Source organism: Eleginops maclovinus, chromosome 23, assembly GCF_036324505.1.
Source record: "Eleginops maclovinus isolate JMC-PN-2008 ecotype Puerto Natales chromosome 23, JC_Emac_rtc_rv5, whole genome shotgun sequence".
Lineage (NCBI taxonomy): Eukaryota > Metazoa > Chordata > Actinopteri > Perciformes > Eleginopidae > Eleginops > Eleginops maclovinus.
Window position 1 is genome coordinate 23,187,685 of NC_086371.1, and position 72,089 is coordinate 23,259,773.

At 43.1% G+C, this 72,089-nt stretch overlaps 1 protein-coding gene and 1 long non-coding RNA gene across 3 annotated transcripts; both read right to left on the reverse strand.

Moving 5' to 3' along the window:
* Window positions 1–11,699: 11,699 nt before the first annotated feature.
* LOC134859415 (uncharacterized) lies at window positions 11,700–17,547 on the reverse strand. Of its 2 annotated transcripts, XR_010165098.1 has the most exons (3): window positions 17,533–17,547; window positions 12,488–17,462; window positions 11,700–12,132 (listed from the first exon to the last, which is right to left on the reverse strand). It is a non-coding gene; the product is annotated as an uncharacterized LOC134859415 (long non-coding RNA). The 2 variants fall into 2 exon arrangements; XR_010165097.1 differs by lacking the exon at window positions 17,533–17,547 and having other exon boundaries at window positions 12,488–17,520.
* Window positions 17,548–34,747: 17,200 nt separating this feature from the next.
* Window positions 34,748–52,583, reverse strand: LOC134860162 (uncharacterized protein K02A2.6-like). The gene is made up of 4 exons (XM_063877008.1): window positions 50,136–52,583; window positions 36,689–36,875; window positions 36,575–36,642; window positions 34,748–34,822 (listed from the first exon to the last, which is right to left on the reverse strand). Exons 1-4 carry the CDS (start codon window positions 52,581–52,583, stop codon window positions 34,748–34,750), a joined length of 2,778 nt encoding a protein of 925 aa, XP_063733078.1.
* Window positions 52,584–72,089: the final 19,506 nt, after the last annotated feature.

Genomic DNA, 72,089 nt, shown 5'->3' on the forward strand with positions numbered 1-72,089 from the left:
GAGGTGTGAGTTGAAGGCCTTCTGGACTTGGGACACCTCCAGATGTTCCCAGTTCACCCGCACTACATGTTTGGGCTTACCAGGTCTGTCCAGAGGTTACCCCCGCCACCCGACCCAACTCACCACCAGATGGTGATCAGTTGACAACTCCGCCCCTCTCTTCACCCGAGTGTCCAAAACATGCGGCCTCAGGTCCGATGATACGATAACAAAATTGATCATGGACCTTCTGCCTAGGGTGCTCTGGTACCACGTACACTTATGAACATCCTTATGTTCGAACATGGTGTTTGTTATGGCCAATCCATGACTAGCACAGAAGTCCAGTAACAAACCACCACTCCGGTTCAGATCACGGGGGCCATTCCTCCCAATCACGCCCCTCCAAGTGTCTCCATCATTGCCAACATGTGCGTTGAAGTCTCCCAGCAAGACTAAGGAGCCCCCTACAGGACTTCTTTCAGGGTCTCCAAGAAGGCCGAATGCATAAGCACACACAACAGTCAGGATTTTCCCCCCCATGAACCGCAGGCGTAAGGAGGCGACCCTCTCGTCCACTGGGGTAAACTCCAACAAAGCGGCACTCAACCGGGGACTTGTGAGTATCCCCACACCCAATCCAATGCATCCAAAGGTACCTCATTTGAAAATCAGGCGTACGGTTCAAAAGTTAAGTGCTTAAATGCAACTCCAACTTTGCCCCGTTGGTGGCGCTAGACCGTCCGAAGCACTAACATGAAACCTGATGAAAAGCATCATGGGACCGTCCCCAATCAGTGTGCTAAATTTCATAACTTTTTACCATATGGTTCTAGGGGCTGTCATAGACACCCTAGCCAGAAGAGGAAGAAGGGGAATAATAATAACAGAAGGTAGAAACACTCAGGGCTTCGCTGTTTGGCCCCCAAAAACATGCAAACACAAAAAGTGATCCCCTATGTTCCACATATTATTATATGTTGTTTCAATGTATGTTGTGTATACTCAAGATTAACAATTGAAATAAAAGCACACATGAAATGAATTCCATTTTTATCCAAACTAACAGAGACATGCATTCATCACTTGGTAGAGGCAGTGTAAACCAGAAACACTGGTTTGTTTAAAGAGTCAGGCTTATCACACAGACAGGAAGTGAATAATTTAAAACGTGAGACAAAGGTGAGTTAAATAACAAGTGAGAGACTAGAAAACATAGCCAGAATAGAACCTGGATGTAACACTTTGGTTCTTCAGTTAGGATAACAGTGGACTTACCAGAGTAATTAAATAAATCTTTAGACACAATACAGCTTAAAATGGGTCAACAGCTGAATAAACTCATGCGGTTAATCAGGCTGCAGAACATGAACAGAAGATCCATGACAAAAACTGTTGTAAACATCCATCACAGAGACAGACCCCGGTCCTGCACATGTTTCCCTTACTGTACACACTGTCCAATAGGGGATTTACCGGAATCTCCAATTAAAGCGTTTAAGATCATTGTAAAAGAAATTTAATATATCTTAACTATATTTAAAATGTGTTACCTTTTTATAGAAGTGATTATATTTGTATGTCAATATTTACGTTGGTAAAGTTTTCTTTTTGCACTTTTATTTTGAAAGTAATGACATCTCATTTTGAAGGAACTTTTACCGGAAGTCAATGGACAACGGAGCATTGAAAACACTTGACACAAATGACAGATCGATGATGAATAAATTAACATATAATAAATAATCACATTGGGTTTTTAGCACCTGGCTGATAAGGGCACAAGGTTTATTGTAACTTAATTGTATATGTTGATTGATATTGTTGGGAGCTATAATTGTATGGTTTCGTTTTTATTAGAAATGTAATTTTAAATGCAAGGATTGGAAAATGTGTTTTCTGTGAGACAATAACTAATTATTGGATTTCTTTTCATTTTATATCTCTTACGTTGTTAATGATTGTATACAAGCAAGGGTGTACAATAAACAGATACCATCGGGTCGAGAGTTAGACCATCATTTAGCCGGGGACGTTACAATAATAATGTTATAATTAATATAGACTACTGGTTTGTTTCCAGCCTCAAGCCTCCAGGATAGCTTCAGTGCTTCTTGTCATAGAGTCGCCATGTGTGTGGAAATCTTTTACCTTACCTGTTTTTTAGCTTTTATCCGAAGCATCTTACCCACAGGGCTAGGGGGTTAGGGTTAGGGTTAGGGTTAGGGTTGGGGGGGGGGGGTCTGTGTGTCACTGATGTGTGTGCACTCTGCAGTCAGAGTTGGGATATGAACCACAGCACTGTGTGGATCGACAGGCCTCCACACCGTCTGCTTCTACATCGCTTCTTAAAACCCACCTTTTTACCTTATATAACTGCCTGCCGAATATACGGCCTAACGTTTAGCTGTTGTGTCCTTCCACTCAAACTCAAATTATCAAACAGCACAAATGCCTCATATTCAATTTGATAAAAAATGATACAGTTGGCAGTCAACAAAAAGGATAAGGACAAAGATTTACTCCCAAAACTATGATATTTATTTATATAATTAAAACAAGTTAATTCATATGGAATGTACTTTAATTAATAAATAGCAACATTTTATTATAAATAAGACTGGAAGGAACACAGAGTAGAAGTGCCTGATGTAGGAAAAGATTGCTCTCTTTTCCCCGCGATGCTGGGAGACAGCTAACTGCCTAAACGTGGTCTGTGGATCAGTGACGTGGGGGAGGACCGCAGCTGAGTCCCCTTTGCAGACCTACTACAATGTTGCTTTAATAAATTCTCTTATATTTGAACTAGAAGTTTCCGGGTCTACTTTTGACCAGCTCTTGGTCTTCAAACAACAAACATTTTCCTAACAGCTGAAACCGTACCCGAGCAAAAAGACAACGAATGCTTTTCTCCTTGTCCAAAACACTTGGACATAGCAGAGACAGGCAAAGCTTCAAAGGGGAACTTTGTATTTACAACTGAAAAACCAGGTGATAAATGTTAATTTTGAACTGCTAGGTTTAAGTGTGGTCCCACGGGAAGACACACCAAATCTCCCATCAGATAGAGATCAGGAGGGGGGGAAGTGAAAGGAGACGTGTCTTCAAAGTTTAACCTCTTTGTGACTAATCCAGATTGCTGGCTGGGCAGGGTGAAGTTACTCAATACCGAGACTCTCACAGGAGTTTGGCGACATAGAAATAACTTCATTTGTGTGAAATATAATGTCTAAATGTATGCATAAACCCTCGAATACAAATTCATTGACCGTGTTTCTATGCTATATACTATGATTTAACCTGTTGTCCCTTTATAGGACATTGAATGAGGATCATGACAAAGTCCTATAATAACGTATCCTATCATGTTAGGTGTTTTCTTGACAGTTGGAAAATGGATGTCAAAGATGTGGAAAGTAAAATAGTGGGAAATATTGTTATTATGCTTAATACAGCAAGGCAAATAATCTGACCAAATGCAGAGAGCAAGAGGAGTGGCTGAAAGAGGATGGAGTTGAAGACCCCGACAGTGCGAAGATGGCACACGTGACCTGCATCTATAGATGGATAGAGCAAACAATGTTCTGTCTCTTGAGCTTAAGGTTAACTTCCCTGTGAGTTCCCCCCCTTTTTCTTTACATTACCTACATTTTTCTTCCGTCGGAACGGCCCTTTTTACTGAAAGCGGACTTTCCTTCATCCCTTTGAGACCCCCTTTTTGTAAGCAACAAGTTATTTGCCCATCTTTAGTTCTTTTTGATCCACTGAACATTGGTGCTGCAGAACTTGATAAAGACTTTGCCGCTGTAACTGCATGATACGTCCCTGTGTTCACCCCTGTGGTAACTGAAGAACAGCGTGTATGCGATACTCTGAGTTTGCCAGACTAGAGTCAAAGAACATTCCAGGCCCGGCCACTGTGGGCTTTAAGCCTCGATTCTGAGAAAGGATTGGCCATACTGGCCGCTACAAAGAAAGAAGCGATCACCCATACCGGGTAGCAACGTTCATTCCGAACCCACGAGGACCCGACAGCCGACTTCCTAGTCCACGCCTTTCTACTCTCCTTTGCCTCCTCTTTGCCTCTACCACAGACTATCATTCGAGTAGGTCCAAGTTTTCTAGTTTCTGTATCTTGGGTTGGTATATTAGCTTAATTGATTAAGGGGTTATGAAATAGGAATAGGGATTCCCATGAAATAATGCCCTTTTAGTCTTTCTGCTGTCAAGAACCACCCTTCTGGTATTCATGTTGGCGGTGGTGGCGAAGTCCATAGGGGGTTGGCCTGGGGACTGGAAGGTCACCAGTTCAAGTCCCCGAAAGACCTAGTGCCACCGTGGTGTCCCTGAGCAAGACACTGGTTACCTACACTGCTCCCCGGGCGCCGTACATAATGGCAGCCCACTGCTCCTAACACTAGGATGGGTCAAATGCAGAGACCGCATTTCGTTGTCCTAGTACTTGTACTCTGTGCAATGACAATAAAGTTGAATCTTCATCTTCTTCTTCATCTCCATCATATTGCCACATTCCATTTTTGCTGACTTATGCTGTGTTGATTTCCATTCGATGTGCAGTATTATCGTATGTATTCTTGTTAGTATCTCTTTTAGTAGTTAATCAATCCTTCATTTATAAAGAACTAATTCACATACTTCTGTGTGATTTAAAGTGAGCGAAGCCTCTGTTCACCGAGGGAACTCCCTATTCTCAGACGGTGAGATTTCAACGAGTTGAGCTATTGTATTTCTGGCTTGGTTGCCAGTGGTGCCCCGACATTATAGTTATTCTTAAACATAAAGGCAGCACGAAGCTGAAGCCAGCGGCAAGACCTAGGAACATCATTGAAGTGCTGGAGGAAGAAAATTTCAACCATAGTAGATAGATCCTGTATCTATAGGTAGTTAACAGGTACACCTCCTAGACCTACAGTTTTTAGGAAAAGGTGCAACACGATTAGGTGGAATGGTTTGGGCAGCTGCTCTCTGTTCACTTGAGCCTGTGTTACCCCCTCCTGATGTTTGGCTCCTTACATCAGAGGGAAAAAGTTTCCTGCCTCCTGTGCCAGAGGTTGCTGTGATGAGCAATGGGGCCCTTAACTGCCGTCCCTGTGACTCAACATGACCGTTACCACACTCCCTGGCATAATGACCAGGCTTTCGACAACGCCAACATATAACATGGGCTGGGCGTTGCAGATTAGCAGGGGGCCTAGGGGCTGTCGGTAAATTAGCCGACCATTGATTAGCATTTCGTTCCACAGTATTCACACATTTCTTCTAAATAACAATACCATTTGCAATATCAGCAGGTTATGAGTTTATCCCGACTGGTTTTTTTACATCACAAATCCAAAGTCTCAAGTAATAACATGTTTCAAAGTTATCAACAACCACGTGGCTAATTCACTGCGTGTGTTAACAGCTAACTCACCGGGATATTCATTAGCCACATCGTTGAAACGGGTCGGCAACTCCATAATATATTTTAATGGTCAAAACCTTTTTCTAATGTAGCCTTGCTACCTTTCTACTTTATTGAAAAAGTACTGTTGTCTTGTCCTAATCGCTTCCTGCTGACGCTGCTAAGCTAAACTCTCCACGCTCATGTCTATCTTTTTTTCCTCTGACTGGAAAAACTCGTCAGTGCACTACTTCGCCTATCGCTGAGTGATATCACTACGCGGCAGCAGCGGACCACCAGAATAAGAGCATATTAAAAAAAACCTGGGGTTTAACTAACCCGGGTTACACTTGCAACTGTAGACAGATAAGTGCTTCGTGTGGACTGTGGACCAGTGAATTGGATTTAAGGGCCACAGCTGTGTTCCCTTGTAAACCTACTAAACTATTGCATTAATAAATACTCTTTGATTTAAACTAGATGTTTCCTGGTCTACTTTTGACCAACTCTTGGTCTTTAAAGAACGAACATTTTCACAACAATCCAACTAACTTCCCGCTGACAAACTCTACCAATTGAAGAAGAGAAAAATGCTGAAGCCAGCCCTCTCTGACCCTACAGAGCAGATCAGAACCCATCACAGTCTTCCCAAAGAACAGAAAAGTCTTTCTAGCAGCAACCCAGTGTTTGCCCTAGTGTAAAAACAGGGCAAAAACTCAAATGTTTGCTGTCTGTCATTGGTTTGTACTAAAGCAATTTAGCTCAACATAACAGAATGTGAAAGGAAAATCAATCTATATTTTTGACGAAACAGGCCCTTAAAATCAAATAATATTAAAACACCCACCTTTTTAAGGTCTTTTCATTCCAGTTTTCTGAGAACTTTTGATATAAATAAGAGGTTACCTGATAACAAGACCAAACAGGTGGAAAAGGAAAAGCAAACAATGAAAGACAGCATGAACACAACACTTCAAAACTCACCTTTACGCACTCTCACATATGAAAGAAGAACGCCCTTCCCAGCCGTCTGGTTCTGTGTGGCTTCCTCCCTGTGTTTTCTCGCCTGAATATTGTGTGGTCGTGCTCTCTTTTGTACTTGCCGTTTTCCACACAGTAAATATCAGATTGTTTTGGATAGGCTTAGAAAACAACCTGAGATTCGAGGAACATTATCCCTGGTGTCAAAGCTCTCATGAAAGAGTGTATTCATGTTGGTCTGGCACTCATTTATCCAAAAGCTGTCAGAAAGAACAGGACACAAAACAGTCTATGTGTTATCTTATTGGACCTCATGTTATACTCTATTGTAATTTTCTTAGGTGGGTTTGAACACATGAAATGAGATTTATATTCAGTGTTACCGAAGCTTTTCAAACACACTTTAAGGTGGTGAATAGTGTCTTAACAGAACAGATAAGAATAGCGTACTGAAAAGAATACCAGCAACTAAACACATGCAGAACTAATCACAAGACACAGCAGAGGGCAGGCGATCACACGCAGGCCGAGAGAATAAGAGCGGAGCTGATAATCACACAGAAGGGAGGAAAGCAGACCTGACACAGAGAGAAACAACATTATGAAAACATGTTATTTTTTACGTGAAAGATTGAAGACAGAATTGTGCTTTCAGAAGGGACATGAGTTTGAGTTTCATGACTTTTATAAAATGCATTGTTCATTCGAAAAGCTGCTCTGTGTTTATTTTAACTTGAGTACTTTTTAATGAAAATTGTAATAATCAATTTACCAGCATGTTTGTTTTTTCTCCAGTGGCGGTTCGGGTCGGGACTAAAAGGTTGAGCACACTACTGAGCTGCAGTAGCTACACCTACAATTTGAATATGATGCACAAACATGGACACAGATAGTGATGTCTTTGGAGAACAAGGGAAAACCCCCTCTTTTAAATCCTGATGTAAAGATGATGTAAGCTGATATCATACAGTAGCTGGGTATCTAGGTGATGTCACACTGCTTTTATGCACACATACTGTATATATCATGTTAAGGACTTACCCTCTGCACAAAACACATTCTATACATTGTCCTGTTTTTTACCAGTGGAACTGTTCACATTTAACAGCAGCTAAAGATATTTAGATAAGTTCTAACAGTACTAAGTATAATTTAAAAGTGAATGTGATTAATATATTCTGCATGTAATTGTTTGTGTTTGAACAGCATAACAATTATCCTGTAAAAATATATTACACATGGAGATATAGTCATTGAAAGCAGTTTAGGTAGATGTATATGCACAATTGATGTCGGAACGTATGCACTCAACTGCAAATCACGTTCATATAGTTATTTGGAAAATAGGGTTGTATAACTGCTAACTATGAATGCAAGCGGAAAAAACGAACTTTGGCCAGTACATAGAACATATATTGTGTCATGTAAGGTTGTGTAACTGTATATCAATTAAGTATAACTTCATCCTAATTGGTATTTACTCACTGTGCAACTCCTCCATGTTGCAGGGTGTATTAAACATGTCAGCCTGTAAGGGGCACTGTGGAGCTTAACACGTGAAGTTGTGTTTGTACCCCAACATCGGTACATTTAGTCTGTTTGTTTGGGTAGCACTTCACATGCAGAGAGATGCAAATGAAGAGGAGCTTCAGCTAGCCACCTCTGCTCTATCCTTGTTTTACAGATCCATTCCCCACTGTCCACCAAACCATGACACGCTATATTCGTTTACTCAAGACACGCTACATTCATTTACTCAAACAAAGAGGGGCCAATACGGGGACGTAATTCTATACAACTACTGCTCATTTATATTTCCGGTTATCTTTAAAAGGTACTTAACCTAATAACTGTGGAATAGAGACTAGAATTAGTTGAATTAGTGGTTGAAAGTTGTATTATATTATATACACACACACACATTACTAATTTGTGTGTTCAATTCACTGTAATACCTTTGTAATTAGGGTTAAGGACGAGCCAAATTATGTTGATCTCAGAAAAGTGCCCTCAGAATGAAGAAGAGGAATAGCTTCCTTTGTTGCTTCCTGCCTTTAATGAGTGTACAGATTCATTTGTTCATCACTTTACACACCATCTGTGAGCATGGCCTCTTTTTGTGCATCGCACCTTCTCTCTGTCTCCAGTCAATTTGATTCATTACAACTGGCCCACTTCTCTATGTACACATACACTCTCTCTCTCACTCTCACACACACACACACACACACACACACACACACACACACACACACACACACACACACACACACACACACACACACACACACACACACACACACACACACACACACACACACACACACACACACACACACATTTTATGATCTAACCATTTTGTCCCGGAATCCTTGAGATGTGGAGACAATGGATTTGAAACGTTGCGTGTAATAGCCTACAACGTATCAGAGCTGCCACTGTGTTTGAGCATATAAACGTCTCTAATCCTCATATATGTATTTGTGTCTGCGTTGCCTTATATCTTTTATCTGAAAGCAGAAAAAGACGGAAGATAACCCTCCTCACATTGTTTAACATGTAGATGTAATGTAAAATCCTGCTTTCATGCTTAATTTAAGCTAACATTGAGGAATTCTTAAAACGCTTTTTTTTAAAACCACTATCTTGTTGTGTGCGCTGTGCAATTAAACTGAACAGCGTTGTGGATCTGTTGCACCTAAAACCTCCAGGGACCGTCCCATTTTACATCTAAAACATACACTTAAATGAATTAAAGATGTGAATGGCATTGCCTTTTGCTAAGTGTGTGATCTTATTGAAATGCAATGACAGCAGAGGAAAACACAAAGAAACGCAAACATTCACGAGCAGTTAAGCTCATGGAAATGGGATCTGTGAAAGTGAATGAGGTCGGCGGCTAAATGGGATCAAAACAAACCGTACGTTCAAAGACAATTGGCCCTTCTTATTAAAAGTAAGAAATTCATTCCTTTAAACAGAGCCCCATTGGACCTCTCACATTTATGTTTCTAGATCCTGTGTCTACATCTCATGCCTATGCGTGTATAATAAAACCTGTATACATATTTATATATAGGCTACATATCAGTATGTAGTGCCTCTACTTTAAAGAGTCTTCTCCTGCAGTTGTTCGGATGGATATCAGTATGTAGGATCTCTACTTTAAAGAGTCCTTTCCTGCTGATGTGCAGCTGTGTATATCAGTATGTAGTGTCTCTACTTTAAGAGGAAACTCCCTATGGAGGGAACACAGGGACTTTAGCCTTTGCAAACCATTTACATGCATAAAAACCTATAGAACAGACTGCAGGAGAAAGGAAACCCTGAAAAAGCTAAATAGGGGCTCTTGGATGATCTCCATTACCATTATTCTAATATGTTTTCCTCACTTAACAAAATCACTCCTCACTAAACAAAAGAGGGTGTCAGTTTCATCCTAATAAATGCATGTGACACATAATTGTCACATAGGTATTCATAAGAGCTTAATGTTTTAAGGTTATAATTCTGAGAACGAGGCCACTTTCACATTGTTTACTCCATAAACATGCGTTCTAAAGACTAACCACTCCGGGATGCCGCCATATAGCAGCCATATTACCTGGTCAAGTTTTAGACATGCTGTAATTCCAACCTGTGGTGTGGACTGCTGTGCCTGACTATAATTAACCAATAAAACAAAGTGTATTAGCAAAAAAATAGATAATGCTTTCATTCATGAATAAAATAATATTTTCAATGATGATAATAAAATCATTATTATGCGTTTATATTAGCTATAATGATTCTATTTGTTCAGTTTTGCTTGATGTCTTCATATAAGCTTGATATAGGCAGTTTGTGCCGTGTGCAAACACTGTAGCACATGCCTAAGAACTGTGTCTTACAGTGTTTTATTTAATGTATTTTTTTGTCTCTATATTCACTTTTGCTGTAACAATGTAAATGTCCCCTCTCTGGGACCAATTAAGGTATTCTGATTCTGATTCCGATACAGACAGTGTTGGAGTGTTTTTACCTTAGATTAGAGAAACCAGAAAACATTGGTGACCGCAGAAACCCAAGAATAAGATTTACGAAACATGTGCAGGACGACCTGAAATAGTCTTATATTCTTGAAATAGCGAGTATTCTCTTCTGTCAGAATAATGCTCTGAATAAATAAAACGTTCCATACAGTGTTCTGAATTGAGTGTATTCCATACTGCCACTGCACCAGAAAGACTAAAGAATAAAAAATCTGCAGACAGAAACCCCACATTGTCCAGTGTCCACACAACGGTTCTTTGAAGTAAGACATGGGAAATGTAAAATGAAGTGGGAAGCAGCAGTGACATGCTATGAAGTAACAGCCAATCATGTAATCTTGTTATTCACACACACACACACACACACACACACACACACACACACACACACACACACACACACTTATTTGCATCATGAAATTGATTCATTGACTTGTCAAAAGTCTTGTAAAACTGTGTGTGTGTGTGTGTGTGTGTGTGTGTGTGTGTGTGTGTGTGTGTGTGTGTGGCCCACACAGTGCAGAGGAGTGGGCCTCCTGGGGTTCAGTGAGATCTTATTACCGTTCATATGGATTAACCAGCATCAAACACCTATGAGGCTTTATTCAGCATGCATATATATGAGGGGAGGCTTAAGAAACATAGCTGCATCAACATGTTGTAGATGAATGACAAGTGTGTGTGTGTGTGTGTGTGTGTCAAATTGAATATATGGCTTTGCAGAGCTTCTACTACTTTTATTTCCCTCTGTGTAGAGCGGATATGCAGCCAGTGAAGCTTAAGCGTCAGTGAATGGATAACTTTCCCTGAGGGCTCCTATCAGCCTCCCTCAGAAAGCTTCTGACACTCAACCTCCTAACCACATACACACTCACACACATGCCTGTAGCGTTTGCTTAATGCTAATTTGGCCAGTGGCAACCTTGCTGATTGGGTCATTAGTTGCTCCCTAATGTCCTGTCAGAGGTTTCATTTCCTGTGCCCTCTGTGGGTTAATGAGGTGTACGACAGTTTGTAGCTGGGGGTGGGCTGTTAGGACGGTTTATTCTGCCCATGTTTTCTCTTCTGCTCGGCTTCATTTGCATGGAAGAAGGAGGCAAGCTTCTGAACTGTGCATAGTCGCCCAAACAGCGCCTAGAGAATGACAGCCAGCAGAGAATAGTTGATTTGGGCCAATTAGGTCATCCAAACGGCTAGGAGACAGCGATGGATAAGAGGTCATTAAGTGAGAAGAAAGTGTTCCTTTCCAAACAGAGAGGTGTAAAAGAGATAGCCAGCTCACACACAGGAGGAAAAAACATCCATCATTTTTAAGTAATTTTATTTCCTAAATCTAATCACTCATTTGACAAATAGGATTTATTTTTTTTGCAAGTATGATATGAGTCTAACATGAAACGTTTTAAAAACGGAAAAAATCCAAACAATCCCCCGGTTCTCCCCCGGCAGATATGTACAAGTTTGCCATCGGGTTGCTGGTTTGTCTAAAGAAACACAATATACCCACCCCTAAATCTCTGATCAAGACTCAACCATTAACACCTTCATCCACACCTGGAGACTCAATCTACGACATGATGATGACGACGACGACGACGACGACGACGATGGTAATGATGATGATGATGATGATGATAACGACGACGACGACGATGATGGTAATGATGATGATGATGATGATGATGATGATGATAATGATGACGACGACGACGATGAAAGCACCTATTATGAGTTGCTCTGATAAAAACAAAAATGATTTAATGAACTTGTTAATTAGAGAGCTTTACAGGTGCAGGTAGGTGGGTTTTCTTTAATAGTCCACCAGAAAGTGAATATTAACACATTTTCAATAATGTCAAATCTATTTATTTTAAGTCAAGGGGAATCTGTCATCATTAAAATAGTAATTTTTTCCCCTACATCCTTTAATCTTGGCGGAAGAAACAAAAAAACAATGAAATCAAAGTTAATATATAGATAATATTTTATCATGCAAACACCCACAAACGTATATTTTTAAATGTGTGTGTCTGGTATTAATAGAAAACACACAATACACTGACTAGTGATAATTGGTATCTCCATTACTGACCTCGGACAGAGCTGGCGAGCTGCTTGCCTTCACTATCACTGTCCTGACTCCAGCACCATGATATCCATCCCATTGTTCAAGAAACAAAGCAAATAAGCACATTATTACAATTTTGAATTATTCATTTATAATGGTTCACTGGTATAAAGACAAAGATATTCACTTTCTTTTGATAAAAGTTGCTTTGATATTCAATTTTCAGAGAATGGTGAGTTGAAGTTGAAAAGAGGATTCTATCTGCTCATCAGAGGGAAGCAGCATCCACCTTTCCTGAGGATTAGACCTCTTTCATCATCCACTCTGTGCTGCTGACTGTAATGGGCGGTAATTATGTGTGATTAAACCTTCCTGAATGTGCCTACCAAAAGCAAATGCAACATTACACTAAATCCTATCACTTTGACAGTTTGCAGAGCATATTTCAGATTTGGGGGGGCTGCTTAAAATACTATATGTATTGTATATTCAGATAGTCAGATCATCCCGACACAATATGTATAGAATCTCCATTGAGTGAGTTCCATATCTGTGTTAGAATGCAAATATGCATGTTGCAGCCTTCATAATGGGACATGTGACAACATGTATGCATGCGGCCTCTTTGGATAATTGCTATCATTTCAATATTAATGTGGATCCCTTGTCTGCAGTAGAGGGCCATGCTAGAGCCTTTGCATGCAGATGGCATCAGACTGAAAATAAAGATCAAAGACAAGAGAAATCCCATTTGTTCCACTCCCTGTGTAATGCCAAGGCTTTAGGAGAATCTGCCTGCTCGATTTTTGTGCTCAAAAAGAGGAGCTGAATGTAAGATGTGGCTGGCACAGATGGCAGCAGCTGATATACAGCCAGTTAGAATGAGAACACACTCTCTGGCTGCTGCCGGCCAGGCTTCACTCTGCTTCTCTAGGACTGTCAGACGCTACTTTTACTAAAGTAAATGAGTGTCATCATTCAGCTCAACACAACTTTACTCACTTCAGACCGGGCAGGACTTCCAGTCACACGACAGCACATAAACCGCCAGAACCAACAAAATTCAGCATGAGTGTATTTGTAATGTGTAATGGGATATTTTGAAATCATCAGTCTGGAATCACATGGGATCCCGCTTTGGCAGAAAACACCATAAAGTACACTGAGTTGCTCATCCATCCAAACCAGAATGATTTGGTCAGAAACATGGTGTGCTTTATGGGGAATAGTCCATTCAATCAGAACTTCTCATCGGCAGGACATCTGTTTGCTAACTGATCCAAGACACCAGTCAGAGGGAGTGTTTATCTCCACCATTGAAGTTTGTCATCGGACAAAAGATTCATGGAATCGTAATTACCACCAGTTATAATTGCATATTTTCTTCAGGCACTGGGAGTATCCCTGAATGTTTAACATAGAACACACAACGAAGACATGCTCTGCATGCTATGGGAAATGAGGTAAGCAGATAGTATCATTTGGACTGTAGCTGCTTGTGGCTATTAGTCATAATCTTTTTGAATTTGAAGTTATATTACAATGAGGACCATTTGCATAGAAGGGGTCCATTTTGCTCCGTTTAAACATGTGCAAATACCACAGGAGCAGAAAGAGGCTTTTTCCTTGACAGGTTTACTATTTGTGTGTGCTTTGATAATCAAACAGTATCTAGTTTTGTCTTACCCATGCAGGTTAAGAGACTGCAAAAGCCGCAAAATCTTTTTGGGAATTGGTCGTTCTGTACTGTATGCTGCTATAGTTGACATCTGGGCATTAATAAAAGGCTGCGGATATTACTGTCATACATTGATTCCCTTCGCGCTGGCATAACTGAGGAGGAAATTGGAAAAGTAAAGTGTGAAATGAAGCTGTGAAGATGTGCTTTTATGGCTGGATGCAAATGAAATGTCAACACTGCAAACGCATTTAATGAGCTTTGGTCATTTTCACATTGTTGACGAAAAGTGTGAAAACTTCAACATATAATATTCATTAGACACTACTTGTATGTGTGTGTTGCGTTACCTTATGTAGCGTGTCACCAGAGTTTAAGAATAGGTACTAGCATCTGCATCAAACAAAGCATTAAGCCCTGAGCATCAGTGAGTATGAATAGTGAACTAACTAGACACCATCTGTTGGAGGTGTTTAACAAGCTTAACTTATATTCCAAATGTATAAAGTAAATACACACGGTCCAAGGTTCAGCTTTACTCTCATTATACAATACAGGATTGCTCATGGACACAACACATAGACTGATGATATTAGATCGGTACCAGTGATGTTCTGGTTTTGCTCCCTCGCTGCAGAGCCTCCTCTCTTCGGCTGCGCAACAGTTAATAATAATAATAATAATAATAATAATTCATTGGATTTATTTAGCGCCTTTCCAGGTGCTCAAAGCGATTACCATATTACCGTATTAGACACGTAACACATTCATACTGTGGACATACTGTAGGGTTCTAAATTCTATGGTAGGAATAGACTAAAAGAATCCAAGAGACTTCTCATCTAAATTTAACTGGATTTATTAATACAATGATATGATAAGTCTACAATGGACGTTCAGCCGAGGTCTTCTCCTTTAACTGGCCCACAGTCCACTACTGAGTGGTTAGCTGTCCACAGCGTCGTAGTAAGAAGGCTGATCTCAAACTTTTCAAGTTGTTTTCTACTCCAACGTCCAGTCTCGTCTTTTCTTATTGGTTAGCAGCAACTTGGTCATCTTTTTCTGTCTTCTTCTATTGGCTGACGTCGATGGAAGCGGGTCCATGGTATGTTCTGCTTAGCCTTCTCATGACGTCTCTGTTTATCATATCTTATGACACAATTCTTCTGAGGTTTATTGGTTATTAAACACTAATAGTATTATTGCAGCGTCAACGAGTGAGAGTTAGAGGCGGTGTGTTTAGTATGCAACTCCACGCGTCATTCTCCCTCTACTCATATATACGATATATTAGTTACATGCTAACTGAGGACGCTAGCAGCAGGTGCTTTAAGACCTGTAAGTTGCGAGGTGGAGCCTCCAATGATCAGATTTGTTTATCCAGCTCATCCCACAGATGCTCGATGGATTGAGATCTGGGGAATTTGGAGGCCAAGTCAACACCTTGAACTTCTTGTCGTGTTCCTCAAAACATTCATGAACCCTCTCTGCAGTATGGCAGGGAGCATTATTCTGCTGAGAGAGGCCACTGCCATTAGGGAACACCGTCTCCATGAAGAGAGGTACTACCTGTTAGGGAATATTTTGCTTAGGTGTTTAACCTTTGACCTAGTTCATCATTTTCTCCTGTCTCTATCCTCATGGCATAGTTCTTTGGCCTTCGGGTTGATGTAATCTCCCTTATGAACTTTCTCCAATTAAACGAAGACCAAACAGAGGTTATGGTTTTTGGATCAAAGGAGAAAAGAATAAAATTCAGCGCAGAGCTTCAGTCGTAAAAGCTCAATAAAACAAATAAGGCAAAAAATATAGGTGTAGTTATGGACTCAGAACTGAACTTCAACAGTCAAATTACAGCAATTACTAAGTCCGCCTACTATCGCTGAAGAACATATATAGGATTAAAGGACTAATGACACAGCAGGATCTAGAAGAACTAGTCCATGCTTTCATCTTCAGTAGACTGGACTACTGTAATGGTGTCTTTACAGGTCTCACCAAGAAATCTATCAGAACGCTGCTGCTGAGTCCTCACTAACACTAAGAGAGTGGACCACATCAGTCCAGTTCTGAAATCTCTACACTGGTTTCCTGTCGATCAAAGAATTGATTTTAAAATACTGCTGCTGGTTTATAAAGCATCACATGGGTTAGGCCCAAAATACATTAACGATCTCCTGCCAAATTACCGATCATCCAGGAGTCTCAGGTCTTCTGGGATGGGTCCGCTTTCTCTCCCAAGAGTGAAAACTGATATAGGAGAAGCAGCGTTTAGCTTTTATGCACCCACTATCTGGAGTAAACTCCCAGAATCCTACAGGTTGGCTACATCTCTTGCTGTTTTTAAAACCAGACTGAAAACGTATCCGTTTACCGCTGCTTTTAATTGAGCTGTTAAGTGTGGTTTTTATTTATGTGTTTCATACCTGTTGTGTTTACCCCACTGTCTACGTGTAACCGCGGACGTGCACACGGCCTAAAGTTATTCTACTGATCATTTGCCCTTTTTTTCCCCTCAAACAGCCAAACTCCTCAAATTCAATTAGAAACACGATACACTTGGCAATCACAAAGGGATCAAGACAAGGATTTACTCCCAAGAGTATGATATTTCTTTATAAATATCAGACAAATTTAATACATAACAAAACACTATTTCAACCAGTAAAAGCAACAATTTATGAAGAATTCATCCACAACAAGAATATTATTTAAAATGGTATCCAGTCTAGAAAACTGACTAAACGAGCGCAGACAATTACTGTTTAGAGTGGGGAAGCAAGCAGGTGAAATCTAAAGATTTACTCACCGCCACTCACATGTGCCCTGTACAGACACAGCAAATTGAAAAGAAAGGGATAAATTAAGAAAGGTGCAAAAATAACTAAACACACACACACTTAAGGGGCAGTGAAGTGCACGTGAGGGCCTAACACCGCTGAATCCCAACTCCCAAGGCGGCTGCTCACGTCAGGGTCTGGATCCCCCGTAAAAGACACAAAACACAACAGTATCAGCTCATTGGATACAGATTTATACAGATAATAAAAACACTAACTCTTGGGAGATTAGAAATTGGAACAACAATGTAAACAAAGGCATCAAAAACAAACTACTTTAACAAATCAAAACCAGGGAAAAAACAGCAGTGACGGACAATCTAAAAAAGAACAAAGCCCACGTTATAGAAATGCCGCCATAAACCTTAACTTTATAAAATCTATGAGCGCTCCTACCTTATGTATCTCGGACAGCGCAGCCCCTCACTAACCCACACAGTACCGCTGGTCTTGCCACCGTCACGGACAAAGCTACAGTCTGCTAGAGTAAGGTATAAAAGTCAACAACCAGAGCTTAACGTGCCACTACCTCGATGATTTTGGAGACTTACCGGAAACGTCTCGCTCGAACCGGAGAGAACTATCAGGTATCAGCTGTTTAAATATTGTTTAGCAAGTGACTGGAATGCGGAAGTGGGCGGTGCCGCTGTAGTGCAACACTACGGTGGCCAAAAGGTAGTTTATACATACGTTACACGTTACATTTATGGTTGGCTACATTCGCTTCGTGATGCCTGTTTTTAAATGCCATTTTTATAATGTGTTTCTAATACATTTGCTTTTCAATGTTGTCTATTTTGTTTTCTAAAGCACTTTGAATTGCTGTGTGCTGAAAGGTGCTCTATAAATAAACTTGCCTTGCCTTGCGGAGGGGCAGTTTGGGCTCTTTGTTGTTAACCATACTGTAGGCTACCAGCTCATGCTGACCTAAGATAGGTTTTATTGTTTTGGGACAGCTGGGCGCCAGTTTATCTGGCTCCAGCTGCTCTCGTACGTATATTCTATTGACTTAGATACAGTTTTAGTTAGATGTAGTGTCCGCTCTTATTTAGTCTGGCGCTTGAAGAATGTTAATTACCCATTTAGAACTACTTAAAACCTCTTCCTACACCTAGGATTCTTCAGAATTGGTCGGGCAACCACTCTGTCAACTCACAGCTGCAACAAATGTCAATTTTCCGGCCTTTAACTTCAGAATAAACCTTGAGTGTTTGCCATCAAAGTTCCAGCTCTCCCCTTGTCTCTCTGAGTTTCGTCTCCATTGCTTCAGAAGTTATCACACTACCAACAAGTTTAGGTAGGTGGTACGTCTCAAACTAACATCCACATCACTGGCATGACCCAAGGTTTCCCAGCAGAATATTGTCGAGAACATCAAACTGCCTCCGCCAGCTTGCATTCTTCCCATAATGCATCCTGGTGCCATGTTTTTCCCAGGTAAGCAACGCACACACACCCAGCCATTCGCTCCCTATGCGCATCAGTGAGCCTGTTCACCGGGTTTCCTTCCTTGGACCACTTTTGGTAGCTACTGACCATTAAAATAGCAAGTGTTCAGTTTTCATTTGTCTGGATGTAAATCACCTTTGGTGATGTAAACATCATAACACTTTTAACTGGTGTCCGTTGTGTTTATCCTGCCTGCATTCAGTTTCCGTTCACTCTCAACCAGTGGCGGCTGGTGGAGTTTTCTCCAGGGGGGGCTATAACTCCAAAATGTATATAAAAAAAAGCATGCATAAATGTACTAAGGTATCAAACGAGTGTATTTACATAAATGAAAACAACAAAAACAACATTATAGATAGATAGATAGAAGTGCAAAGAGAAACAAGTGCGATATATAGAGTATGTACAGTATATGCAGTTAAGAGTGATTATGTAAAGATAAGGGCAGTAAAAAGAGGTGGGAATAATTGGCATAGTATAAACAGATGTAGTATGAACAAATATACAGATGTGCTATATTACTATACAGAGGGCCAATATACATATATAATAAATATCTATCTATCTATCTCTATATCTATCTCTAGATATATCTCTATATCTGTCAAGTTATCGGGGATTCTTAACTTCTGCCCAAACTTGAAAAAGCCCTTGGCCATCAACAGGGTAAAAATGGACACAACTCAGACGGTTTCTTCGTTCTTCTTTCATTTATTTTACTAAGTCATCAGTTCGAATACGTCTTTTATAGATAGGTTGAAAACCTTTACAAGAAAACAAAACACAAAATACAGCATTTTCATAAAACTGCCTCTCATTACATTCACTGTTTCACCAAACAAACATTTCTCCCATATTTGCACTAGTGTGTCATTACAAGCTAACATTAGCACACCACAGTCAGATATAAATGACACTAACTAAAGCACTTAAACTCGCTTTAACAATCGAAATTAACATTCAAAAGATCTACAGATAAAACATCAAAACATGATCCTACCAGTAGCATCCCTGGAAATGGCCAGTTAGTTAAGCTCCCATCCTTCAGCAGTCAACATGTGCCTTGCAAACACTCACACATCACCTGTGCTACAATGACTCCGCTTTTCCTGGCATGAGAACTACTTCCGGTTTCAAAATAAAAGTTTATTTTCTTTTCAAAACAAAAGTCTCTTTCTAAGTTCGATCTAACAGCACACCTCCCACTTGAGCTCCTGGTACCAGAACCCAAGGAGGTCACGACACTCTTCTCTGGACTGTGCCGATCTTCCCTTCATTGCTCCTCCACTGGAATCAACACAACAAGACGCCTGACGTCTCTGTGTAGGATCGTAGCAGGGATCTTGCTGGAAAGCTTCCTCGCCGCTGAGGTTCTACTACCACGTTCTTCACGGGATGGCTTCTTGATCATGACTGGATAGCTAGGAAACGTCCTGACTTTGACGTCTCTTACGACTCCTTTCTTGTCAGGAAATGCACTGATCACTCTGCCTAGTTTCAACTGACCTCTTAAGGCGTTCTGATCCGCAAGCCAAACAATGTCTCCTTCTGCAACATTCCTCTCCTTCGTGTGCCATTTGCTCCTTACAAAGAGATTCGGGCCTGCCAATTGACACCACTTCTTCCAGAACTTCTTCACCTCTGACTGGATCACTCTCAGCCTTTTGTAGGGGTAACCCTCAAACTGGAAGTCTCCTGGGTCTCCTCTCAAGCTCGCCCGCCCCAGCAGGAGAGAGTTTGGAGTGATATACTCCACGCAATCCTCTTGGCTTTGTGCTCTTGCATCCACAGGCATCTCATTAGACATATTGGCCGCCATATACACAAAGGTCTGGAATTCCCCCCATGTGAAGACTCCATTACCACCTACGTTCTGGAGAGCTCTCTTTACAGTCCGCACCGCTGCTTCAGCTTCTCCATTTCTATGTGGCGAGTCTGCCGGATGGATCTTCCAGGACCACTTTGTGCCGTTCTTTGCCGCCTTTTCTTCCACTCCTGAGCTTTCCAGTTTCCCCAGGAACCGGTAGAGGTCTTCAAGGGCAGGTTTGGCCCCAACAAAGTTTGTGCCTGGGTCAGACCATACCTTGCTGGGGTGTCCCCTCAGTGATGTGAATCGTTGGTAAGTAAGCATAAATCCTTCTGCAGACATGTCACTGACAATGTCAGCGTGAATGGCTCTGGATGCCATGCAACTGAACACAATACCCCACCCCTTCAGCCTCACTCTCTTCTTCACCTCATCTTTCACTTCATATGGCCCGAACAGGTCCACGGCGGTGAACTGAAATGGAGCTGCTGGCGTGGTTCTCTCAGGTGGTAGGTCGCTCATTATTTGTTGACACCGTTTTGCTTTCACTCTCCTGCAGGTTACGCAATTGTCCACTACTTTTTTGACTATCCTTCTTCCCCTAACCACCCAGGCTTTCCTTCTCATCCTCAACAGTGTTCCTGCTATACCCTCATGATTGGCATTGTGGGCTTCTCGTGCAAGCAATGTAGAAATCCACGCATCTTGAGGGAAGATGGGCACTAAAGATTTATCATCTCTGAAGACCTGAATTCTGCCGCCGCAGAGAATGAGTCCATCTTTGTCCTTAATCACCACAAGCCTGTTTAGGGTAGTGTCGGGAAATGTAATGCCTTCTTGAGCTGCCAAGCAGAGAGCTCTGAAGGCATGCTCACAGTCTTCAACATTGAGCACAAGAGCTTTAGATTTTTCTTTTGAGGGTGATGCCTCCCACTTTAATTTCTTTGTGGTTTGGTTTTTGAGGCCCAGCCAGCTGTCAGCAGCCCGTCTCACCCAAGCAACGACATTCACCAGCCTGGACATGCAACTAAACCTCTTCACCTCCAAAAGATTTTTGATGGCTGAGTTGGAAAGTGTTACTCTCAGCGCAACTTCACCCCGTCTCATTTCTGGATCGGTTTCCGATGCATCAGGGCAGACAATCAGGTGGGTTGGGTTAACGTCATTTTCTTCAACCGAATCTTCAGCTTCGGTTTGGTCCTGAGTGGTGACCCCTCGGCATCTCTTCACTTGACCTCTTGTCATCACTGCTGAAAAGGCCTTCCTCTGCAGCTTACTGATGCTGTCCCTAGCGTCAATGACCACTTCCTCAGCTGACTTTATTGGCCATTCTTCTAATGGCCTCCTCAAAAACTCTGGTCCACTTTGCCATGTCTCTTGCAGATCCTTCAGCGCAGCCCCCCCTCGTAATGGTGTCAGCTATATTGAGGGTCCCTGGGATCCACCACCAGTCTTCAACTGATGCAGACTTTTGGATTTCGCCTATCCTGTTAGCAAAGAATGTCTGGCAGCCATAGCTGTCTCGGTGAATGGCTCCCAATACTGTCTGGCTATCAACTAGATGAAACCAGCGCTCTATCTCCATCCGGCCATGCCTTTCCACATACTTTCTCAGCCTAGCTGCAAACACAGCGCCACAGACCTCAGCTTTGACTGCATCTCCTTTTTGGTCCAGTGGCGTCAGCTTGGCTTTGGATTCCAGAATCTGATGTCTATACCTTCGTCCGTTTCCCATCTAAGGTATAGAACAGCTCCGTAGGACTTGTCACTGCCATCTGAGAAAGTGATAGCCCACGGTTTTCCCTTCCAGCCTCGTGGTGTAAGGCTTCTTTGAACTTCACTTGTCCCAGCTGTGCATACTCCTCAAACAGCTTGATGGCCTCGGAGAGTGGCTTGTCCCAGGTGTTTTGGGCCAGATTTCCACTTGCTGTCTCCTGAAAAGCTTTCCTAACGAGTATGGCACCTTTCTGCTTCAGTGGTGTGACGAGTCCTATAGGGTCATAGAGCCCAGCAACCTGACTCAGCAGTAGTCTTCTGGTGAGAGGATCAGGTGTATTTGATCTCACCTCCTCCATCAATAGGTCTTGGCCTGTTCTCATCTTTCCTCTCCTTCTGGAGAAGTTGATCGATGCCATCAGGTAGAGTTTGTCTTCCTCTACTACATATCCAATACCTAACGCCTTATTGTCCTCGTCTCTCAACTGATTTGGCAGGACAAATGTCTTGTGCGTCTCAGGGGGCGTCCTCGTTGTGGGGTCTGCTACTCCCCTTTCTTGCCTCCCACTTTGCATAGACTGGACCCATGGCTTCAAAGAAAATCCACCTGCTTGCAGAATTTCCTCGATCTCCTTGGTCACTTCGCTCAGTCTGTGCGCATCATTGTGAGATGTCAGGACATCATCCATGTAGCTGTCTTCCTCCAGTACCCTTCGCGCCTCCTCCAGGTGAGAAAACCTGGTGAGCCTTGCAGTTTCTCCCATAGCCAGCTGTGCTATGCATCCAGCGGGCCTGTCACCTATATTCACCCTTGTGATGACATACTCCCCCATCTCTTCGTCTTGCTGGTCTCTCCAAAGGAATCTGTGAAGATGCATCTCGCGTTCCTCCAGCCACACAGAGTTATACATCTTCCTGATGTCTCCTAAGGCTGCATGCACTCCTTTCCTAAACCTAAGCAGGACGGCCCTGATGGGGTTCAAGACATCTGGCCCTTTGAGCAGGAGGTCGTTCATGCTCACTCCTCTGAATCTTTGACTGCTGTTCCACACAAGGCGCACTGGAGTAGTGACTGAGTGGGGATTTGGTGCTACCAGATGACTCACATACCAAACTGGTCCCCTCCAGTCTTCAGCCATCTTCTTTGTGAGTCTCTTTGCAGCTCCGCGCCCAACCATCTCATGGACTTGGGCAGTGTAAGCAGCAAACCACTCTGGTTCCTTCCTGAGCCTTTTCTCAGTCCTTAAAAAGGTGGCCTCCACTCCACTTCGGTTATTGGGAAGGCAAGCAGGATCCATTATCCAAGGATACCTTGCATCCCAGTGTGGAGACTTGCTGTGTTCATCCTCCATGACGTAGGTAAGGCCATCTTTTATTACTTCAAACTCTCTTTCCTCTGCTAAGGTCATCTCCTTTCCACCAGGCTGGCAGCTCCCACAACGACATCCACCACACTTCGGCTCGCAGGCTGCACCGATACTATCCCATCTCCACCACTCAAGGAAGTCACGGTGAGTTGCAGCTGTATGCCTAGCTTCAACGATGGTGTCTTGCATGTGAACTGTCTTGGTCATGAAGGGGGCCTCAGCAGGGATCTCCTCATATCTGATAGCAGCTGTCCTCATAGAACGAGCAAAGTGCGTCTTCGACTCATGTGCCGTCATGTTCACCTGCTCAAACAGATCAGGGTGTGCTCCGCCCACCGTCTTTCCGAGAGGGCTCTCCCACAAGACGAGGTCTCCCACAACTTTCACCCTTTGTGGGGCGAGTCTCCCTTCTCTGTGACTAATGAGCAACTCAATCTGCTCAGGTCTCCTCAGCTCCTCAAGTTCAACTTCTGGAAAGAATCTCCTCAGCTCTTCAGCCCTGACAGCTTGGTGAACTTTGGCGATCTCTTTCAGCCCATAACAGACTAGTTCATGGGCCCTCTCAGTTCCCTTGGAGGTCTTGATTTCGAACCCTGAGGAGATATCTTCTTGTGGCTACTTTGGTAGCCATTCCACCCACTCCATGCACAACAAGTGTGATCTTCTCACTCCTAAGATTCAATCTGTTGGCTGCTTTGTGAGTGATGTAATTGGTGTCCGAAGCCAGATCCACAAGGGCTCCGATTTTTTCACCTGCATTAGCGGTCACTTCCATTAACATCATAATGACGGGAAGTTCTCTTAATCCACTTTCTTCGAGGAGGCTCACCTGGTGCTCAGCAGGACTGCTGACCTTCGACGAATTATTGGTGAAGGCCTTCCTGCACTTCTCAGCTAGCTCTGGGGTAAGTTCTCCCAAGAATCTCTTCTGTTCCTCAGTTAAGCTCTTTTTGTCTCTGTCATCTGTCCGAGGTTTCTCAAGTTCACGCCTCTTGGTGTTCCCTCTTGGACAGAGAAAGAAGTGGTGATCTGAGGAGCCTCTCTTTTTGCAGTCTACATTCCTGCACAGGTAAGTGTCTCTGCAGCCGTCATCATACTTATGACACCCTAAGCACTCCCTGCATGCACCAATCCTTTTCACAGCAGCTTCCTTTTCTGACAGCTTCAGACCTCTGAACTTCTTGCAGAAGAAAATCTTGTCCTTATGTTTCTCATCTCCACAGATAATGCATCCCTCTTCAGCATCCTCTTTCTTTGTGGCTTTAGTTGAGGCATATTTCCTGTTAAAGTTCCTTTCTGCCTTGTCTGACCTCTCTGGCTTGTCTGTGATTTGTAGGTGCTCTAGCCTTTCGAAGATCTCCTCTTGCTTCTTCAGAAAAGCTAATAGCGCATCAAAGTGGTTATCTTCAGTTACACCATTGCTAGGGTCCACCATGAGCGTCAGCCAGTCCTTCTTCAAAATCTCAGGAAGCTTGCTCTCTAAAGACTTCACCACCAGTGGGTTTTTGATGGCACCGGTACTTCCTAGATCTGTGAGGTCAGCGAGAGCCTTTTCGATGGTCTGGATAAGGTCTACTACCTTCCTCGGTTGATTCCCTTTAACTGGCTGAATCTTCTCGAGCTCTTCGACAATTTCTAGAGCAATGGCATATGTATTACTGTACCTATTTGCCAGCACTCTGAAAACATCATCAGCTGTGCTGTAGGTAGACAAGCGGAGATCTTTAACAATCTTTTCTTCCACACTATCAAGAAGCTGAATCTTCTTCACCTCTGGTGAACCGGTTGGCTCTCCCTGCTTCTGCAGGCTTTCCCAGTCTGTCCTCCAGCGGTGTAAGTCTCTTTTGCAGCCGCTAAACGTGGGAAGTTTGGTTGGCTTAATTCTCACTACTGGTGTTGTTGGTCCAGTGTGTTGTTGTTTCACAACAGTACCTTGCCTCTCCCCAGCTATTCTCCGCGCTCTGGCAAACTCACCTTTTCTCATGTCTAGCTCATTGTAAGCCACTCTCAGGTCCCTGCTTCGTTTTCGAAAGTCTTTTTCCTCTGCTGCAGGAATCCATGACTCCCAGGCTGCGAATGCATCAGATGTTCCTTTAATCAACTTTTCCAGTATGCCATGTTGTATTTCAAATCCTTCACAGTTGCTGCCTTCCACAGGTAGTGCATATGCCTAGAGGCCTTTTCTGCTTCTTCAAAAGCAGCCACTAGCATCTCCTCTCCATATCTGCTCCAGAGGTTGGCTTGAACAATCTGCTTTACATCATTGAACTTTTGTTCACATTCACTGGAATATTTACTTAGGTCTGCATCTTGCGCCGGACTAAGTACATCATCTTTACCTTCTTCATTGGCTGCTAGCTCTGCTTCTAAACCAGCCCGGTAGTCATCATTGGCTTCGATAACTCTTCTTGAATCGGCAGAGAAATTAGCAAATTCTTGTCTGAGTTCTAACTCAGTTAAATCGCCTGCTTTCCGACTGAGATAGTTAGCTTGCTTGGTGAAGGAGGTCTTTGCAACGGTCCTGTATTTCTTAAGCTGATCCGGAGTTTTGCTGAGAGCTTCTGTTGCCATCTTGAATTTGATGATTTCTTCTCTCTCTCTTAAACTCTCAGCTTATTTATTCAGGTTTACTGATTTTATTTCAAGCACCTTGAATATCCTTGCTGTTTAGTCTGTCCTCTGCATCCACACCACTGAAGCCGTTAATCTTCTAGTCTTGATGCAGCTCTTTAGTTAGCAATCAGCTTGGTTTTGCAAGGCACATGTTGACTGCTGAAGGATGGGAGCTTAACTAACTGGCCATTTCCAGGGATGCTACTGGTTTTCAACTGTCAAGTTATCGGGGATTCTTAACTTCTGCACAAACTTGAAAAAGGCCTTGGCCATCAACAGGGTAAAAATGGACACAACTCAGACGGTTTCTTCGTTCTTCTTTCATTTATTTTACTAAAGTCATCAGTTCGAATACGTCTTTTATAGATAGGTTGAAAACCTTTACAAGAAAACAAAACACAAAATACAGCATTTTCATAAAACTGCCTCTCATTACATTCACTGTTTCACCAAACAAACATTTCTCCCATATTTGCACTAGCGCGTCATTACAAGCTAACATTAGCACACCACAGTCAGATATAAATGACACTAACTAAAGCACTTAAACTCGCTTTAACAATCGAAATTAACATTCAAAAGATCTACAGATAAAACATCAAAACATGATCCTACCAGTAGCATCCCTGGAAATGGCCAGTTAGTTAAGCTCCCATCCTTCAGCAGTCAACATGTGCCTTGCAAACACTCACACACCACCTGTGCTACAATGACTCCGCTTTTCCTGGCATGAGAACTACTTCCGGTTTCAAAATAAAAGTTTATTTTCTTTTCAAAACAAAAGTCTCTTTCTAAGTTCGATCTAACAGCACAGTAGGATTTCTGCGTCTCTACCATTTTAGTTTGACCATCTGTTATTAAGTTATGGAATACTAAATAAATAAGTAATTCGATACCTTACCGTTACTGCGCTCATAAAGAATGATAAGAATAATGCGTATTGAACTGGTGTCATTAATTAGTGAGTTTATTTAAGGTAATTAGTTACAAGCCCCTTTTCCAGTTTAGAGCAATAGCCCCTCCAAATGTCTGTGCACGTCCCTGAACTGCACACAAATCTTCAATTGTTAAAATGAAGAAATAGCTAATCAGTGTAGTTTCAGACTCTGTAACCTCAGAGTGATAGGCATGAGCACCCCATTAAATTTCGAAAACGTACCAATGTTTAATCAAACCTTTTGTCTCTTCCCATTTCTTCGTCAGCTGGTGCTGACCTTTGTTGGTGCTTCTAAAAATGAAAGTTAGTGGCAGCACACAGCTGCGCTTAATGAATGCCAATAATGTAAAAGCTACTATCACCTTTCACATGTAGGAAATCCTCATTTTTGGGGGGATATTAGCTCAGATGAGAGCTAATTGGACCTCATTTCCAATTTACACGGAATGTAACAGACACATGGAAACAGCCTTATATGCTAAAGGTGTGTACTTGTTTTTGTTTTTTGACAAATAGATTCATTTGCTGTTTATTTTGTGGCTTGGGCTTTGACTTCCAGTGATGTCATGCTAGGCTAGCATAAATCATTTTAATCAGTCCTGCCGAACAACAGGCACAATCCTATTTAAAACACATTAGCTGGAGTGGTAGCTGCAGATCATATTGATCAGACACACACACACACACACACACACACACACACACACACACACACACACACACACACACACACACACACACACACACACACACACACACAATCAATGCAACACAAAACTTGCTCTGCCTCAGTTTTTGAAGACAAATAAAATGTTAAGATTCCACTCGTGCTGCATGTCTGAGAGAAGCAGCAGCCCCCAACCTCCCCAGCCCCAGGTCTCTGTGCACTGTTTTTTAACCACTGAACCAGACAACACAACCACACAAGTGCCTCCCTGCGGAATAGAGGGAAAGTCTAAGAATAAGGATGGGAGATGACAGAGAGATGGTGCGCTCTGCCTGCCTGGGGGTGGGGTGTGTGTGTGGGGATGTGTGCATGCTGTTTTGTTCATGGCCTGAGGTTCTGCAATCTGTTTGACGGTTTAATGTATCAATTAAAAATCAGTGCTCTGCCTCCTGCCGTGCCCTTCAGTCTGCCGTGTCCAGCTACAGGCAGAACTCCCATCCCTGGAGAGGGGCGGAGATTCAAACACAACGAGATGCACACACCCTGCCACTGACACTCGGCAGTTAATCCTGCTGGTGAGTGGGCACAGCGAGCGGCGGTTAAATCAGAGCAGGAGTCACTCCAAGTCCTCCTCGATCAATTCAGCTCAGCTAATGACGGTTTGTGATGCTCCAGCACAGACGCTACTTAAAACAGAACAAGGTGGACTCACTTCAGAGGGGTAATAACTTAAATGTGTGTGTCCATAGCACAGAACCACAGTAATTTACAATACAACCACATCTTCTTCTTAAGTGAAAGTAAAACGACGTCTAATATAAAAGCAGTCATTGTGCAGATTCACTGTGGTCCATTTCAGAATAATATCTCTGATATGTTTTATAATTATTGATCAGTAAGTGTTATCAAAGCGATAATGACTTGTTATACTACATAGCTTGTGATTTAATCCAGGTGGAACTAAAGTCTGATTTAAGGGTTGATTATATTTACCATCATTAATCCAAATCTGCCTTGCAACTAAAGGGATTAAATACATGTGTAGCCCAACCACTTCGCTCAGGACAGGTTAAGTAAACCAGGAAAGTACTACCAACATGGGATGAGCTGTGGTGGGATCTACTATAAACTCTCCTATCTAGGGTTCTCACTTTGGTCACTAAAAGCCCTCAGGTAGCACGGCGATAGACCGTAGATACTGCAAAATAATAAATCTCCCATGCAACTCCAAATATCAGCTCTAGAGCCCCCACTCTGATTACCATCAGAGAAATATTCACAAACAAAAATACCCGAACTGTACCTGAAATGATTGTCAATCTGTATACACTTTACTTTAACAACATGTCAACAACAACACATATTCCACAACTCGGTTCAAAACAAAATAATTAAAAGTACCCGGGATTTTAGTCAGTTATGGTCAGGGGTGAAAGTAGTTTTCATTTCTTACAGGTGCTACAATGTCCGGTGTGTCACTCACTGTATTATTTTTTAACTCCGTCTTACCCGGGGGGGGGGGGGGGGGGGGGGGGGGGGGGGGTGTATTCTTAACTACTTCACATTCTTGTGGGCCTACCTAAGTGTTCTATGTGAAAAAATGACATTACAAAATATTTCAGTTTGTAAATATTTTACTGTGAGTACGTTATTTTCAGTACATTTGGAACTGGACTGAAAAATGCAAAATGATGGAAAAAACTAAAAAAAATATTTTAAAAAATCAAAGTAGGCCTAATTGTCTTCTTCAGGGTGCTGGTGAGCCATGCCACATGAACAATTCAAAATGGTGGATTCCCTCCATCCAAACATATTAAAAACACATTCCAGATTAGTAACTTGACTGAAAAATACAAAATGGTAGAAACAAAAAAATATATATAAAAAATCCAAGTAGGCCTAGTTGTCATCTTCAGGTTGCTGGTGAGCCATGCCAGATAACATGCAAAATGGTGGATTCCCTCCATCCAAACAAAATATTTAAAACAAATTCCAAACAGGGCTGAAGTAGTTGTCCTCTTCAGGGTGCTGGCGAGCCATGCCAGATGTGGAATGTGCTGCTCTTCTCCCTTTGGCAAGCCAGGTCTTCACATATGGCAAAGGATTCCACTGGTTGGTTGGGGGGCCAACTGTACTGATGAAGAGAAGGTTTGCAGCATTTTTGGTCGTCAGTTTGCTCCTGTACTCAGTAATGATATTGTTCATCGCGCTGAACCCCCTCTCACAGTCTGCATTACTTGCTGAGAGGGTGTCTACTGCTATGCACAACTTTTTCATGTTGCTTGGAATGCTTCTCCCCCCACTTGCCTTATATTCAACAAATCCAAGGTGTGTTGTTTTCTCATTTACATGTAGAGTATGACACAAAGCCCTCACCTCATCCTCTCCATGTGTGGGATTGGCATGATCCCATTTCTTTGGGTCAAGGGCTGCCATTTGGTTCATCAGTGTGGTGTAACTTTCTTTTCTTTGAGCTGCAACACTGGCCTGTGCTCTGTTGGCTGTGGTTGTGAAGAGCCTCTCATTCAAACTGTCTGCCACTGCTTGGATGAACTTTGATGCATCAATGATGGGGGACCTGCCGACTTTTAAATCTTCTTCCTTGAATTTCATGTCTTTCTCGGCCTGACTTGCCTCAACTGCATGCTGTCCTGGGTATGTGATAAGGCTTCCTATCCTCTTGGTGTATGTTAGCATGATGTCATGAGCTTTTGGCAGAGTGATCCCCCTGTTCTGAAGTATCTCAGAGAGATTCTTCAGTTCCATCAGGACATCAGCCATCAGAGCAAGATTTTTCACAAAGTTGATGGAGCACAACTTAGAGAGCAAGCCTTGAAATTTGGCCCTCTCTCTGCCATCTTTTGTGCGGTCTTCTGATGCTTCACGGAAGTGCTGTGCCAGTGCTCCATAGGAATACCAGACTGCATTAACAGCTCGCCATGAGGAGGCCACCCATCGGACATTGAAGACTCTTCCGATTCTTCTCAATGTGATATGGAGATTGTGGGCGCACTCACTCAGCTCCCGCATGCTTTTTGGGGACTGGCTGTATAATGTGTACAGGGCATCAAGGATCGCCTGGAAGTCCTTTGTCCCTCCAGTGGCTTCCAATGCCTGAGCCACCGCCAGCTCCAGCCTATGATTCAGGCAGTGCCATAGAACTATATTTGGGAAGTCATCTTGGAGCAGCTTCCCAACGCCTGACTTCACTCCCAGCATCACATTGGCCCCATCACTGCAAAATCCAATAAGCATCTCCTGCAGGAGCTCCATTGTGAAGCCATTGTTGAGGAGACAGTGCATTATCTTGCCTTTGATGTGAGCAGCAGACAAATTGTCCAGCTCAATCAAATCTAAGGGAAAAGCAATGGGCTCCATCTCGCCGTCAATGCTGGCCTTTAAAAATACAATCAGTGTCGATTTGTGCCCCACACTGGTTGACGCATCAGCCAACACAGTAATTTTACTTTTATTTTCAATTATCCTCCTCACAATTTGATGTTTCATTTGAGTTGATACATGGTCAATTATGTCAACACAGACTGTCTTGCTGTGCAGAATGCGACCTAAATTGAGTGAATTTGCTTCTTGAAGATCAATTAATTTCTCAAAATCTGTAAAAGGCTTGTCATGTTTGGCAACAAAATAAGCGGTCCTGAACACTTTGGCAGTGGCCTCAAACGCAGACTCCTGGCTGGTGGCATTCATGTTTAAAAGGATCTCTTTCTGTGCAGTTTTAAGAATCTTAACAGCTTCATTGTGGGCTGCAGATTCTCTGTGCTCATGAATTTTTTTGCGGAGATGACAGCTGCACGGTCCTTGAATGGCCACATGGGGCGATATTCCCCTCTGCCCAATTGCTTACGATATTAACACCTCGAGATGCGCTGACACCAAGGCCCTTAACATCACGGCATGAGATGCAGCCAAGCATGCCATTTTGGGCATACAACCATTCGTTTTTTGTTCTGAACTGTTCAAATTGCTCCTTTGACCAAACAGGGGGGTAAGCGGTAGACCTACTTGCAGCAGGCCCAGCATCACTTGTTGACGGTCCTGCACCTGCAACGTTACTCTCATTCACACTTGCGTTCTCATTCACTTCCTTCGCGCAAGGGACTGCATGCACCGAGCCATCTGTTTTTCTGACTTTTTCCTGATTTTTATTTTCAATAACTCGGTCCTTTCTTTTAAATAGCTCGGTTATTCTTTTCTGCATTCTTTTATCTCTCCGTATCACAATGCTTTTCTTCACAGCACGCACTTCCTCAATCAGCTTCTGAAAACATTCCCATATATTGGCTGTCTAGTTGATACACTGTAAATATTTTAACACGTGATAATGTAAATATTACAGGGAGTGAGAGGGCTCATATGAATACTTTTTAGGGTGTCAGGAAAACGCTTGCTTACTTTACAAAGCATGCTCACATTTAAATCACAAGCTTACGGTCCTGTAGCCCACTAAAGCGGACGCTCTGCTCAGCTGTGCCCCCGTTACAAACAGCGTGAACAGCCTATTTGAAGAAGAGTCATTTATTATTTGTCCGAGTAGAAGACATGTCTCAGTATGCCACCCAATCACAAAAACATGAAGTTTTTGAAAAGCCGATATAACATTTCGCTGACACAGTTTTAAAGACGAGAGTCGAGACGACTTCATTCACTAGAACTAACTGCGGAGCAAGCGCGGGCAGGAGATGGAATCAAACGGAACGCAAGCTCCAGAAAGGCACCAACAGAAAGACCAGTGCCGCTGCTAGCCATTTTGGTGCCCTAAGCATAATTCCTTCATGATGCCCCCCCCCCAATAAAAAAACATTCGCGGAAAAGTTTAACTTTTTTATTACCAAACATATAAAACAATAGCAGCAGCAAACACACAGCAAAACAACAAACTTTTGACATTTGAAACCAATGCACCTCTTCTTGGCCTCGTGCTCCCGCTTGAACGTATTTCAGCATTGACCCTGCATTAATTTAGAAATACGAAGAAAAAAGATCAGTATAGAAAGAGACAAAATATTCAAATAAAGAATCTTATACCAAAAAAGAAAATAAAGATTTAAAACTGAAAGCATGCAACCAAGGAGCTCTCCCCCTTTATTACTTATATATCAACTATTTGATCAATCTTATCTAATCTAATATAAAAACATTATAGAATGAGTTGCAATATTGTACACAATTTAATAATAATGTTTGCTTTATATCATTCATAATGGATATTTTATATTTATATCTTAACAACAGGAATAAAAGGAATAAAAGCAAAATGATACACCTTACACAAGACTATTAAACTCTACATTTAATTGAATACAATATGGTTAGGAGGGCATTTTGTTTACTACAAAACGTTTTTCTATTTCACCGACAGATGTCGTCCATGCCTTTGCATGATATAAATGCAATCAAAACGCCAGTTAATTTAGTCATGTATCTTCTGTCACTCTCAGATATAGCTAAGCTAGCTGTAGCAGTAGCTACAGGCTTCACATTATCACGAACCCTTTTCTGTCCCATTGCACATAGAACACCTAACCTTATTTATGTGAGACTGTAGCCTATTTTGCTGAATTCTACCGAATGACAATCCTAAAGATGGCCGTGGGTTTATTATGCATTGGCATTGCAAACTCCAAAATAAAATATACTTTCTCAAATGCTATGTAAACTTTTCTAAATGCCTGGCTAAACACTATTAATTTCACGCCACACAGTGATAAATGGTCTGAAGCCAGAATTGTTAGCCTACCTAGTGCAATGACTGCTAACTGTTACTGAGAAAGTATTGGCCACCGTCACGTCAAAATAAACCATAAACTGTCTACTATTCAATATCTAAAGTAAAGTAACGGCTAACTGGCATCAGTTACTTGCAAAATGCAGTTATAATTTTTAACAGCAAAATCTCAATTTAGCTTGCGCCTAAGTTATAACACATATTTGAGTTTGCTAACATTAGCAATAACGTCAGCTAGTTCAAGGTGTATGCATAGGCTAAGCTTTACACTAGCTGCACATATTTCCCGTATTTAAGAAAGATTAAACGTGGACACTTACCTGCAAGTGATGCACGGGCATCATCTCGCTGTTTCCTCTTTTTTCTTTTTTCTGCTCCTGACTCCTGTTGCCTTTTCATTTCCAAAAATGTCGAGTAATCCAAAAGACCACTGACAGCAAGGGCACCCACAGGGCGCTTGGGACGCAGATTGTGCAGATTGTGTTTTCGTTTGTGTTTGTGTGAGTGGGGAGGGGAGGGGGGGAGGGGAGAGGGGGGCACCATCGGTACCTTTGAGTAGTATGCCTAAAAAGTGCCTCATATTTCTATAGTCTACTGAAATAATTTCGGCCTTATAATTATTATGACGATTTTTCATTAGGCTATTTTTGGTGGTGCCCCCTCGACACTTGGTGCCCTACGCACAGCGCGTAATGCGCGTTATGGGAGCGGCGGCACTGAGAAAGACCAAAATATATGGGATATTTGCAGACGTTTTGAAAACTGATTAGCCTACCATAGGCTACTGGATGGCTTTCCCATTAGTACAATTTAGTACCATTATTTCCAAATATTTTTTGTTGGGGTCTGAATAGGGGTGGATTTGAAAGCGTCAGTCGATGCAATTGGAAGCTGCGCACGCAGGAGATCCTTTGACTAATGACTATTTTAAGCAAGCCAAGCTGTTATCTTCATCGGAGCTGGTCAAAAATGACATATTGTGGGTAGCCTAGATATGTTTTCTTCTTAAAAGGCATGCGTAACTGCATTTTTTGGATTTAAAAAAAAAAAAAAAATGTATTCAACATAATAAACCCTTATCAAATCTTACCGGTGCGCCGCACCGCCGCGAAATCTTTTACAGGAACGCAGCACCGCCTCGCACCGGCTTACTTTCACCCCTGGTTATGGTACCCTTGTTGGCGCGCTAGATGGGGCTCATACTCATCCACACGGCCGATCCATAGACGTATGTTAAAGGGTATGAATGCAAACTCTCTCCCCAATGAAACAATCCCGCGTAGTCCTCCCGTTGGCCCGATGTCCTTCTTCTGTCAACGGGCAACAGGCAGGTGTGACGCACAGCAATGTGTGGTCACATATTGTGTTTTGAGTTTGTATGTTCTGCATGGTTTTCATGTGTTTATGATTATAAAAGAGCCTTGTCTGTATCCTTTTATGAAGATGTATATTGGGAGTTGTGTCCTAATTCTCGCCACAAGGGGGCATCTCCTCGATGGGACGGCTTGGTGTGGGTAGAAGCGCGCTCTCGTCTTCAGTCTGATGGAAGCGAGAGTGCTAAGCACTAACCTGTTGCCTGTCTCTTCATTGAACTGTTCTTTTCCAGGTTACAAAGTACACTTATGATGTAAAAAGTAACTCGGGATTGGGTAAAAGTAAATGCCGTCTGTGTTCTCGTTGTCAGGGTTTACTTTGTTTATTTTATGTAAACACATTCAGAACAACATCGTTACGGGCACGTGAGCTAGTTTAGCTTGCTGTGCATGTGGTAAGTGTGTATTCAATTTGAAGTCGCATTGTCTTATTTTAAGGCTCATGATTGTGTTCATTTGGTTGAGTTCCTGTTATGTCTAATAAGCTGTCTGGCTGAGAATATGTTCTGAAAGTCCGTTTTGTGTGCATGTATAGCGTTTGGTTTAAGTTGAGTAATGTAATGCTAACTCGCTAGCGGTGTCATATTCCTTATGGGGTTACTAGTGATGCGCGGGTTAAGGATTTTTAACCCCCGCACCAACCCAACCCATCGTGACAGCCAATCCGCACCACCCGACCCGCAAAATTACGCTCTGATTTTTTAACCCAACCCGACCCAACCCGCGAAAATGGGAGAAAAAAAAAAAAAAGATACCAATGAGTTTACGTCGTGATTTGCCAAACGGTAGGCCTATTAACGAGGGGTTTTGCTCACCTTGTACTGCTGTTTGATTGTCCCAAACTTTTATATGATGCATTACTTTAGGCATTCACGGAATCTCAATCATGGAACGGCAAAATGTTCCAAATAACATAGTTTTATTCTTAACACACAGCAGTGCACGCACGCACACACAACAGGCGGTCGCATTATAAAGCCAGAGAACATCAACCATAATGTAGCATAAACAAAACTGTCAAATGATTGGCTATGGAACACTCGCATTTTCTCCGCAATTTGAAGACGAAAAGCAAAGAAACTCACACAATACCGTAACATGGTAGGCTACATATCTCATTTGCGAGCCTATAATATTAGGCCACCTTCCCACTATGATGTAGGGCTATTTCTGCCCGCACTATGTAAAAACAAAATGGCATCAACAGTGCCGGGATTTAATCGATTACGACGCGCTTCCAGGACACGACCGGCCGAGCTGAAGGTCCGCTCACTAGATGCGCTGGTTGCTGGAATGCAGAGGACCGCTTTAGCCAGCATGGAGAGTAGATATTCAAATTTGCGATCCCTCCAAAAATTGAGGACGTTGTCATGGCAGTCCTCCAGAGTGAATTGTGCCTGTACATATCTTTGTACTTCATCTGGCTCGATGAGGTCAGGAGTGTCTTCCCATTCCAGGAACATCCTTCTCCTTTTTACTGCATGGTCTATCAACACAATCAATTAAAGGCCGTCACTACGATAAGCCAATTAAGTTCAGTTAATTCAGTGTTGTTTAATAGCCTAATATGTTTGGACTGTGTCACATAGCCTACCGTCTAGAACCTCCTGATCTGTTGCGCTCCTCACCTCCATTGTGTCTGTAAAGTTAGAATAAGGATGCGCATGATTTTTTTTGTGCTACTATGCCATAAATGTTTAAATATGGTTGGAGGTTATAGCCTCAGTTTTACCTTGAATCACTTCCTCAGACTGGGCCTGCAGGGTTGGGATGAGGGCTGTTGTCAACGCCCTCGCTTCCATTTGAACGGCAATATTTTCCTCGTGAGAGAGCACTTTTAGGGATTTGAAGCGTGGAGAGAGGAAGGTGGCAATCTTGTGTGTGGAAGTGATGATGAACTTTTCGTTCAGAAGCTCACTTGCACGAGATCGAATGTGTCGCATGTAGTCAGGGTCTTGGAATCGGGGCTCACAGTGCGCTCCGAGTCTGTGGCGCCAGAGAAGCACAGTGTTAAGGGTGGGATAACGGTCACCCTCCATGTCCTCCGAAGCGTCTCTGAAAAGTGACAAAAACTCTGAAATTGTAGTCAGGACCTCCACCTGTATTCTCTCCATACGGTGCTCTTGGCCCTTTTCCTTCAGTAACTCCCGTATCTCCCGGTGTTGTTTGGCGATGGAGGAGAGCATCGCCGCTTTGCTGTTCCACCTGGTCTCGCATTCCTGGATGACAGCATATGGGAGATTGAGCGTGCTGCCTGATTTTTTTAAGTAAGTGACCAGATGTTTGGATTGAGTAATTTGGCCCGTCACTTCTCCCATGAATGTGGGCTCATTTTTCTCGCTGAAGGCATGTTTAAGGACTGTATTTATTACGTGGGCTGCGCATGGAATCCATCTGTAGTTTTTTAGCGCAGCCTTGATGTTTGGGCCCTGATCGCTGACAAAAACTACTTTGGACAGTTTGTCAGCTGATATGCCCACCTCCAATAGCTCCTTGCTGATCTGTTCATGGATGTTTGTCGCAGTCTTCCTAATTGTGCTGTCAAATTCCAGTGTGGAAATCACTCTGCTTGTGAGGGACCAATCCTCAGTGACGAAATGGCACGTCAGTGCGGTATAAGACCTCCTATTGTGGCTATCGGTCCACATATCAGTAGTGATGCCAATGCCACTTTCTAGAGCTTTGTTCATCTGTTCGCAGAGCCGTGCCTTTTCTTTTTTTGCATGATCCTTTGCTCTGTCACAGATGGTCTGCCTATGAGGGATGACCGAATCAGCGTCCACTGCCCCATATCGTGCGCCGATATTTATTAGCCCCTGTGCCACACGGCTGAACCGTTTGCCGGACACTATGTCAAATGGGCGTAGATCAGTGCAGCAGAAATCTACAAAATCGTCAACTAGTTTAGCCCTTGCCCTTCAGGAAGGACGACATCAAGGGCTGCTGGGTCGATGGACATTGCCTGGAAGGAGCCGGCCCCGGGCATGAATGTCGATTCAGGGTGGATGTCCCTGTCTTGTGACCGTCATATTTATACAGTGCGCCGCATTTGAAGCAGCTGACGTATTCCGTGACTGTATCGTCGGACAGCACAACCTGCCCAAATCTCTCCCAAACTTTACTTTTTCCATCAATTTTTTGAATTATCTTAGCATCGCCAGCTCGAATCTTCTGTTTCATTAGCTCAGCCATATTGTTTGTTGAATTCAAGAATTTGGCGGTGTAAACAAAAGCTGTAGGCTACGGATACCAGTTAGGGGAAACAAAAATAAAGAAATAGCCTACTGAAAACGCAATCACCACTTTATTTATAGAAAGGGAGAGGGGAAACAGTCTATAGGCTATACAATTCTATCCAGTTTTACTTGTTTATTGCACTTTGTTGTAAAATACAAATGTAGGATAATTATGAGGAGATGCACGGCAGGCTATTATTTTCGCTAAACAAATGATTGACAGGAGGCATAGCTCGCAGCTTGCTGCTGCCTTCTGACGTGCTGCCTGTGTGCGGTGCATGAGACGGAGCGGGAAGAGAGGGAGAAAACCCCATTTTATCCTTACACAAAAGACAAGCATATGAACGGATACATATAACTATAATAGCTGGAATAATTGCGATTTTTACCCGACCCGCCCGCTACCCGCATTTTCCACGGAAAAAACAACCCGGCCCGCCCGACCCACGGGCTAGCCCGCGGGACCCACGGGTTTTGGGCCAGCCCGCGCATCACTAGGGGTTACCCATTATATGTAGTTAGCATTATGCTAAACAGGGATTACTGTTAATCCTAAAATGTATGTGTAACTAATAGTGCAGTCACTAAAGCTGTAAGCAGCAGACCAAAGATGTTTGTGATTATATGTGATTTGGGTTTGGAGTTAAGAAGATGAATGTTATTAGAATACCAATTTGTGTTAAAATAAAGTCTGACGGAAACGAGAGAGCTAAGCACTAACCTGTTCTCTTCATTGAACTGTTCTTTTACAGACCAAAAATATAACCTGTCTACAGGCCTCCCACCCGGGACCTGTTACACAGGCACACGAGTCTCTTAAGATTACGTCTATTCACCCTATTCTCCATGGTTACAAGGGCGGAGCCATCTTGTTTATTTTGTGCTAGTACTTCCGGTGGAACAGCTGAGGCGTTCGCTAACATTAAAAGCAAGGGCAAAAAGAAGTCAGGTAAAATGACGAGTATAATTTGTGCAGTCCGTGGTTGCCACAACAATTGGAGAAAAAGAAGATTGTCTCTTCAGCAAGAGTGTTTTACTCACGGGAAGAAGCGAATTGAATGCTGTGGGCCATCGTTTCATCTATATCCGCCTCCTAGCGTTGAGGAAGACCGGCGTCTTTGGCTGAGGGCACTTCACTTAAAAAAAACTCCAAAAAGACCCTATGTCTGTTCGTTTCATTTTGTGGATGGTAGACCTACTACCCAACACCCGTATCCCGAGAAATGGCTTGGGTATGAAGCTCCGGTGCGACGTCCGCGACGACAGCTTGTTAGGCAATCAGGTAAGTTCTCAGAACATACTTTGCCATAACGCGAGTTAGTTGCTGTGGTAACATTCTGTTATCGACTGCTTGTCAACACAGTTTTAAACGATTGTAGTTTAGGAGTAAATGTTTTCAAAATAGTGTTAACCTTAGTTAATCCATGACAACACGGATACATCTTAGTTTTAACTGAGTCATTATTTTCATAGAGGCATCAACCACACACACTACACACATCAACATAGCGGCGTGACTGCAGGATCTTCCCAGGCCGGCAATTCGCCTTATTCACCTGGCGGCCATTTTGAAACTCGAACGAGGCTGAGGGGTACACAAACCCGGAAGTTTGACTCCGACGCATACGATCTATGGAAGATTCAGCAGCACCAGCAATGGAAACTCCAGTGTGGACCACCAACCTTTCTTGTTTGCCAGAATTAACAATTCAAAATGTGGAGCAGTGGGCCAGTACCGACTGCAACATCCCCCGGGCGGTGTTAATTAAAGGATACAGTAACTGGATCAAAGGTTTTATCCACGACATTGAAGGTAAGAATGGACGCTAATTTACCTCAGTTTCTGCTAGCGTGTAGCAGCTAGGGGTAGTAAGCTTAGCTGTGATATGGAGTTGTTGACTGTACTATGTTTGATTTTATTTAAAACTTAACATGTATTTAATCGACAGTTAATAGGAGCCCAACACACATATTTGTGAGGGCTAGGTCTTTTCCCTCGGTGCGGAAAAATGAGTCACCGTACAACATACAGGTATCATAGTGCTAAGTGGGCAAACTGCTCAGTTCGCAGAGCAGTGCCACAGTTTAAACCAGCTTGCTAAATGTTCATTATGAGTTTTATCAACGATGTACCTTTCCCTGTCTGACTGAAAATAACATGTTGATTTTATCTCATTAACATGTTATCTCTAGTTGATGTAATATCACATAAGCCTCATTGATATCTACTCAAATACAGTATTATCTTGTTTCAAATTAGCAAAGCCAGACAGCGCTAGGTGCATGTTGCTATTGCTTGATGTTGCTTAAAACTCAATAAAACTTACCTTAAAATTACGACCAGGATCCCTTCTGATTTTTACTATCCATTGCCGACGTAGTCCATGATCGATGGGGAAACGGTGAAAAGTTTGTCCTCGGTTAGATTTTTTCCTTTTTGATGATGTACATTGGGGAACACAGCAGTGAGGTGCCATTGAAATCGCGTTGTGAGAACTCCCGGAAGTGGTAAGTGTACCCCTCAGGCTCGGTGGAACGTTCGAGGTGAATAAGGCGAATACAGGAGCATCCTGTTGTCTCCACAACTCCCTCCGTTGTTACCAAAACCCAAGCGTTGTGACCTAGAGAGCTGGCCTGGCTTGGGCTTACGTTGGCTTTTAAAAACAACTTTGTATCATCGAGTTTATGAAGCAGGACGCGACCGACCTTTCCGCTGTGCAGGTATTGGTATGCTTCGGTGCTTTTAAAGTTTTTCATCGAAGCCCCGTCTACGCCTTCAGATAAAACCATATGATTGAAAATATCGCCGTACATCACAGGGGGCCATCTCCTCATGTCGTCCATCCACTCTTTTATTTGACTAGGGCAGAGGTCTTCAACAGGGGGGTCGCGACCCCCAGGGGGTCCGCGGAGGTACTGCAGGGGGGTCGCGAAATCTTTGGTTGATTAGACAATTTTTTATATATTTATATTTTTTTTACAAACCGTTTTTTCCCACAAATTGCAATGTCTTTAAATGCACAACACAAATCCAAAATATTATAGCGAACGGAAAAATGGAGGCAGATGTGCCAATCACGAGGCCGTGTGACACACGCTGGCTCATAGACATAATATTATGTCTATGCGCTGGCTCTGTCAGGTTCCCCGTGATTGGACGAGAGCCTATTCAGGCCCCAGTTTACTGAAGACCCAGACACAGGGATGCACGCAGCAACATTATTGAGAAGACCATACATATAAAATGGATCGTTTTGTAACTCGAGCGAAAAAATCAACAAGCACAAGCGAGATACCATCCACCAGTGAACATGCAAGTGACGAGGCAGAACCTGCTGCGCCTGCAGATGTTGCAGCTAATAAGGGTAAGCGCAAAAGGGAGAAGACACGAAAATATTCAGATCATTATCTGAAGTTCGGGTTTACCTTTAAGGAGACAGATGGCATTGAGTTTCTAATGTGTGTCATTTGCTCTACTGTTCTTTCAAATGAATCTATGAAGCCATCAAAGCTGCAGCGTCACTTGGAGACAACACACAGCCACTTAAAAGACAAACCTGTTGAATACTTCCAAGCTAGCCTCAAATCCCTCCAAGGTCAACAGACATTGATCAGAAAATCAGCCAAAGTTGGGGAGCTAGCTTTGAAATGCTCTTATCAAATTGCTCTTCGGATTGCCCAGAAGAAACAGCCATACACACTTGCAGAGGATTTAATATTGCCTTCAGCAACCGATATGTGTAAAACCATGTATGGAAATGATATTGACATTAATAAACTGAAAACCATTCCAGTGTCGGACACAACCATAGCTCGCCGTATAGACGAGATGGCATCTGATGTGAGGATGCAACTGATAGAGAAGCTGAGGTTGGCAGATGCATTTGCGTTACAATTAGACGAGTCAACAGATGTGTCGAAGGACGCCCAGCTTCTGGCGTTTGTGCGCTTTGTCGATGATAAGGAAATGCAGGAGGAATTTTTGTTTTGTAAGTGCCTCCCTCAACTTACAACTAGTTCTGAAATCTTCAAAGTGATCGATGTTTTTTTCAGAGAGAATGACATTCCGTGGACAAAATGTATTGCGCTGTGCACTGACGGTGCAAGAGCCATGGCTGGTTTAAAAAGTGGACTAATCGCGCTTGTAAGGGATGTGTCTCCGCAAGTGATTTGGACGCACTGCATGCTACACAGGGAGTCACTTGTTGCCAAAGATATGAGCGCTGAATTGGCAGATGTCATGGACTCGGTAGTGAAAGTAGTCAACCTAGTCAAGAAGAGCGCATTGCAAACACGTCTCTTCTCGAATCTCTGTGCTGCTGAGGGAGAAGAACACACTGCGCTACTCTACCATTCCGAGGTTCGGTGGCTTTCACGTGGAACAGTGTTGTCACGTGTGCTGGAATTGCGCAAGTCTATTCGGGAGTTTTTACTTCTCCAAAAGCGCACAGAGCTGGCTGCACTTTTCAGTGACAATGTTTGGGTCACCAAACTTGCCTATCTTGCTGATGTTTTCGCTGAGCTGAACAAACTGAACAGTTCAATGCAAGGCCGCAATACCCATGCCATTCAACTGTATGACAAAATGGAAGGCTTTCTAAAAAAAATCAAAAGGTGGAGGGAGCGCATCGGGGAGGAAATATTTTCCATGTTTCCATCAGTGGATGAGCTGGGAGATTCTGCTGTGCTCTCGCCCCCCATTACACGCGCAATTCTTGCGCATTTGGAGGCGCTCGAGGGACAATTTGGGCACTACTTTTCTGAGGCTGACTCCTGGCGCAGGGACAAGACATGGATACTGTTTCCATTCACAGACAACGCAGCAGACGGCACACACCTGACAGTGACGGAGGAGGATCAGCTAATCGAACTATCCACTGACAGTACGTTCAGACACATACAGTGGGGCAAAAAAGTATTTAGTCAGCCACCAATTGTGCAAGTTCTCCCATTTAAAAAGATGAGAGAGGCCTGTAATTTTTATCATAGGTATACCTCAACTATGAGAGACAGAATGAGAAAAAGAAATCCAGAAAATCACATTGTAGGATTTTTAATGAATTTTTTTTCAAATGATTGTGGAAAATAAGTATTTGGTCAATAACAAAAGTTCATCTCAATACTTTGTTATATACCCTTTGTTGGCAATGACAGAGGTCAAACGTTTTCTGTAAGTCTTCACAAGGTTTCCACACACTGTTGCTGGTATTTTGGCCCATTCCTCCATGCAGATCTCCTCTAAAGCAGTGATGTTTTGGGGCTGTCGCTGTGCAACACGGACTTTCAACTCCCTCCAAAGATTTTCTATGGGGTTGAGATCTGGAGACTGGCTAGGCCACTCCAGGACCCTGAAATGCTTCTTACGAAGCCACTCCTTCGTTGCCCTGGCGGTGTGATTGGGATCATTGTCATGCTGAAAGACCCAGCCACGCTTCATCTTCAGTGCCCTTGCTGATGGAAGGAGGTTTTCACTCAAAATCTCACGATACATGGCCCCATTCATTCTTTCCTTTACACGGATCTGTCGTCCTGGTCCCTTTGCAGAAAAACAGCCCCAAAGCATGATGTTTCCACCCCCATGCTTCACAGTAGGTATGGTGTTCTTTGGATGCAACTCTGCATTCTTTCTCCTCCAAACACAACGAGTTGAGTTTTTACCAAAAAGTTCGATTTTGGTTTCATCTGACCATATGACATTCTCCCAATCCTCTTGTGGGTCATCCAAATGCCCTCTAGCAAACTGCAGACGGGCCTGGACATGTACTGGCTTAAGCAGGGGGACACGTCTGGAACTGCAGGATTTAAGTCCCTGGCGGCGTAGTGTGTTACTGATGGTAGCCTCTGTTACTTTGGTCCCAGCTCTCTGCAGGTCATTCACTAGGTCCCCCCGTGTCTACTCACATCTGTTTATAGTACACACATACATATATATTATACACATCTGCCATACATATCTGTTTATAGTACACATATCTATATATTATACATATCTGTTTATAGTACACATATCTATATATTATACATATCTGCCATATACATCTGTTATACATAATATATGCATCTGTCCATACCTCCTCATTCAACAGTGTAAAGTATTTAAATACTCTCAATGTATTCCACATATATATATTTCACCTCCTCAAATCTGTATTGTTGATATTGTAAATATTCTTCTCTCTTTTTTACTATTTTATTTATCTTTTGCACCATGTATGTTGAGTTGTTGGAGGAGCACGCGACATAAGATTTTCATTGCCAACATATACGCTGTATCTGCTGTGCATATGACAAATAAAAACCTTGAAACCTTGAAACCTTGAAACCGTGTGGTTCTGGGATTTTTGCTCACCGTTCTTGTGATCATTTTGACCCCACGGGGTGAGATCTTGCGTGGAGCCCCAGATGGAGGGAGATTAGCAGTGGTCTTGTATGTCTTCCATTTTCTAATAATTGCTCCCACAGTTGATTTCTTCACACCAAGCTGCTTACCTATTGCAGATTCAGTTTTCCCAGCCTGGTGCAGGTCTACAATTTTGTCTCTGGTCTCCTTTGACAGCTCTTTGGTCTTGGCCATAGTGGAGTTTGGAGTATGACTGTTTGAGGTTGTGGACAGGTGTCTTTTATACTGATAACAAGTTCAAAAAGGTGCCATTAATACAGGTAACGAGTGGAGGACAGAGGAGCCTCTTAAAGAACAAGTTACAGGTCTGTGAGAGCCAGAAATCTTGCTTGTTTGTAGGTGACCAAATACTTATTTTACCGAGGATTTTACCAATTAATTCATTAAAAATCCTACAATGTGATTTCCTGGATTTTTTTTCTCATTTTGTCTCTCATAGTTGAGGTATACCTATGACACAAATTACAGGCCTCTCTCATCTTTTTAAATGGGAGAACTGGCACAATTGGTGGCTGACTAAATACTTTTTTGCCCCACTGTATATGACACAAAACCACTCACCCAGTTCTGGATCTCTTGCCAGAAAGACTTTCCGCAATTGGCAGGAAAAGCCAAGATGAGCCTTTTGCCCTTTGCCACAACCTATTTTTGCGAAAGTGGATTTTCCTCACTGACTTACTTGAAAAACAAATACAGGTCAAGGCTGCAGCCTGAGGCTGATATGACCCTCTGCCTGACAACCTCCATCCGTCCAAGGCTGGATCAGCTGTGTGCTGCTCATCAGGGTCAGACATCTCACTGATGTGAGAGTACGTGTGCCATCCACAGATGGTTTGAGGATTCATTGTCCCATCTACATGCATGTTTAGTGTTAAAATCTCATAGCTCAGTGTTTGTTTATAAATGACAGTGGCACAGCCACTCTGCACCTTGCACTTGTTTAAAGTTCAAACTTTTATTGTGATTTATTTTAATAGCCCTGTGTTGTGTGCAAGATATATGTTCATAAATGGCAGTGGTACGGCCACACTGTACCTTGCACTTGTTTAAAATAAAAACATGAATATATTAACCTGTGTATTATTTGAATAGCTTAGTATTGAATGTACAATAACAGTATCTATGTTTACACACTGCACTAGGCCCCGTTTAAAATAAAACACAATTGTATGCCATATTAATAGTAGGGGGTCCCTGCTCCAACTCTCCATCAGTTTGGGGGTCCCTGGCCTGAAAAACGTTGAAGACCCCTGGACTAGGGTGTTGTAAAATTTCACCTCAACTACTACGAACAGCATCGCTTGTCTCTGCCCAGGTAACATCCATCTTAAAGGTCACACTAAAGGTTAGGTTACACTAGCTAACCGGAACTAGCTGACCGGAAGATCATACACAAAGCGGAAGAAAAAAGCCGTTAAAAATGGGGGCGTAATAGGGTGAATACTGTTCAACTACTAAAACAACAAACCCGGACTCCGAACAACTCAGCTAAACATGAGGCTAACTTAGCCGTTGCTACAGTTAGCATACAGTCTCACAGTTTTGCATAGTCTTGTGAATTTGTCACCAAATGAGTTCCACGCTCTACTCCCAGGCAGTCGAACACACAACAGTACTTCTAGCTTATTTTAACATTGGTAACTCAAAATAAATAAAGACCTTTTCCTCCGGTCTTAACTTCTCCGTACTGTGCTTCTCTCTCCTTTTCGCGCTTTTTCGACCTAAGTCCTCCCTCTTCTCAAACCCGGTAGCTTAGAACACTGAACCCTGATTTGTTCGCTATATAACTGAAACCTCTTCCAACCAATACAAACCCCCAACAAACAGATGTGAATTTCAAGGACTTCTAAAACATAGGAAATATGACAACTTAACGAATAACTAACACTGAATGTACTCTTTTTGTAACTTGGTGACGAAACAAAACGACATGTCAACACATCTATATAACCCTTTTCATTGCTTTATAAATGAAAATGTAAACAGAAATTTGTAGGGCACTACACATGTAGTGAGGTAAAAGTACACCATTTACCTCTAAATTGTATAGGAGTAGAAGTACAACATGGAAATACTCCATACTCATAAGTAAAGTATAAGTATCTTGAAATTGTACTCAAGTACAGTACTTTTACTTAAAGTACTTTACTTAAATGTACTTAGATATTTCACGCCTCTGACTGGAACGTGATCTCAATCCACTTTGAGGTTATGCAATAAACACAAAGGCTTTGATTTGGAAGACGTATAATTGGAATCCAATAATGTGCATGACATTCTTTCAACATTAGTTTCCAGCACAATGGCGAACCTCTTCACGCACAACAAGAAAACACTCGGTTTAAAGGGGAAATGATCCCTCTGAAAGTATTTTTCCCAGAATTCCAATCACAGTTTTACATAACAATAACATGATGCCGGGGCAAGCATGGGTCAACAGAAGTTACCAGCTGTCCATCACAAGAGATTTCAAGTCACTGCAGAACTAGTATCTGGTCTAGACTATACCCCTTGTGCCATTGACCTGTGTTTGAGTTCAACACAATTACGATAAAAAGAAATAGCAACATTGCACTTTTCTTTGAGACACCACTACAGAGGATAAACTGAAAAAAGGAACATTGGTATCTGGTTTCTTTTCTGTATTTCTGGAAGTTTTATAACCACATGCTGTGTCTTTTGGCATGTTGGCTTTTTGTAATTAGGCAAATAAAGAGAGGAAGAGACAGATGGCAGCAGAGGAGGCGTGGAGGTAAATAAAAGGATCATATTAAAGCTTCAGATTCAACACCCTACATCCACCAGCAGCTCTCCATAGTGTTATCATGTTGAGTCATGCTGCTCAAATATGAACAAACATGGACAGCATGCAACACTTAAGAAAATAATCTCATGTGAAATTAAACAAGGCACAGGTGAGTGGGAATACTGGGATGAAAACTGTGATACAGAGGAAAGGTCTCTCTTTAACATGATTCATGAAAAATAAATACTCAAATCCACTAGGGTTTCTGTTTGAAAATGCTTTAATACGGTGGGTGTCACACCAAGACAGATAAAGAAACTAATATGTAACTATCATCTTTTGTTTGTGTAAATGTAATGTAAACACCCCATAATTCCACACGTAAATGCAATATGTTTTTTCTGAAATCTAAAAAGTGCAAAAAGGAAGAAAGTAAGAAATATATATATATATATATATATATATATATATATATATATATATAAAACATAGATTTAAAAAAGCCTTGGAAAGACATTGAACAGAATTATTTTACAAAGTGTGCACCTCATAACCTTTTATGCTTTACATAATGGTAGTTCATGATGTACATTTCTGCACTGACAACTTCTAGATTCACTGTTAACTGGCCTCAAAATTAGAGCAAATCTAAAGAATACTTTTTTCCATCTTCTCACTGTTCATTCATCTGGCAGAATAATAATGCTACAGAAATAGCACAAGAGCTTTCTTGAGGTTGAAACACTTTTTGTAACTATTTCTGCAGCATTTAGAGAAACATGTGAGTCCCTTCATGTCCCCCCGTGCTGCTACTGGGACTTTTATGTGACCCACTGCCTATATAATTAGCTTTGCTTTCACTCCACCAAAAAGTATGTGTAGTGCTCTAAAAGGTCACAGGAAGGATGTGAAAAGTCATGATAGTCTCCTTGTGGCTGCACCCCACTGCCTCTGTGATGTCCACCCAGAAGAAGAAAGCTCCTGTTTTCACAGTCTCTCCTCAATGACGTCCCTTTGCAGTAGTTGTGTGAGGAATAAAAAGGTAGCATGAGAGATATGTTCATACTCGACAGACAGCTGATCACAGAGAGCTGCAGACCCTGACAGCTGATTACACAGACCTTCACCACAGGCTGCGGAAGCCCCCCCCCCCTTCACACACACACACACACACACACACACACACACACACTGCAGCCAAGGGACTGAACCTCTCCAAAGTCTGTAAGGTCAGAAGATGGCTGTTGCCCTGCCCTGGGGCTCTGCATGAGAAGGTCACACACACACACACACACACACACACACACACACACACACACACACACACACACACACACACACACACACACACACACACACACAGTTCAATGAAATTGGTTGAAACAGGAAGACACTATAAGATTTGTATTGCATATATCACATTATAAATCCTACAATCCTCATGACAGTTCAGAATAGAAAATTGGATTATTGTTGCCACATGGAGGACTAAATGATGTAATCACTGCTCCCTCCCAGCAGGGATAAACACATTACTCCCATATTTAGTAAACCTTAACACAGGATTTTTAAAGCCACTTTTGATTTACATACAGAAAGTTGCATTTTCTTTTCTTGTTTTTCTCATCCCTGACTTCATCGTGCCCCCCTTTCTCACACTTCTCCTCAGGCCTCCATCCCCTCGTTCTACGGAGGCTTTCATATGTCCCAGAATCTGCTGCTCCTCCACTACAGTATCCAGAGTGAGAAACAGAAGGCTTCTTATTTAAAAAGACATCATGATACACAACTTTTTCACCTGATGTTGCCAAGAATGGTTGTTTTAAGGTCAGTTCAAGACATGTTTTTGTTTTTATCCAACACAACTCTTCCACAGTGCCCCCCCCACGACCTCCAGTTTCTCCTACCAAAAGTTGTGTGGAGCAGAGCTGACTGTACACGGTTGTGGCCTACTTTCTAGATGTTATGTGTTGTTGTTCATCATCGCAATCTTGGGAAGAGGAGCGGGTCTTTGGGGAAAAAAACCCCGGGGGGAGAGAGAGCGATCTCAGTCCCCACTGATCGTGAACAGATAACTCTCTGAGGAGTAAGGTAGTGTTATTAAGGCCGAACACGCACTCACACACACCCTGACACACATACACACACACTCGAGTGAAGATGTGTTCACTGAATGTGTGACAGGAAAAAAAAGGGGGGGGGGACACACCAGAGAAAGGAGAATTCATAGAGGATAGAAACACACGATCATACACTTATATGCAATGAGTTTAGTATCAATAGATGCATCTGTTGATGGATATAGAGAAATATTTAGAGGACAATACACACTTTGAAAAAAACAACATATAAGGTATATTTAGGTATAAGTTATGGAAAATGGGAAAACAACATAGACACAAATATGAAGACAAACCTGTAACATGTTCTGTACATGTCGAATATTTATAGTTCCAGACAGGAGCCAACTAGTAGTCCAGTTCACTTTATTAACTGTATTACAACTTCCTGCATACTTCCTGTATGTCCGTCTCCTAATATGTTCCCTATACAACAGGTACACATCTGCTCTCGCTACATCTCCCCCCTTTAGTTACTTGTCAGATTCTTAAAAGAACTTCTTTTGTTTTTACTGTACCTGTAGATAAACTTGACCAGTATAACATATTGACATATTAAACCATTAAACATTCAAGTCCCCAGCATTACTTTTCCTTTCCTGTTTTTTTTCTTATTTTCAGTAGTGCATAACATCTCCTGTCAACATTAAACATACAGTAGAACACATAATAATTTTCCATTAAGAAATTCTTTCTTCCTTTTTTTTTTTTTTTCAAAACATAACTCTTTCTTCTCTAGGGGTCGGCGTGGACTACCCGGGTCCCCAAGCTGTGCAGGGTTTATTCTGCCCTGTGAACCAAACCACAGCTTTCTAGCTAGTCTACAAATTCAGCCTGTTTGGTGGTCTTATGGTCCGGCCCAATCTAGTCTCTCTGGTAGTCTCTGGAATGACCCGGATGTGAGATCTGTTCCGCCTGAGAGTTCCTGAGGGCAGGTCTATGTTGTAAGACCTAGGTGTCTGAGCTGAACCACTGACAGTCCCTGTTTCTTTTGTGTTCTTCACCCAGACCTTTTGTCCTGGTCTGAGCTCTTGTCTTGTCTTTGTGTTGTGTCGTTTGTTGAACCAGGAGGCCTGTTGTTCTTTTAAGTCCTGGTCCTTCTTTCTGAAATCCTGGAGGTCAGGCCATCCAGGTTGTAGTTTCTCTTGACTGACCGGCAGGGGTGTCCTGATGTTGCGGCCCATTAGCAGCTGTGCAGGGGATGAGCCGTGTGTCAAAGGAGTGGCCCTGTAGGCCATGAGAGCCTTGTGTGGATCTTCCCCCTTTTTCAGGAGAGATTTCACCGTCCTCACTGCCCTCTCAGCCTCTCCGTTACTTTGAGGGTAGCGGGGGCTGCTGGTTGTGTGCGTGAAGTCATAGTCCCTGGCGAAGGCTGCAAACTCCGCTGCAGAGAACTGGGGGCCATTGTCCGAGATGACAGTCTCCGGGACTCCATGACGGGCAAAGATAGTCTTCAGCTTTCCTGTCACGTGGGCTGTGGTGGTGGAGGTAAGGTTAGCCACTTCTATGTAGCGCGAATAGTAGTCAATAACCACAAGGTACATGGCATTGTCCCACTGGAAAAGATCCACTGCCACACGCTGCCATGGCCTCTCCGGCAACGTAGTGGTCAGCAGTGGCTCTGGCGCGTTGTGAGCCTCTCGTGCACAGGTTGCACAGTTTTCCACTCTCTGTTTGATCTGTTTGGTCAGACCTGGCCACCACATTGACTGCTGCGCTCTGGCAACACACTTTGTCATGCCTTGGTGACCTTCATGTATTTTGTTAATCATGTCCTCTTGCATTGTGACTGGGATGACGAGTCTTTCGCCTTTCATCAGTAGTCCCTCTACAACGAGCAGGTCCTGTTGATACTGCCAGTACAGCTGCAGTTGTGGTGGAAGAGCTTTTCTGTTCTGAGGCCAACCTGTTTGCACCATGCCTTTCAGCCTTTTGCAGACATCATCTGAATCTTGTGCTGTCTTGATCTGCACCAACCTCTGCTCTGACGCTGGGAAGTGCTCCATTATTAGGTTGATGGAGACACACACATCCTCTTCCAGCTGCTCGTCCTCTGGTGTAGGCGGGGCTTGAATCGGTGCCCTGGACAGTGCATCCGCTGTGATCAATTTCTTCCCCGGCACATGTTCAATTTTGTACGTGAAGCGAAGCAGCCGCAGCCTGAACCTCAGAATGCGAGGTGGCAAGTCATCTAGTGCTCTACTGCCTAGCAGTGAAATGAGAGGTTTGTGGTCAGTTTGTATCAAAAAGTCCATCCCTATCAGGTAAGACTGAAACCGTTCACACGCCCAAGTCAGTGCAAGCGCTTCCTTCTCTATCTGGGCGTATCTACGCTCCGTGATTGTCATGCTGCGTGATATGAAGGCAACTGGCCTCCATTCTCCAGACAGCTGCTTCTGAGACAATACTCCACCCAGCCCAAAGGACGAAGCGTCTGCTGCAACTATTGTCTCTCTGTGTAGGCAGTACTGTGCCAGTACTGTTGGTGAGCTCAGTTCCTTACGCAGCTCGTCAAACGCTCTCTGCTGTGCACTCCCCCACACCCAGTCTGTGTCTGTTTTGAGCAGTTCTCTTAGCGGTTGTGTGAGCTCTGATATCCGTGGAGAGAATTTCCCCACGTAGTTGACCATGCCAACAAACCTTTTCACGTCTGCAGCGTCTTTTGGCGTGGGCATCTCTGTGATTGCCTTAATTTTTCCTGGATCTGCTTCAATGCCTCCTGCACTGACGATGTGGCCCAGGAACATGACCTTGTTGACCGCAAACTGACACTTGTCGTTATTGAGAGTCAGGCCCTCTTCCTGGAGCCGCCCTAACACTCTGTGCAGCCTGTGGTCATGTTGTTCACGTGTTGTTCCAAACACGAGAATGTCATCAGCATGGCATACAGTCCCCTCTAACCCTGTCAGCATCTGTGTGAGCCTCTTTTGAAAATGCTCAGGTGCGGATGAAATCCCGAATGGGAGTCTCTTGTAGCAGTATCGCCCGAACGGGGTGATAAATGTGGTCAGCGGGACTGATTTTTGATGTAGGGGTACCTGCCAGAATCCGGCTGTAGCATCTAGCTTAGTAAAGACCGTTGCACCTGCAAGCTTGGCCAGGGTTTCGTCAACGGCCGGCAAGATGAGTCTTTCTCTGCAAACATACTCATTCAGATGGGTCATATCAGAGCAGATTCTGATTTTTCCTTTGGGCTTTGGTGCCACCACCATGCCTGCACACCAGTCTGTAGGCTCTTCAATGGGCACAATCACACCCATTTTTTCCATTCTTTGGAGCTCCTCTTTGACTTTGTCATGCAGCGGTAGAGGTACACGTCGTGGCAGTGATAATGCGAAGGGCTTGACGTCTTGCTTCAACTTGATTCTGTACTCCCCTGTAAGGCAGCCCAGTCCTGTGAAGACTTTGGGGTATTGTTTCTTCATGTCAGCCTCTAGCTCTATTACACTGTCGACTAAATGCAGTAGTTTTAGATCTGAGATTGCTGGCAGACCCAGTAGAGGAGTAGCTAGCTTTTGTACTACATACACTGGTTGTGTTGTTGTTCTCTCTTTATATTCATGACACCATGAAAACTGACCCTCTCACCTTTAGAGGTTCATTGCTGGGTCCACACAATGGTATGGATGCTGAGTTTTTTCTGAGTAGGCATTACCTGGGATGACTGTTGCGTCCGCCCCTGTATCCAGCTTGAAGGTAATGTCTTGACCATTCACTCTTAGTGTTTTTTTCCATGTTTCAGATTTCTTTCCTGTGGACACTGCTCCAGGAAAAGAGTATCCTCTTCTTCTGCCTCGAAAACTGCCCCTACTCTCCCTGATTTACAAACAGCTGCCAAATGTCCTCTCTTCTGACACTCTTCGGCATTCAGCATCCCTTGCAGCACAGTTATTTAGAGAGTGTGGGGGTCCTTTTCCACATCGTCCCACAGTTTTTCTGTCCTTTCTGGAAATCCTTTTGTCCCTTTCCGTAGGACGTCTTCCCTGTCTGGTACTCTCTGTTTGACTTTTTCTTGAATTTCAGAAAGTCCACATTGGCCCTCTCTTTGTTCTGTAGGTTTTGTTTCTCTCACTGTTGGTTGCTGTTTTTTAATTTCTTCATGTTGCCTAATTTTAGTAACAGCCTTTTCCAGTGTTAATTCACTGTCCATTTGCAGCTTTTCAGACAGGGTGTGATGCCTTATTCCTACCACTAGTCTGTCTCTGATCATTTCATCTTGCAGCGGGCCATATTGACAGTGCTCAGATAACTTATAAACTGCAGAGATGAAGGCTTCAGCAGATTCCCCTGGCTCTTGGCTTCTCTTATTGAAACGAGCCCTCTCATATATTACATTGTATTTGCTTATGAAGTATTTATTAAAGGCTTCTTTAACCTCTTTGTATTTCTTTGCATCTTCAGCACTTAAGCCTAGCGTGGACAGAACATCATCTGCTTTATCGCCCATTGCATATACTAATGAATTCACCTGATAATCTTCATCTTTCTTGTCCAGTCCAGCTGCAACTCGGAACCTTTCAAACCGACGAATCCAATTGGGCAGTTAGCAAAGTCCGAAAAGTCAAAGTTTTCTGGTGGGCTTATGGAGAAAAGGGAATCCATTGTTTCTTTCCTTGTATCGTTGTCTGGCTTCTCTGCGTTGTCTCTTAACGTCCCGTGCCGACAGGCTCCCTCGTTGTCTGTCTAACTAGCTTGCTGCACAGTTTCTAACTGCTGGCTAGCGTTAGCCTAGTTTTTGAACCTACCGCGATTTACGCGCTAATTAATTATTTACCGCAACTTGACGGGCAATTTCTCCAAGCGACCGTCTGAGGCGGGATTCAGCACACTTCTGACACCCATGTAACATGTTCTGTACATGTCGAATATTTATAGTTCCAGACAGGAGCCAACTAGTAGTCCAGTTCACTTTATTAACTGTATTACAACTTCCTGCATACTTCCTGTATGTCCGTCTCCTAATATGTTCCCTATACACAGGTACACATCTGCTCTCGCTACAAAACCCTTAAATAAGAATAATACCACAGTCCCACGGACCCCGATCTCCAGTAAGGGTTAGGGTTTGTGGTCAACTTTCTGAATGCTTTGAGCGATGTTCAAGCTCAGCTCTGCACATGTCTGCATAGCCCTCCACTTTAAAAGGTCCCCTATTATGCAAATGCAATTTTTGATGTCTTTTATATATAAATATGTGTGTAAGGAGACTCATAAAGTGTCAGAAAATTACAACCCTCTCTTTTTTCCTCCTTACCCACATCTCTAAAAACGGGGGTTCAACGTTACAGTATGCCAGCTGTATCCCCTCCCAGCTGTGTGTGTGTGTATTCAGCAGTATGTCTGCAGGAGGGACTTATAGTGAATTTATTATTATAATATTTAATCCATATAATGTCACTGTTGTAGTGGTTAACATTGACTAAGAACAAGCTATGAGCTGTATCACAACAATGCGCCACGTGTTTGGAAGTAATATGGTCTGTGTTTACATTAGCAAGCATCGCTAACACTCAGAGCTAACGCTGTATTGGAGAGACAGTATGTAACCGCCCTTACACACGGTTCCGTTGCGTTGACGCTTGACGGACCTCCCCATTCACTTTAATAGTGTGACGTCAAGCGTTGCCGAACTGCATTGTGGTTCCGTTGCGTCGCGTCTGCTCCGTTGCTCGTGTTGAAAGTTGAGAAAAGTTAAATTTTTTCAAGCGGCGACGGAAGCGCCAGCCAATCAAATCCCGCGTACGCAAATATGAAGGTAAAAGTGCAAGCCAATCAAACCTCGTGTATGTAAATCTGCCTGGAAAGCCTAGCGCAGCTCATTTACCAAAAAATGGAAGAACAAATAATAATAACTGTAGGGAATCACTGGTCTTGTACGACCAGTCCCTGTACACATACAGGGACACAAACAGGAGGAACCAGCCATGGAGAGAGGTGGCAGAGGCAGTGTGTAATAAATAATAATCAATATTAAGAGTAACCACAACACTGTCTTATTTTGAAAAACCATGATCAATGCTTACAGTGGTGCAGTGTCTCTGCACCAGTTTTTCATGGAGAACAACCTTCAGAGCACTTTAACAGAGACTGTCAGTCTTCTCAGGATCTTCATCACCACACCCATGACAACAGCTGAATCTGAGAGGTTCTTCTCTACCTTGAAGAGGATAAATACCTTCCTGAGAAACACCATGACACAGGATCGCCTCAATGCTCTGGCTATGCTCTCCATGGAGAAGAAACCTGTCAGGGACATTCCTGAATTTAATAAGAAGGTCATTGAGAGGTTTGCCTCACAGAAGGAGAGAAGAGCAACATTCCTCTACAAATAAACTGTAAACAAATCACGCACGTTTTCTCACCAGTATTGCTAATGCCATTGTTTTTAAGTTGTTGTACATAGTCCTCGGTCTTAAATGCTAAATTGTTTATGGAGGCAATAAAATGTAAGACTGTTAAATTAACACTAAAAAGTCCAGTTTTTTTTTTTGTTGCATTAAGTCATACTGGGATGTTTGCTTAAATTGATTGCATGTGGCACAGCCCTACCTAGAAAAAAAATCCACCAGCCGCCACTGGACATTAATGCCATAAATCTTCATCATGTAAATCCATTTTCGCAATAATCGATCTCTAGAAAGCGGGCTTTTTTGCTTTGATTTTCCGGAGGCGGGAGATTAATGTGACTGGTTGTCGGTCACGTTAACCCCAAGCGCCAGATACGCCCTCCGGCAAGCGTCAACGGAACGGAACCTTGGGAATGCTGCATTATATAAAAGGTCCTTTCCTTCTGGTAAACCGAGAGAGTGAAACGTTTGCCCTCCATACTGTTTCAGAAATAATGCTTGATGTGATTGGGAACATAATATGGCGTTTAATCACGTGTCATGATATAAGGGTCATGCAGTGGCAGATCGCCTGTACCTTTAAGAGAGAGAAGGGGTTGTGGCGCGTGGATGTATGTGCGTGCATGGGAGTGAGCAGCGCGAGTGAGCAAGCAAGCATGTCTGTGTCTTGAGAACTGAACGGAACAGCAACAACAATAGCGTATGTGTAACAGGTTCATAATAAATACAACGTCCTCCAAAACAAGAGCTTGCCTGTCTACGTTATTTGGACAAAGTGGGTTATTGAACCCGAAGCCTGTTGGTTCGGCCCTGGAAGACTGCAGAGAGTCATCCCTTGTTTTCCTTGACTACGGTCTGAGAGCCGACCAGAAAGTTTAACACATGGCAGCTTTTAGCTGAGTTTCTCCCGGTAGAAAATTCTCTTCAGAGGAGACATCATGACGCTCCAAAGGGGCGTGGCCATCAGCAGCTAGTTCATTTAAAGCAGTGGTGTCAAACATACGGCCCGCGGGCCTTAAACAGCCCCTCCCATGGTTCAGTCCGGCCCGCGAGACAACGTTCCAAAGAATACAAAATGAAGAAATTCCACATTTGTCCAGTAGAGGTCGCACTGACACAACAAGAGATCCGGTCAGCTCGTAAACTCGCATCCGGTCATCCGAAAATAAACACAAAAGTGCCCAGATTTTATCAAAATTATCCACTGCGACACCCTCCAAAATGTCTTTGTCAAAAGGAAGAAAAGTGGATACAGAGTGCAGTTTTTCAATAAAAGTGGACTGATTCTTATTTTTTCACAGAAGTGAATGGGAAACCTGTGTGCTTGGTGTGTAACCAGCAAGTTTCAGTGCTAAAGGAATATAATATTCGGCGCCACTATGAGACTCATCACGTTGAAAAATACAACCATTTTCAAGGACAACTGAGAACAGAGAAGATAAATGAATTGTTAGCATGTCTGAAGAAGCAGTCTGTTTTACCCATAGCCGAGAGGTCAGTGATGCAGCAGTGAAAGCTAGCTACCTTATTGCTAACGAGATAGTCACAGGATCCAAGCCATTTTCTGATGGTGAGTTTGTGAAAACATGCATACTGAAGGCTGCAGAAATTGTGTGCCCTGAAAAGCGACAGGCCTTTGCCAACATTATCCTAACAAGGAATACTGTCGCAGATAGGATTTCCGATCTTTCGGCAGACTTGGACTGCCTAGTTTACTTCTGGCAAATGTCCAATCCCTGGATAATAAGCTGGACGAACTCCGTAGCAGGGTGGCATTTCAACGGGACATTAAGACCTGTAATGTTTTGGTTTTCACGGAGACTTGGCTCGACCCCACGATACCGGACGCCGCCATTGTTCCACACGGATTCTCCATTCATCGCCAGGACCGGACAATAAAGTCAGGGAAGAGCAAGGGAGGAGGTGTCTGCTTCATGATTAACAACAACTGGTGCTCAGATGTGGAGATCATTTCTTCGGACTGTTCTCCCAGCCTAGAGCACATCATGATCGGATGCCGGCCTTTTTATCTGCCGAGGGAGTTCACATCTGTTGTTCTAACAGCAGTGTATGTTCCGCCGCACGCTGACAACAACACAGCGCTGGAGGAGCTGTATGGGATTATCGACAGGACAGAGACTTCTCGGCCAGAGGCCGCATTTATTGTGGCCGGGGATTTTAACAGAGCCAACATGAAGAAAGTCCTGCCGAAATACTATCAGCACGTCAGCTGCCCCACGCGCGGTGGAAATACACTGGACCATGTTTACACTCCTTTCCGGCATGGATATAAAGCCCTCCCCCGCCCCCCCTTCGGCAAGTCAGACCACATATCTCTTCTTCTGCTCCCCGTTTACCGGCAGAGACTGAAGAGGGACCGACCTGTGACAAGGACAGTGCAGCGTTGGTCCGAGCAGTCTGACTCTGCTCTCCGCCACTGCTTTGGCATCACGGAGTGGTGTGTGTTTGAGGAGGACGATATAAACACACACACTGACGCGGTCATTTGCTACATCGGCAAATGCATCGATGACGTCGTGCCGCGGATTACTGTACGGACATTCCCAAATGAGAAGCCCTGGATAAACGGCGAGGTCCGAGCTAAACTTAAAGCACGGGCCATCGCGCACAGCGGCGGTGATTTGGATGAGTACAGGAATTCCAGGTATGCACTCCGGAGAGCTATTAGCAGTGCGAAAAGACAATACAGGGACAAGGTGGAGTCGAACAAGGGCTCCAACGCCAGAAATATGTGGTCTGGACTAAAAACAATAACAGACTACAAAAGGACAACGAGTGGTGCTGAGGAAGTGTCTGCATCTCTCCCAGATGAACTGAACACATTTTATGCACGCTTTGAGAAGCCCCCGGCTGTGGAGGCACAAAAGGCCCAGGATCCCTGCTCACTGGTTTTAACCAGTGCAGATGTGTGTAGATCTCTGAAAAGGATCAACGCACACAGGGCTCCGGGACCTGATGGCATCCCTGGCCGTGCTCTCAAGGTGTGTGCAGTTCAGCTGGCAGATGTGTTCACAGACATTTTCAATAGGTCACTGCTCCAGTCTGTAGTCCCCACATGCTTTAAAGAGTCCATCATTGTCCCTGTCCCCAAAAAGACAAAACCCATCTGCCTCAATGACTACCGCCCAGTTGCACTCACCTCCATCATCATGAAGTGCTTTGAGCGGTTAGTCAAAACTTTTATCACCTCCTCCCTCCCTGACTCACTGGACCCCCTGCAGTTTGCCTACAGAGCAAACAGGTCCACGGATGATCACCCTCCACACTGCCCTCTCCCACCTGGACCAGAGGAACACTTATGTGAGAATGCTGTTCATTGACTACAGTTCAGCATTCAACACCATTGTGCCCTCCAAGCTCATCATTAAGCTCAGGGACCTTGGGCTCAACAGCGCCCTCTGTGACTGGATCATGAGCTTCCTGACGGGCAGATCCCAGGCAGTGCGGATGGGGAACATCACATCCTCCACCTTGACCCTCAACACCGGAGCCCCTCAGGGTTGTGTGCTCAGCCCTCTCCTCTACTCCCTGTTCACGCACGACTGCGTGGCCACACACAGCTCCAACACCATCATCAAGTTTGCTGACGACACGACCGTCATCGGCCTGATCACAGACGGCGACGAGACGGCGTACAGAGAGGAGGTCAGAGCCCTGACATCTTGGTGCCAGGACAACAACCTCCATCTCAACGTCAGCAAAACAAAGGAGCTGATTGTGGACTACAGGAAGAGGCAGAGAGAGGCACACACACCCATCACCATCGACGGGAATCCTGTGGAGAGAGTCAGCAGCTTCAGGTTCCTCGGGGTAAACATCAGTGAGGACCTGACATGGACACATCACACCAGGGTCATATCCAAGACGGCTCGACAGCGGCTCTTCTTCCTCCGCAGGCTGCGGAAGTTCAACATGGACTCCAGGATACTCTGCAACTTCTACAGGTGCACCATCGAGAGTATCCTGACTGGCTGCATCACCGCCTGGTATGGCAGTTGCACCGCCCTCAACCGTAAGACTCTACAGAGGGTGGTGAAAACTGCTCAGCACATCACCAGGACGGAGCTGCCATCCATGGAGGACCTCTACACCCAGCGGTGTAGGAAGAAGGCCGGTAGGATATTAAAGGACCCCCATCACCCCAGCAACAATCTGTTCTGTCTGCTGCCGTCTGGCAGACGGTACCGCAGCATCCGGACCAAGACCACCAGACTCAGAGACAGTTTTATACCACAGGCTATAAGACTACTGAACTCCTGAGCTGTGTGAATGTCTACTCACATCTTTTTATAGTACACACATACATATATATATATATTATACACATCTGCCATACATATCTGTTTATAGTACACATATCTATATATTGTACATATCTGCCATATACATCTGCTATACATAATATATGCATCTGTCCATACCTCCTCATTCAACAGAGTAAAGTGTTTAAATACTTTCAATGTATTCCACATATGTATATATTTCACATCCTCAAATCTTTATTGTTGATATTGTAAATATTCTTCTCTCTTTTTGCACTATTTTATTTATGTTATTTGCACCATGTATGTTGAGTTGTTGGAGGAGCACGCGACATAAGATTTTCATTGCCAACATATACGCTGTATCTGCTGTGCATATGACAAATAAAGCCTTGAACTTGAAATGAATGACAAAGTTAAGTCATTTATTGCTTTTTCGGCTGCAATTGATGAGAGCTCTGATTTTACAGATGTTGCTCAACTGGCCATATTCAATTGTGGTGTTGATGAGACTTTGACAGTCATGGCTACAGATGGTGCACCATCAATGATCGGGAGAAAGTCAGGCAATGCGACCAAATTCAGAGAGAAAGTACAGGCCACAAATGGAGGACAAGCTTTTTGGACATTTCACTGTATTTTGCACCAGGAAGCATTGTGTTACAAATCACTAAAAATGGATCATGTCATGGGGGTGGTTATCCAAACTTTTAAATTTCGTCCGCGCGAGAGGTCTGAATCACAGTCAGTTTGACAGTCTTCTGAGTGATAAAGACATTATGGCTGGCTAGCCATACCACACTGAAGTATGGTGGTTAAGCAGAGGTGCAGTATTGAAGCGTTTCTTTGAGCTACGAGAGGAAATTGGACAGTTCATGGAGAAAAAAGGCAAACCGGTGGAAGAACTTAAATTGCCAGAATGGGTGCAGGACCTTGCCTTTATGGTGGATATTACACAGCACCTGAACAATCTTTAAAAAATGTTGCAGGGCGGCAAAAAAGTTGTCACTCAGTATTCTGAGAGCATACACGCATTCAAGTTGAAACTATCACTCTGGGAGACACAACTAACACTGCTAAAACTTATGTTTGTTTATTTTTTATTCCTACACATGAATTGACAAAGCAGTGTGATAACTTTTTTCATAATTCCCACTTCATCTGGTGAGTTGGTTCAGGTGGTCAGATGTAAAAATGTATCCACTATAAAATAAACCAGTTTTAAACAAAGTGAAATGCTATTCATTCAGTTACATAGGCCTATCTGTGCATACATGTGTTGTGCTTTTATAGGTCCACTATGATCTGTGAATTATAATGTTTAAATGTAGGCTAAATGATAAATAGAATTGAAGCATAATATTGGAAAACAGCACTTGAATATTGAAACATAGCTTTTATTGATTATATTCCGAAAACAAAGGGAGCTTCCTGTCTCACACATCTATGGCAAGGATCTGAATTTAATTTATTCATCTTGCCTTTCCGAGAACCAGCACCTTATCGTGGTGGAGAGGTTTGTGTGCCCCGATTAAACCTGGGGGCTGTGTTGTCTGGAACCTTGTGTTCCTGGTAAATTGGTCTCAGGTAAGGGGCCAGACTAAGATTGGTTCAAAAGACCTCATGACAGGAGGAAGCCCGGGGTCCCATTCTGGAGCCAGGCCCAGAAGGAGGACTCGTCAGCGAGCGTCTGGTGGCCAGGCTTGCCACGGAGCCTGGCCGGGCACAGCCCGAAAAAGCAACATGGGCAACACCTCCACTTCTCCGTCCCGCGGGCCCACCACCTACGGGAAACAACGATGGTGTCGGGTGCGCTGCCAGAAGGGTGGCAGTGAAAACAGAGGGTCTCGACGGACCACACTCAGGCGACAGAAGCTGGCTTTGGGGACGTGGAATGTCACCTCTCTGGGGGGAAAGGAGCCGGAGCTTGTGCGGGAGGTGGAGCGTTACCAGTTGGATCTGGTGGGGCTCACCTCTACGCACAGCGTCGGCTGTGGAACCTTACTTCTTGATAAGGGTTGGACTCTATTCTTCTCCGGAGTTCCGGAGTTGGTGTGAGGCGCCGAGCGGGTGTGGGGATACTCACAAGCCGCCGGTTGAGTGCCGCTTTGTTGGAGTTTACCCCAGTGGGTCATGGGGGGGAAACCTTTGACTGTTGTGTGTGCTTATGCACCAAACAGCAGTTCACAGTATTCGGCCTTCTTGGAGACCCTGAAAGAAGTCCTGTATGGGGCTCCTGAAGGGGACTCCTTAGTCTTGCTGGGAGACTTCAACGCACATGTTGGCAATGATGGAGACACTTGGAGGGGCGTGATTGGGAGGAAGGGCCCCCCTGATCTGAACCGGAGTGGTGGTTTGTTACTGGACTTCTGTGATAGTCATGGATTGACCATAACAAACACCATGTTCGAACATAAGGATGCTCATAAGTGTACGTGGTACTAGAGTACCCTAGGCAGAAGGTCAATGATCGATTTTGTTATTGTATCATCGGACCTGAGGCCCCATGTTTGGACACTCGGGTGAAGAGAGGGGCGGAGTTTTCAACTGATCACCATCTGGTGGTGAGCTGGATCGAGTGGCGGGGGAAGCCTCTGGACAGACCTGTTAAGCCCAAACGTGTAGTGCGGGTGAACTGGGAACGTCTGGAGTAGTCCGAAGTCCAGGAGGCCTTCAACTCACACCTCCGGCGGAGCTTTTCAGGCATCCCTGTGGAGGCTGGGGACATTGAACCAGAGTGGGCGGTGTTCAAAGCCTCCATTGCCGAAGCTGCGGCAGGGAGCTGTGGTCTCAAGGTTTTAGGTGCCTCAAGGGGCAGTAACCCTCGAACCTCCTGGTAGACACCGGTGGTCAGGGAAGCCGTCTGACTGAAGAAGGAGGCCTTCCGGGATATGTTATCCCTGGGTACTCCTGACGCAGTTGCAAGGTGTCGACGAGCCCGAAGGGCAGCAGCCTCGGCCATGGCCGAGGCAAAGCAGTGGGTGTGGTAGAAGTTCGGAGAAGCCATGGAGAAGGACTTTCGGTCGGCACCAAAGTTGTTCTGGAAAACCGTCCGACACCTGAGGAGGGGGAAGCAGGGAACCATCCAAGCTGTGTACAGTAAGGATGGGACGCTGTTGACCTCCACTGATAGTGTGTTAGGGCGGTGGAAGGAACACTTTGAGGAACTCCTGAATCCGACAACTCCGCCCTCTATGTTAGAGGTGGAGCTGGAGTATGAAGGGAGATCAATTCCAATCTCACGGGGGGAAGTCACTGAGGTAGTTAAACATCCCCACAGTGGCAAAGCCTCGGGGGTGGATGAGATCCGCCCAGAAATGCTGAAGGCTCTGGGTGTTGAGGGACTGTCATGGTTGACACGTCTCATCAACATTGCGTGGAAGTCGGAAACAGTACCGAAGGATTGGCAGACCGGGGTGGTGGTTCTTTTAAAAAAAAAAGGGGGATCAGAGGGTGTGTGCCAATTACAGAAGCATCACATTACTCAGCCTCCCGGGAAAGTTTACTCTAAGGTGCTGGAAAGGAGGGTCCGGCCGATTGTCGAACCTCAGATTGAAGAGGAACAATGCGGTTTTCGTCCTGGTTGTGGAACGACGGACCAGCTTTTCACTCTCGCAAGGATCCTGGAGGGGACCTGGGAGTACGCTCATCCGGTCTACATGTGCGTTGTGGATTTGGAAAAGGCGTATGACCGGGTTCCCAGGGAGATTCTGTGGGAGGTGCTGCGGGAGTATCAGGTGAGGGGGTCTCTACTCAGGGCCATCCAATCTCTGTACTCTCAAAGCGAGAGCTGTGTCCGGGTCCTCGGTAGCACGTCGGACCGATTTCCAGTGAGGGCTGCGCTTTGTCACCAATCCTGTTTGTGATATTCATGGACAGGATTTCTAGGCGTAGTCGTGGGGGAGGGGATCTGCAGTTCGGTGGGCTAATGATTGCACCACTGCTTTTTGCAGATGATGTGGTCCTAATGGCTTCATTGGTCTGTGACCTTCAGCACTCACTGGATCGGTTCGCGGCCGAGTGTGAAGCGGCTGGGATGAGGATCAGCACCTCCAAATCTGAGGCCATAGTTCTCAGCAGGAAACCGATGGACTGTCCACTTCAGGTAGGGAATGAAGCCTTGCCCCAAGTGAAGGAGTTCAAGTATCTCGGGGTCTTGTTCTCGAGTGAGGGAACAATGGAGCGTGAGATGGGCCGGAGAATCGGAGCAGTGGGAGCGCTACTGCAGTCGCTTTACCGCCCCGTTGTGACGAAAAGGGAGCTGAGCCAGAAGGCAAAGCTCTCTGTCTACCGGGCCATCTTCGTTCCTACCTTCACCTATGGTCATGAAGGATGGGTCATGACCGAAAGAACGAGATCGCGGATACAAGCGGCCGAAATGGGATTTCTCCGCAAGGTGGCTGGCATCTCCCTTAGGGATAAGGTGAGAAGTTCAGTCATCCGGGAGGGACTCGGAGTAGAACCGCTGCTCCTTCGCGTTGAAAGGAGCCAGTTGAGGTGGTTCTGGCACCTAGTGAGGATGCCACCTTGGCGCCTTCCTAGGGAGGTGTTCCAGGCACGTCCAGCTGGGAAGAGACCGAGGGGTAGACCTAGGACCAGGTGGAGGGATTATATCTCTTCACTGGCCTGGGAGCGCCTTGGAATCCCCCAGTCAGAGCTGGTTGATGTGGCCAGGGAAAGGAAAGTTTGGGGCTCTCTGCTGGAGCTGTTACCTCCGCGACCCTGACGGAAAAGCGGGAGAAGATGGATGGATGGATCTTGTAAAGTCTTTCCAGTTAAAAGCATGTTTTGTAAAGAATGTGGGACTGTGTAGCCCAGGGGCCTCATTTATAAACGTGGCGTTCCTTGAATTTCTAAGCAATCTTTGCCATACCATACATCTAAATATTACTTCTCATGTATCATTTATGAAGAGTTAATTTACAAAAATGTATAAAAGCCAATCTAACAACTTTTTGATACTCCTGAGTGTATACAAAAAAGTTGGAGAAATAAATAAATAAATACGGATATGTTTTTTGTAGCTGTTCTGTCCATATTTCCTGAGATCTTCTACCTGCAGTCAGTCTAAACGAATATTCATTTGGGGCAATTCACTGACTTTTTATAGACAAATACGGGCGATTCGTGAAGCCCGCAAAAGCTGCACCACATTTCGAGTTGATTGAGATTTATAAAGGTAAACTGGCGTTTTATAATGCTGAATATTTTGGTGCGTGAGCACTTCCTTTTGGCTTATGTGCTTTAGTGTCTCGTGTATCAGCAAATTGCCGCACCACAAATATATTTAATGATAAATAAAATGACTATGATGCATATAATATACTTTCCAAATATACATTGGTCTCTTTCTATCGCTCCTATTGTTGTATGATATCAGTGGTTTCCCTTCATCCACCTTCCTTTTGACTGACTAGATGTTGATATTGTTTCAATTTTTTCATAGTTTGTTTAAATATAGTTTTATTTCTTTTGAATTTGTACCACTGCTTCAGAGTTTGAGAAGCATATTGTTTTGACTTTATATCCCTTTCATGGTTACTGACAACAAGATGTGATCTCTGGTTATTTTGACATGAGAAGGCATTTTAATGTAGCCACCAAGAAGCAGCCAAACATTTTTAGATCGTCAGATTCTCCGTGATTCTTTACTTAATTATTCATCTTCATCTTTTATTCATCTCTAAAAAATGTTCTTGGCAAGAACAAAGTGGAATAATTTTTCTGGAAATAAATTGGAAAAGAAGAGAAAAACAAATATGATATTGTGGAGATCGTATTGAAACGCAGGACACGTTCATTACAGTTGAGCACACGAATGCGTGTCTCGTTTAATCACACAGTAAAAGTTATAACAAAACAAGATGGCGCTGTCCTGTAAACCAACAAGTATGGGGCTCCACGTCATCGTAAACACAGATTAATTAAAGGGACCACGATCCCTTTTTACAGTCGTACTTTCAAGCATAAACCAACGGTCATACTTACAGGCATGAAACAACAGTGTGTAGAACCACACTTAAGAAGGAGGTGAATTATGTATATTACATTCACTACAATATCATAATTGCTATATCGCTCATTTGCAGTTTCACATCACCATCATCACTATGATAATCATCACCATCATCATCACCTACATCATCTTCATCATCTTCATCATCATCAGCTATCCTCATCAGCAGGTCTGTGATGGTTTGATTAAAAACTCTGAAAGGCTTCCTGAGATCTGAGAAGACTTCACGTTAGTTGTGGAAACAGTGGTCAGCCAATATAGCATTAGCTCCTTATTGAGTCGTACGATGTTGCCGTATATCTATTGTAACATTGGGTGATTCTTCCAGGATAGATTTTGTGTCCTGGAGGGTGGTGCAGTAATGAGTCCTATAACCTGAAATAAGTGAGCATTTTACCACTTCTAGTTCCCTCATCTCAAAGGCAATGGTTTTTCAAGGTGTTTGTGGAAACCTGACATCCTCTGCTACTGATTATATGTGTTTGCCTTTTATGTAATAGTGTTCTATTTTCTCCATCTCTATCTATACCTTGCTGTAAAAATGAACATTTCCCTTTGTGAGACGAATAAAGGAATTCTGATTATGTTAAGGCCTGTGGTTAACACAAGCTGAAGAGATTTTTGCGTTTTGTTCTTTCACATAAAAGACGCAGAGGTCGGAAGTATTGGAGTACAAATGCTTTGTTACTGTACTTACGTTCCACTACTTACTTTTCTGACGACTTTTTACTTTTACTTCTTACATTTTTAACACAAATACCTGTACTTTCTACTTCTTACATTTTCTAAACAGGCTGGTTACTTTAGTTTGAATCTGCGTTTGGTGGCGTGATCATTATTATTTAGAGTCATGGTGTGCCTATTGATTTTAACACGATCCATGTGTCCATCATTTCCTGGTCTTCTCTAAAGAAGAGGGACCAATGACAACTCGAGTCTATTCATATCATCCTCTGAACCGGAAGCAACTACAGCTCCTTATTACCCCAAACCAGCCAGTTCCAGAACCACAGCTAGTAGAATAATGGCGGACTTAAGGGTAGAAGCGGGAGAGGCAGAAAAGGGGATGAACTTCTTTAATGTTCTATTAATATAAAGGGAGGTCCATTTAGCAGTGACTCTATAAAACTGTTGGTAGTTATCGGTGCTTTTTACTTGAGTACATTTCGAAGCCAATACTACTTTGCTTTTACTTGAGTAAAGAAGTTTAGTCAGTTCTTCAAGTTTTACCAGAGTATTTTTAAACACGAGTATCTGTACTTTTACTTGAGTAAAGAATTTGTTTACTTTTTCCATCTCTGAAAATATGTCACTAAATATTGCACTGGTGAAGCTTGTTTGTGTTATAAAAAAGAGTTACAGACTGGGACTACTAAATGTCACGAGTCTGCCTTCAGCTTAGTGCTGGTGATGTGATGTAGTTTATAGCATTATGTTAGCTCTGTATTCCTGCTGATTGCATTAACCCTTAAAAAATCAGGAACTGGTGTTAATTCTGTGGAGTTTATCCTGCTGAACAAAACGTAATCATAAACATGTCTTGGCCACAAAGCTTATTTTCTGCAATATACCTAAATCCTATGGTGAAATCACACTGCTTTTTGTTTAGGGACCCCTTGCAATGCTAACAGCAGCTCAGCCTAGAGCAGCACCCATGAGACGACGATGGAACCGAGCACTGAGGGTCCAGGCCTCGCAGCCGAACATGAGGACGGGTTTGACGGTTGTCCTGAACAGATTGAGTTTCATTGCATTCGGCAGGTTCAGATCACTGTATTTTGTTCAGCTTATTGAATGCTGCCCAGGCTTCAGCTTTTCGATAGATAAAGTCTTTCCAGCATTTCACGATGAAGGATCCCAGGTACATGAATTCATTGAACGTACGCGCCAGAAAGGAACCAATGCTACAGTACACACGGAGACCTGGAAGCCGGAAAAATGTGATTATATAAACATTTACTGTAGATAGTTTTCAAATGTCATATCAACATGATAGAAGAGCACTCAGCGGTGGAAGGACAGCTGAACATAAACAGGTGTTTGCTCATTTCCTTTCCTATTTTAAGACAATCATAAAGATTGCAGATCCTGGCTGAATATTTCATGTGGGCTGGGTGGTTGGGAGCTGCAGCCATCTGCCTCATCTACTGCCTCTCTTCCATTAAACAGGGAAGTGGTGTGTGTTGTGAAAGGAGACAAAGACGTGCATTGAGGAGAGTCCTGGCTCAGAGCCCAGTGCCACGCCACACACACCTCTGGCTGAATATTTCATGTCCAAACCAGGATCAGAGCAGCACAACACTTTAATGTTTGTTTGCACATCTGTTCTCCTCTGTATCCAGGTTGTTCTAATAATGACTTTCTATTTGAACAGGGAAAACAGAGGCTGGCCTACTATACTGCTCTGAGGAAGAAAACATTCCTCTCTTAATTCGTAATAATAATGATCATATCAATAATACACTATCCATTGGACAACTTTCAGAACAAAGTTATGTGGTTTACATGGTTCAAACAGAAATATAAATCATTCGATGGAAAGATATTGAAATCAACATTCAAGCCTGTTAAGTATTTCTTTTTTGAATATATTTATTTTCAAAATTAAAAAACGAAAACCTTTTGATAGGATTTGTGAAAAAATCCTATTTATATAAGGAAAATGACTGACTGATGTTGACGTGTTAAACTTTCAGTCGATTTAAGGACTTCACATCCATTCAATAGCATTTTATCATTTGATTAACAATTGCTAAATATCTGCAGAAAAGTTGAATCAAATGTCCCCTCCAGCCTCATACCGCACGGTGGCATGTCCCCGCTGCCAACATCCAGCACTGAGATGAATTGTCCTGATATATAATTTAGATCAGAAAAGCGGCTCTAATACAAGAATAAATGATAGACTCTTCTTCATATTTATTATGGCTTTTGCTTTTGAAGAATTGCAACTTTATTCTTGAAATCTCAGAGAACACAGCATGTGTTTGGAATGTGCAGAAATCAATGATAAACACATGGACGATCTATAAATGAATGTGATAATTGGTAATTGGTTCAAGGGTAGACAATCAACACAATGGATCAGACAGACGATCATTCTTTTATTGTCTCTTATTGTTTGTTGATTGATCTGGAAACAATGGGGATAACAAATCATAGTACACAACACACAATACTTATAATTGAAATAATATTACAGCAATGGCAGTCATCAATATTAGAATGTATAAATAACAACCAAATGCAATGTATCAGTACAGTGAATACATATATAAACTAATTAGCTGTTATATAAATACATTTCTATTATTTGGGGTCTACAGTTGCTTGTAATGTAGACTGAATAACATTATGTGCAACGAACACGTTTTGTTTAATCTCAAAGTGCAAATTAGGGCCACAGACCTTTTAGTTCATTAAATATTGATACATTGTGTGCAAAGCACGGATATTTTTTTATTTTAGTTTCTTTACATTTATTTTGTCCTTATCATATTTAAATGTCATTCCAAAATGTCTTACTCTTGATATTTGTCTTTATCCTTTTATTTTGCCCTTAAAAAAAACAACCTTTAAATTGCCTTTGTTTCTTAAATTGTGCAATATAAGATAACTTGCCTTGAATAAATGTAATATCTCAAACATATCGTTTGCACATTGGAATGTAAGAAAAGAGTGGTGAGACAGACAGAGAGACCGACCGATATTTTAATGATCCCAAATTGGGAAATTCTCTTGTTACAACAGCAAGCATTAAGATATATAAAAAAAAGGTGAAATAAAGTAGAAACATAATACAATAAAAACAATAAACGGCAAATAAAAACATATCTCAGTAGCAAAGACATACAGCTCCGGAAGAAATTAAGAGACCACTCCAAACTTTTCTTGAATCTTTACATGTATGGCAGGCAGTCCAGTGGCTGTTGAATTCCAACACAGAGAAAAATTGTCAGTAGTTTATAGAATACAATAAAATAAAATCAAAATTACCTATAAATAATAAAACAAGAGAAACTGATCATGCTGATTTTTTTACCGCGACTGTATATCATAAATAAAACAGAATATACAATAATGCTGATAATTAAAATGTTTCATCAAAGACTAAAATACAACAGAAATATCGACATATACTACAGTAGCAGAAACAAATACACACAGGATAATAAATGATGTGCGCGGGTAGCTTCAAATTGTTCGTGATTATAGAGCGGGAGAAACTGAAGCAATGGCGCACTAAGTCTCTGATGGCAGAGCGGAGCTGTGGTTATAATGTCCACATCAAGCAGATAGACCAGAACCTTATAGTCTGATCCACATTGGTCTCAGCAGATATATTAAAACATCCCTTTACATCAACAAAGCTAATCTGAAGAATGAATAAAACATGCACACACTGCAGAGCTACGTTCAACGCAGAGAACACCTGCGTGTTGTTCAGTGACTTCCTCTCTTGCTGTTTTTCTGGATCTAAAAGAGTGTTTGAACAAAGTAAAGCCTCATAAAGTGGCCTACTGGGCAGCTCAGCGGTGGAATATCTTCTACACATGTAACGCCTTCCAGCTGACCTGCGGTAATGTATGTGGAAGTATCCTCACAACCAATGACACTACCCTTCACTGTATTTCCATCAGACATATGGAGGCATATCACTTTCATTCCCTACAAAAACATGTCCTAGTGTCATTGTCACAGACATCATTGAGAGGAAAGGACAAAAAGAATCCCCCTCTCTGCTCTGTCTCTCTCATTTTCTATTCATAATTAAAGTGTCTCAGAGGACATTTGCACTGTGCTGCCCTATTTCCATATTCACACACAAAGAAAGGCTTTTTATGCTTTGTTCTGTCTGGAGAAATCACTGCATTTCTTCTCTAAAGGGTGTATTCCGGTCCCCAAAGAGTTGGATTGCTCTCTCATTCAGGATGTGATCTGTTGGCTTCGATCACAGCGTCCCACCATCACAGTATACTGAGGCCCATCTATTGTTTTCTTCTGTGCACGCAGGGTGCCAAGTCCCCATAAGTAACACAAACAGACTAAAGGCACTGATGTTTAAGTCTGTAGGAAGATCAGGGTATGTGAGGCCAGTGCCATTCTACAAACTACTCAAAGAGGTCATAGTAGATGAACACTCATCAGATTGTAGCTCCATTCAAGCTGCAGCTCCAAGTGTCCCAATTCTGCTTTTATTAATGTGACACACATCTGATGTTTCCTTTGTGTCCGCGGCAGCATCAGTCTCACTAACAATGAGTCCTTTCTGTGCATTTTATTCCTATAACATGCAACGAACAAAGGTTTAACACCAGGCTCTGAGACTTTCTAAACGTGGCATACGCTCAAAAGATGGCATACGCTAATTTCTAAGCAATCTTTGCGAACTTAAAAAAACAAACTTGACGGGAAAATGTGTAGTCCTCCATGGACACTCTGACCCAAGAGTACGCGCAAAAACCAAAGAGATGAGAAACTGCGACACCGTTGGCAGAAGGAAGAATGGAGGGAAACGTGAAATAAAACCATAAATCTAAATATTACTGCTCATGTATCATATATGAAGAGTTAATCAAAAATGGAGAAATACCAATCTTAAAATGGTTAAACAAATAAATTATAATTTGTATTTATATAGTGCCAAGAGGTTTCTTTTGCTAAACTACACACAGCTGTATGTATGTGTTTTCAGAGTCCGTCCACTTGTTTTCCATGCTCCATCGTAGAATGAGGAAAAACCAATATCCTTCTTTGCATGTGAGCAATCAAAACATCCATAAAAAAAGTCCTTCAAAAACTATGCCTGCTTTAACTGCAAGGGTTTTAACTTTGCAGCGGAACGAGATCTAGAAATAAAGGAGAAACTAAACTCAAATAAAACAGCCGCTGAGGCACCAGTTAGTGGATGTCCGCAGAGTTCAATGATCCAAGTCCAGGCAAGAGTCCTTACTGTGCATTTTATTCCTATTGTAGTGAATGTAATATACATAATTCAACTCCTTCTTAAGGGTGGTTCTACACACTGTTGTTTCATGCCTGTAAGTATGACCGTTGGTTTATGCTTGAAAGGACGACTGTAAAAAGGGATCGTGGTCCCTTCAATTGATCTGTGTTTACGATGACGTGGAGCCCCATGCTTGTTGGTTTACAGGACAGCGCCATCTTGTTTTGTTTACTTTTACTGTGTGATTAAACGAGACACGCATTCGTGTGCTCAACTGTAATGAACGTCTCCTGCGTTTCAATACGATCTCCACACTGGTGACTCCGACGTTTGTTTGC

Excerpts from the sequence above, each read along its gene's own strand:
- LOC134860162 (XM_063877008.1), bottom strand. The coding sequence starts at position 52,583 with ATGAAGAAACAATACCCCAAAGTCTTCACAGGACTGGGCTGCCTTACA. Across the intron at positions 36,876-50,135 it reads ACACAAAAGAAACAGGGACT|GAATGCGAGACCAGGTGGAA; the intron begins GTCAGTGGTTCA and ends GCTGTCATCCAG. Across the intron at positions 34,823-36,574 it reads ACACATTCGATCTCGTGCAA|ACTGAAGACGAGAGCGCGCT; the intron begins GTGAGCTTCTGA and ends CGCTTCCATCAG.